General features: G+C 31.0%; 3 protein-coding genes and 1 long non-coding RNA gene across 8 annotated transcripts in view; all 4 read left to right on the forward strand.

Annotated features, from left to right (window-relative positions):
• LOC136275090 (uncharacterized) overlaps positions 1-493 on the forward strand; it is a 1,275-nt gene extending 782 nt beyond the window's left edge. Inside the window, exon 1 of the mRNA XM_066083395.1 lies at positions 1-493. This exon is cut by the window's left edge and continues 782 nt beyond it. Within this exon, the coding sequence (XP_065939467.1) occupies positions 1-493 (493 nt within the window).
• A 27,980-nt stretch (positions 494-28,473) lies between these two features.
• On the forward strand, positions 28,474-44,591 carry LOC117683229 (N-lysine methyltransferase KMT5A-like). Of its 5 annotated transcripts, none has more exons than XM_066082581.1 (9): positions 28,474-28,524; positions 36,817-36,879; positions 38,747-38,843; positions 39,917-40,076; positions 40,826-41,020; positions 41,276-41,347; positions 42,242-42,313; positions 42,805-42,882; positions 43,931-44,591. In XM_066082581.1, the coding sequence occupies exons 2-5, from the start codon at positions 36,850-36,852 to the stop codon at positions 40,863-40,865; spliced, it is 327 nt and encodes a 108-aa protein (XP_065938653.1). In that variant the 5' UTR covers positions 28,474-28,524; positions 36,817-36,849; the 3' UTR covers positions 40,866-41,020; positions 41,276-41,347; positions 42,242-42,313; positions 42,805-42,882; positions 43,931-44,591. The 5 variants fall into 5 exon arrangements, 4 of the variants coding, with proteins under 4 accessions (XP_065938653.1, XP_065938655.1, XP_065938651.1 ...); XM_066082579.1 differs by lacking the exon at positions 28,474-28,524 and adding an exon at positions 30,584-30,695; XM_066082582.1 differs by lacking the exon at positions 28,474-28,524 and adding an exon at positions 31,478-31,688.
• A 4,457-nt stretch (positions 44,592-49,048) lies between these two features.
• LOC117686271 (metalloproteinase inhibitor 3-like) lies at positions 49,049-55,571 on the forward strand. The gene is made up of 5 exons (XM_034461096.2): positions 49,049-49,163; positions 50,984-51,075; positions 52,337-52,439; positions 52,708-52,835; positions 55,343-55,571. Exons 1-5 carry the CDS (start codon positions 49,055-49,057, stop codon positions 55,553-55,555), a joined length of 645 nt encoding a protein of 214 aa, XP_034316987.1. The 5' UTR covers positions 49,049-49,054; the 3' UTR covers positions 55,556-55,571.
• Positions 55,572-69,287: 13,716 nt separating this feature from the next.
• Positions 69,288-72,089, forward strand: part of LOC117680510 (uncharacterized) — a 2,961-nt gene continuing 159 nt past the window's right edge. Inside the window, exons 1-5 of the long non-coding RNA XR_010712620.1 lie at positions 69,288-69,420; positions 69,611-69,702; positions 69,865-69,967; positions 70,250-70,374; positions 72,031-72,089. The exon at positions 72,031-72,089 is cut by the window's right edge and continues 159 nt beyond it. This is a non-coding gene — a long non-coding RNA (uncharacterized lncRNA). The remainder of the gene's footprint in view (positions 69,421-69,610; positions 69,703-69,864; positions 69,968-70,249; positions 70,375-72,030) is intronic.

The raw sequence follows: 72,089 nt of genomic DNA on the forward strand, positions 1-72,089 counted from the left end.
ATGGAAAAGATATCTTGATGACTGTTTTATCATCTGGAACGAGAGCGACGCCAATTTAACAGTCTTTTTAGACATTGTAAATAATCTGGATCCAAACATCAACTTTACGCTAGATGAAAGTGCGATCTGTATTCCATTTTTGGATGTGCTCATTTCTAAATGCGGAGAAAATATAACCACCGACATGTATTACAAACCAACAGATACCCATCAGTACCTTCATTTCAGTTCTTGCCATCCGGGCCATACTAAACGCGCAATTCCTTACAACTTAGCAAGGCGAGTATGTACCATAGTTAGCGACAACGAAAAAAGAAATGAACGTTTACATGAATTGAAAGCAAGCCTGATAAAACAATGTTATCCAGTAGGAATCATAGACGATGGTATCAAAAAGGCATTAGCACTGAACAGGGAAAATCTTATTAATCCTCCCACAGGGCGAAAAACCATCTTTAAGCAAGTCCTTAAAGGTGGCTTAAAGGTGACTTAAAGGAGCTTAAAGGCTATACAACCTTTAAGCCGCCTTTAAGTCACCTTTAAGCAAGTGCTTATAGGTCCTTAATGTCCAAACTTCTTTAAGCCACCTTTAAGCCACCTTTAAGCCACCTTTAAGCATCTTTAAGTGGCATTTACGCTCTCTTTACACTGCCTTTACACTGTCTTTAAGTGGCCTTTAAGTCAATATTGATCAAGCTGAACAATAAAAACATATATTAAATGCAAAAGCGCTTTTATAGAGATGGGAGGGGGTCATCCGAGTGTTAATATAATTTCCAAGGAAGGGGGGGGGGGGGTGTTCCAGGCAGTTTTAATCGTCGCTCCATTAAACACAGATCGCTATCATCAGCACCGCTCCGATGGACACAGATTGCCGTTATAAAATTCTTTATAATTTTTGGGGGGGTTCAAAATTATTGTAGGGATGAGTGCAGTCTCTGTATCTTAATATGTACATAAAACTAATTAAAGTATGTTTGTTTCCTATTATAAATTAATCGGTGAAAAAAATCTCTCTCTCTCTCTCTCTCTCTCTCTCTCTCTCTCTCTCTCTCTCTCTCTCTCTCTCTCTCTCTCTCTCTCTCTCTCTCTCTCTCTCTCTCTCTCTCTCAGTTCATCCGGTTATTAAACTAAATAAAGATAATGAACCAAAAATGCATGATTTAATTTGTTAATCGGTTTAAGGTTTGTATTTTTGTTTTCAATTTTCATTATTTCTAACTCTAGATCTGCTAGATACATGTTAAAGATGAAAAGACTCTCAACTGCCTTTGTTATATCGGGCAGAATATTACTGCTTTGTTTGTCTAGACATAGTTTTGTTCGTTTGTGTATATCTAATTAGAGTCTATTGTTTGTCCAACTTAAGAAAACCCCTGGAACTAACACAGAATATACAAGATATACACAACAGTTGTGTCGTGTGCCCAGGTGCATGTTTGTGTATATCTAATTAAAGTCTATTGTTTGTCCAACTTAAGAAAACCCCTGGAACTAACACAGAATATACAAGATATACACAACAGGTGTGTCGTGTGCCCAGGTGCACGTCAGGGTTTCTAAAGGCGTTGAATCTTAGTATGTACGAGTATACGATACGTCTAGTGAATAAAAGTTAATTTACATTTGTAATTCATTTTCAAAGTATTATTTCCTAGCTCTGGGTTTCAAAGATGTTACGTCTACAAATTAACGATACATGTATGTAAGAGTAAAATCTTGAGGCTAATTAATTAATGTACCGGTGATCATAAATAGGGGTTGATTATTTAAATATATGTATAAGGGTAAATATGTCAAATATACCCGGCCTGGCACATCATACAATTGTATGTACAAGTCATTTGCAATTGCAACATGCAGTAAATATGTCACCGGTAATTGGTAATTTTGTTTGTTATAGAATTGATAGTTTATAAATCATGTACATACAATTACATGTAAATATTTAAACATATTGGAACGGCGCCGCGATCATGAAAACCGGGAAATTGCGGGAAATTGAACAAATACCCTAATAGTATCAATGCATTTAATAAAAGAAATGATTTTATTTTCTTTCTTACATTTTTATAGCTATAAATAAGATGAACGTATATCTACTCGGTTTAAATTTATTAACTACATGTAAGAAAGCCTACTATAGTGAACCTAACGGTTTCCATTTAGGTATAATATATTTTTGTTCACTGAAGACCAAGTTCCGTATTTCATTCTAAATACATGCATGCATGTAATTTATAAATTAGATATAATTGATTGTTACAAACTGAATGGTTTGTCAAAATCTTTTCAAGTAAACACATTCAATACAGTGATTCAATATCCACTGATATATAGGATATAAAAACGACATAATTTATGTAAGTTGCCGTGGCGCAGAGGATGTGTGGTGATGCTAGTAAACTAAGGGTCCCGGGTTCAATTCTCGCTATAGCCGGTTTTTTTTTGTGTTTTTTTTTTTCATTTTTCTTTCTAGAACAAAAATCGTTTTAATACCTTTTCTTTCATAAAGTTAATACATTTTGTTGGAAATTAAGCACAATATTGAATTAATTTTTTTTAATGGCTTAAAGGTGGCTTAAAGGTAGCTTAAAGGTGGCTTAAAGGTGGCTTAAAGAAGTTTGGACATTAAGGACCTATAAGTTGTCCTTAAAGGTGGCTTAAAGGTGGCTTAAAGATAGTCTTTAAGCTGCCTTTAAGCAATCTTTACGCTTTCTTTAAGCCACCTTTAAGCAATACATATAGCTTAAAGGTAGCTTAAAGGTGGCTTAAAGATCGTCTTTAAGCTACCTTTAAACACCTTTAAGCTATCTTTAAGGAGGACTTAAAGATGGTCATTCATCCTGTGTCCTGAAAATAACACCTCTGATTTAAAGATATTACCACTCGTAACTACGCATAATCCGAATGATATTAATATTATTCCAGTCGTACGTCAACTTAACAACATTCTACAAACTGATGAAAAAATGGCCGAAGTGCTAAAAAAATATAACTTCATCAACAGTAAAAGACAACCCAGGAATCTCCGAAGGATACTTTGCAAGTCTTCTTTTCAACGTCAATCTTATTCTGTCAGCAAGTGTAACGATCCCCGCTGTGGAACTTGCCAATACATTAAAGTCGGGAAATCGTTCAAGTTCGGGGACAAGGACTTTATTGTTAATGCGAACATGTCTTGTGCCTCTAAAAATGTTATATACAACATTACGTGTAGCGGATGCAACGAATTCTATATAGGAGAAACTGGAACAACCCTACGCACCCGTATTCGTATACACAAACAACACGTCAATCAACCCGAGTACAGAAAAATTAAACTTAGTGAACATCTTTATATTTGTGGCCACGGACAATTTTCAGTTTTTCCGTTTTATAAACTTTATACTGACAATGCAATTGAACGAAGGGAAAAAGAAAAACATTTTATAAAGTCACTAAAACCTTCGTTAAATAGTTTGATATAGACTGTTTCATCGTCTCTGATTTTGTTTTACTGTATATAACGCTATATAACTTTATTCTATGATTGTTTCCTTCAATAAGCATTATGACGTCATAGTATTATTGTTGACGTTATCACTAGGTAACGTAATTACGTCATAGTTTTAACGACTGTAAAACGTCTGAAGATTTTTAACAATGAAAGCGCTTATGTTTTGCAGTTAGTGTTGCTTTTTTTCTTTTATTATATTTTTACCGGACACTGAGAAAATACTTTTGTGATTTGGATATATATATATATATATATATATATATATATATATATATATATATATATATATATATATATATATATGACTACCGTTACGAGAAAAGGGCCCTTAAGGTTAAAATTTCACAAACTCACTTTTTTGTCAATTCCGATTAGTCAACTCTTTCTGATTACAAATATACAAGGATATCCAAGATCTTGTGTGTTTTAAGCATTTTATGACAATTTTAGTAAGACATGTTAACACGACTTTGACGTAGCTCGTCGAGAACGTCACGACGTCACGGACGTCAAATTTTGTTTTGTATTATTTTTTTTCTATACTTCCTTTCATCATCTTTGTTTGAAATAGAATTAATAAATTATTTTCTACAATTCTAGATTTCTTACAATTTTAACAAAAGAGAACAAAACATTTTGAATGTCCAGATATTGTTAAAGTTCTGCAGCTAATCCAGATACACTTCCGATGAATCCACATGCAATAACCCCCCCCCCCCCTTTCTTCACCCGAACATAAGATAGATGATATTTAAAGAAAACAAATATCAAACATCTCTCCAAACTTTAAATATATCAAAGTTATTAAAGCTGCCGAGAAGCAATTAAGCAAACATGTAACAAACATAGATAAAGATGGTCAAATTCGATGCCGATGTTCCTACAATTTTGGAGCATTGTTAAATAATATACATACGTTTATTTTCGAAAATAGAAATATTTTTTATTTTTGATGAACCTTTTGCACGGAAGTTTTATCGCATATTTACTGATATTACTTCTTACGTATCTTTATAGTTCTGACGCAAGATTAAAATCATTAGCTGTTTTTGAAACTCGGAAGTTACATGGTGATAAATTATTTTTCAGATTTGTCTTCTCTTTTATACGTTATCGGCACTTAATATTTATAAAATTACCGGTGAAAAAAAATAGGCTTTGACTGCCTCAATGAAAAGTTACAACAAAAATGTAGACAGTTGATTTGAGCGATTTTGACAAAAAATGGCATCTTTATTTTTTAATATTAAATTAATTTTTTAATATTAAATTTACATCCACGTAGCATGATTCCCTCTATTCTTACGAAAATTGATTGTAATTCACAGCTGTATAGAAACAGACAGGACTGAAATCTACTCGGTCCAGTTCTAACCATGCAGTTTATCGATCGGTAAAAATCTTCAGCAACCTAAGAAAAATCAAGGATTGCACAAACTAATTATGATGATGCCAAACTCAAATTCCCGTATAAGACTGACGCTTTGGCTACAGCTTTCATCTAACGTACTGGTGTACATTAGCAATAATTTAGTGCTTTTACTTACTTTTAACGATCAATTCAACTCATTAATTTGTCAAAAAAAGATGTAAATATAAACAATAAAATGCTTTCTTCGGTGATACACGCGAGCTATAAAGATTGCCACATTACAGAACGTGGGTTACGTTAATTTTTACATGTTGACTAAATTTAATTTTCTTATTATCGATGTTACACGATGAATGAATAAAAATCTCTCTCTCTCTCTCTCTCTCTCTCTCTCTCTCTCTCTCTCTCTCATTAAATAGAAATATCGGCCAAGTGATTATCAATTTTAAAAAATGAAAATATTAAACAATAGTCGTTTGTAGAGTAAACATTGACTTCAGTATCGTTGAAATTTGTTTCTTGTATAAAAAAGAAAAGATGAGAAACATGAAGATGAATTGTACGTCCATGCATGTTATTAATTGTAAACATCGCACATGTAGTGTTTATATTTAAGGAATAAGGAATCATTCTTTGAATATTATGAGGTGATAATTTCGGTCGGGGTTTGATCAAATCCAATAAAGCCAGAAGGGCTTTATGATAGATTTGATCACGCCCCGACCGAAATTATCACCTCATGATATTCAAAGAATGATTCCTTATTACTTATATTTATATAATTTTAAGCCATCGAACGATTAGATTTTTATATATAAATAAGCAAACTCCACTGGCGCCTCACTTTGGCGTCGTTTAAAGTTATGGGTTATATACTACAAAATCGATACTTAGTGTTATCACAGGCAAAGACACTGGAAAATGTAAATATTTATCGATAAACATGAATTCTTATTTATTTATAAAACGGCAATTTCATCGAGCTGATATCAAAAGTGTAGTAGTATAATGACTGCATTTACAAACCTTTTTTAGATAAAGGAATTAATATTGAATCATATACGTAACTGATTTGAGATGAATATAATCATACAAAATGCTATAAAACCATGAGTTTTAGACATGTTATAACTGGGTGTTTTTCACGTAAAATAGCTAAACAAGTACACACAACAGGTGGATTTGGGTAGTTAAATTGCACAAGAAAATAGAATATGTTGCGCTCAAATAATTTCAAAAAAATTTGTACGGGTATATACTTTTATATTGATTTTTTCATAAAATCAAATGCGAAATATCAGAGTAGATTTTCACGCTGTCAAAATATTTCTCGAACTCTTCGAATCCGTTAGTTAAATGCGTTTCAAAATTTCAAATTTCATCGCAAATTCTTTAGTATTAATAGAATTATGCAAGAATTATTTTGTACGTCACATGTGACGTATGTGAATTAAACTCGATTTGAAGAAAATATTGAACCTCTGTAAACTGATTTTAATAGGCGATATAATGTAAAATCATGTATAATTACCTTAAGTATCAAAGCACAAAGAATGCGCTTTCAGTACGCACGTTAAATCAAACCAAGCTTTCAGTCAATTTTTATTGTTTGATTAGACAGAAAAAAATTCGCTGTAAACATTGTCAGATTCGTTAATTTTTACGCCTGCGGGACATAAATTCAGTTCGCTATATCCGTAAATTCGTTATATCAGAATTCGTTTTATCCGTAATATTTATTAAAGATTTATTTAACAACTTTGCCAGGGACACAAAAATACTTCGTTATATCCGTAAATTCGCTATAACCGTGTTCGTTATAAACGAGTTTTACTGTAGCACTATAATTGAGACATATCCGCTTCTCTCGTGTTCCTTCCGACTTATTTTAAAGGTGTAGAATCGTCTCCCGTGAGGTATACTTTCAAACTTATGATTTGAAATATTTGATATGTATTAATCATCATCGGAAATCCACGACCAGTCTCGCATTCAATTATACGCAATGAGTAAGTGTATGCGACACGGGCCTTTGGTTTTCAACGATGATTTATATAAAAAAGAAGGTATTCTCCAACAAGAGCATATTTTCATCTCACACTAGAATGGAAAACTTGGTGTTTAAGTTTCATAGCGGATGCAAAAGCAGCATTTTTTTTATATCTCAGCATCAACTTGTGTGGAATATTACGCGTTCGAAATGTAGATATTGACGTTATATGAGTATATTTCATTAATGGAATATTTATTTTTTAAATCAACATGTAATATTTGACTGTAAAAATATTAATCGCGGTATGAACATAAGGCCAGACTTTAGTTATTCAGAAAACACAACACAGACACAGAAAAATAAATAGAAACAGAAAATAAAAAAACGCGTTTACAATGACGCTACTTTGACGTCGTTTTCTGAGCATTGTGACGTCAAAAGATAAGGGCCCTTTTCTCATGACGGCAGTCATATATATATATATATATATATATATATATATATATATATATATATATATATATATATATATATATATATATTTATATATATATATATAAGATCATGCAACTGACTTTTCATGATCAGTGATTGATATGATATGAAAAATACAAAGTTTTAGCCCATTAATTTAATCTTTGTTTCTCTAATTTTCTTAAATAATTGATAACAATAGTTTGCTACCGAAGTATATAGTGAATACTATTTGCTCGGTTTTTCAATATCAATGGAGAGATAAGATTTTTTGGCTCAGCTGTCAACAAACAACTCTCCGAAAATCGGTCTGGTGTTAGAAAGTATACGTTATTTAAACAGTATGTGGGATGTTATATTGAGGTTTACTATCTTATACAAATATAATCCTTTTATGGGCTTTGATTGTATACTATAAGATATGATCTCATCTTTCTGGTCTTTTGGAAAACATTGATCTGAAACATCATAAGGATGAGTCAGTATAACAGCTTTAAACGTTTTATTTTCCAGGTATAAACTTTCGCTACAATGTTTCAAGTGCAAACATATTTTAATATAGGTAAGTCATTTTGTCAACAATGATTTATTCGATTCATCTGTGGAAAATCTTTTTTTTCTTTTTTTGGTCGACATTAAAATATCTGTCAACGGAACTCTGTCCCATAAGTTTGTGTAAGGAAGTTGTTTTAGGTGCAACTTTCTGTCATGCAGTTTTCAGTTAATCAGCGGGTCAATGGCACATTTCTCAGAAAGAGGATTTTTTAAAGCTTAAAGCAATTGATCCCAGATACATCGAACATTTACAACAAATAAATCAACTTAGCTTTATTGATGGAATAGCAATAACACTTACTGGCAAATGTTTGTCACAGTCTACTTATACAAAAACTGATTGAAATTACCTCGGCGGAACCCCGGAAAACGCAATCTGCCCACAGGGATAGCGCCACAAAAGATGACTGTGTTGGGAACACGGTTCATTGTACCTCCAACAAGAGTGCCTGCCACATTCTAAATAGGAAATCAAGTTCTGGCTCATGCCTTAACTTTAACCTGCTTCTCCTGGTTAAACACAATAAGCTAATGCCTTTGGTATCCCAAGGATCAACTGGTCCCCAAAGTACCACTGAAGTTACCCTGCATCCGCCAGTACTGTGAATAGATTACCCAGAGTTTTGAGTCAGACATAACAGAAATCATCCTACAAGGTATAATCCCCGAATCCCGCCAAATAAACTTGCTATACGATTTCACCCGCCACTAACGCGTAATAATGTCATAGAAACATTATTTCACCCATTTAGCCTTTCAACCATCTATACATATATAAAATTATACACACAAGAAATAGACTTCAGTGAATGCATGAAAATTTTTATCTTTGTCATCTGGGAAAGCAGAAGTCTGAGGTCATTTCCCTCTAGTGATTTGCTGGTTAATTTACTGATCTGTGAAACTCCAAAATACCAAGCAAAATGCAGCCTTAAAAAAGTGCACTTTGTAATTAACTTCTAGTAATATGCCGTAATTAGATTTTACGTGTTTTACGGAAAATTGTCACAATTTTCCAGTACAAACATAAGGGAAATATTCACCATATCTAAGTATTGTATTTGTTTTTAAAATAAATGAGGAGTCCATGTTTTGTTAGACCCATCTGATTCATTAGTTTTCCTATATTTGATTCCCAAAGTCAGCTGGGATTTCTTAGAAATAAACAGTAAATAAACAAACAATAATTGGATAGTTTTTCAAAATAAATGTTTTTTCTCTTTGTTTACCAATTGGTTTAATATATCTTTAGCATATGTTGACCATTGACATGGTCCATATAATTCAATTTAGTCAAATGCAATGTTTTTTTTAAATTCTATATTCTCTTGAACTTAGTGTTGAATAAACAAAACTTGCTGTCTTTACTAATACTGAAGCTTATTCATGTGCACCTACACATCCTCAAAGCTGTTTTGTAACTCCGATTTTGGTAGGGATACTTGTGTCTTCTTTATTTTAGATGCGTTCTTTGCAATTATTTGTTTGTATTTGCGTTCGTTTGAAACCAAGATGAACGTAAAATCTTTGAACTATAAGAATATATCTTTTATGTCATTGAATACTTAAAATGGTCTTTGTAACGCAAAAAGCCCTCTTAAAAAATCATTTAATAATTTTAGACATTTCAAAAAATACTAAATGTAAAAAGTAGATAAAAATTAACCAAACATCTTATATCCTTTTAAAATCATATCAAGGCTAATATATAAGCTTTTGAAAACAAATGCCAACTTAGTTAAAAAAGCAAGGATTTTAAGACGGACTGATACAGGCATATCAATATTCGGTGAAGTATTCTACACAGTATTGATACTTCAAAATTACAAGGTATTGTTAAAGATATTTATCCCATTTTATTAAAGCATACTCTTAAGCCAATTAACTATAGCTGATGTAAACAACATATGTTGTTAAAAGCTTGTTTGATTTGTTAATTATTTTAATTGTTATGTGGTTTTGTTAAGCGTGACTTAAAAATATATTGTGTAGAAACTAAATTTACTTTTTTGGTGTTTTATATTCTTAAATATCACTTTATCCATATATTTTATCAATAAATATGTTGACCGTATTATTCTATATAATCTTTGTGGGTTGAGTTTTGAAACTCAAAAAACGAAAATGCTCGAAAACACGTCGCTTAATTCTTTGAAATTTCTTTGATATGATCTTATCATCTACCAGGTTATTTGTAATTAAATTTTACCCTAATTTAAAAAAAAAAAATTAAAATGCAAAATTTTCACTGCCAAAAAAAAAAATCGCATATTTTTCATGAAATTCATGTCCCAATTTAAAGAAAAAAATCATTTTCGCTTTTAGAAAAAACATTTTCCCTTACAATCAAAAGATAATTACAACGTTTAGAAATTTATTTACACAGTTGTAAATGTCTTAATATTGTGCTGATTTAAATACCTTTTACGCTTCACTAATCAAAAATAGAGAAATGAGTGTTTGTATTTATGGAATATTTTGGTAGATATTTTCAATACAATTGAAAAAAAAGGACGTACTATTTGAGTGCATGCAAAATTTGTGTTAACTGTTACCGATAACGCAAATACATGTGCTGAACATTACTTATACTCGTATAACCTAGGTGGGAGCAATGTACGCTTTTTCATAACCTGCTTCGCGGATTATAAAGCTTAAGCTGCCCCAACCAAGGTAATACGAGTATAACTTGGGTAGATTGGGTTCATTTCTTAAATAGTAATCAATTAATGTTAAAAAAGTAGTTGAAGCAAGTACTGATTAATCAAGGGGAAGAGCAAAAGCTTTTAAACTGAAGAATATAAGCTGGAATAAATATTTGTAGTTCTAGTACTTTATTTATACAATTAAAAATAGATTAAACCTAGGTTCTTAAAAAAACAATCATGTACGGAAAAGTGATTATTTTATGCTTTTCGCAGTTCCTTTTCTTACGCTCCACGTTCTTTCAAACATTCGTAGTGGTATCAGCAACTGTGTTTTGACTGCATATTTGGCCATCTTACCTTTGATTTATGGACTATAATAATATTGTAATATCCCACTCCTTTTTTTCGCCGCTTTAAATAAACTTATCATAAAACAACTCATTCTTTGCCTGCATAAAATTTTCTGCTTTTCTGTTATTTGCAAAGAAATATATTTAGATTTTCTATACACGTGTCACAATTTATTGTGAAAGCAAAATCATTTTACCAATGAACTGACCCGTACTACAGTCAGCTACGCTGGTACGACAAGACAAATCTCAGCGATCGATCGGGTAAAAATTCGTATGATCGATATGACGTCACAATAAGCAGCATGTTGTCATGTTATGCTCGGAAACATGTCAATTTTTACTTTATTTCTGGTTTCAATTATAAAAGCTACAAACGTAAAATGTCACTAGAAACTATTAAAATTGAATATACCTTCCATTTTTCTGTATTACGTATAATTATAATCGATGACGTCACAAGCATGTTTAATAGACAAGATCAATGTTGGGAGACAAATCATCGGAATGCAGTGTAAACAATGCCGAAACAAGACTTATTCAATACATATACCCAAGATTTCGATGAGTGTCAGTAAGGATATAATCAGGAAATTTTAGGCATTGATGTTTTATTCTATCAGCGAATATTATGAAGTAAGCAAAATCTGATAGACATTTATATGGCTTGACCGGCATTTCCTCTGTCAGTGTGTACAAAAAGGTATAAAAAGTATAAAGTATAAAACTATTATAGAAAATGAATTTGGTAGTTATCAAAAGTATATTATCTAAAATAGTTGAAAAATGCTGCTAAAATCCGGTGCTTTGTTGTTGTAAATAAATAATACGTAGTATTTTCAATGAAATTGAAGATGTTGAGGGGGTTTCCAATATATAATAACAATATTCATTTATGCGATTAACAATAGGATTCTAGCAGTAATACTAATAAACATGAACTAATTGCCGATCGAATTATTGTATCAAACATACGAATGAACTTCGGGGTAGTGTTGCACTTTTTGATTGTTTGTTAAGGTAAAAATGTGATAGATTTTTAAATGCCACGTGATACTATGACACGACAGCTTCAAAGATTGAGTCGATTCCAAAGTAGAAAAATAACTTCTTGGTGAACACATTCACTTGGTATTAATATTCAGCACTGTTGCCATAAAATGAAACAGTTTTTAAATTGAACATAATTATTACGGTCATTAAACTCAGAGTTGCCTTAACCTACCCGCGATAGTATTACAAAAGGCATTGGTGATAATTGCTTGAGTAAGATTCACATATCTAATATTGAATTAGAATTATCCTTTTATTTTATGTGTACTTTGATTGACAAAAGTTGAAACGAGGCAGAGTTATTTCTCTTATAACATAACATGATTTTAAATGAAAGTTTGAATATAGAAATAATTTGTGGCGTTGACACAGTAACACATCCATATCATTTATGAAATATAAGTTTTTCTTTGGTAATCTATGCAGGGTATGAAAATTGCGGCATTTCACAATAAAAATACATAACCAGCGTGTTATGTAATCTTAGGTTCCAAAAATGGGTAAAAAATGAATAAAAAATAATCATAGTATCTTTAATCTATAATTACGTCTATTCCTGAACGGATTTATCTTCTATGATATGCTATCGAATCACCCCGAAACCAGTATACAAAAATTGAAAATGAATGTTTCTGGATGTTCTATTCGTGTCCCTTTTGTCAGTAAAAATTAAAAGAAATAAACTCTCTGCAATAACAGAAATGATCGAAGATGAAATTAATTTTTCTTTCTTGTTCACCAGAACATGAATTGGTGAACCTATCATCTTTTTTCACGAAAATGCACATTTTTTATTCGTGTATATTGTTATACTGATATTCAAAAACAGCAGTCATAATATTGGTGAGTCTACTAATTTCAATTATCAAAAATCTCATTTACAAATAAACTTGGTGGTTCTAGCAATAACAGAATATTGGCGATTTTATTATTTTCATCTGTATCAAATATCAAACAGACACGGGACTTTGATGTTCAACCAATACATCGAAATGATTTTATCCATTTTACTTAATATATTTAATTTAAATAATTGGTGAACCCACCACCAAAGCAATGACCCAAAATATTGACAAATACAACTTATGAAATAGAATTTAATCAAAAGCGTGTGCAGGAAAATAATAAAACACAATATAAAAGCACATATAGATATCTTGATGATATCTTATCGATTAACAACAATTACTTTCACTGTTATGTAATTCAATATATTCCAGTGAGCTTGAAATAAAAGATACCACATACTCTGAGAGATTTGTTTCATATCTAGATATTTGACTAGAAAAAAAGCGTTTATGGTAAACTAAGAACAAAACTATATGATAAACGTGATGATTTTAATTTCCCAGCGTTAGCTTCCTAAATTGTGTAGCAATATACCATCACCACCTGCTTGTGATGTTTAAGTCTCTCAGCATGCTCTACATACCAACGATTTCTGAAACGAGCAAAGTACTAACAAACAAGTTGTGGGAACAAGAATATCAAGAACCTCGACAACATGATTTTTACACAAATTCTATGCTCAATACAATGACCTTGTCATCAAGTGCAATGTTTCATTAAGACACATGCTGGCCGACGCTTTTCGTGCTCGCTAGACCATTGTTTATACAGCAAGTTAAATCCGGTTTTTTCGGGGTTTTTTAATTATGAAAATGAGCACACGGCAGGTGCAGCCTGTCGGAAGGGATGCTTACTCCTCCTAGGAACCTGATCCGACCTCCACTGTAATGGAGGTCCGTGTTTGCTCAAAGTTTGTATTTTGACCATCACAAGCCAAATCATCAACGTTTTTTTTTTTTACTTATTAAGTTATGTTCACGATTTTGACATTTACCTCGATCATGACATGCATAATTGTTTCAAAGAGCGAAGCAACTATTCAATAGGGGATGCTTAATCCTCCTCATGCATGATCCCACCTAAATATTTTTAGATCTAGAGGTCCGTGTTTCTTTTGCTTTTGATTTGTATTTCGCTACGTGAGTTTTTGAAGAGCTGAGAGTTTTTATTGTTATTATTCATTGTCATATTGTCAATATTTAATATAACACAAATTAAATTTGGTGAACTCACCAAAATTGAAAAATGCAGACGGAATTTTATTACAAATTAGTTGGTGGATCTTCCATTTTTTAAAAGCATATATAAAGAACAATTAAGTTGTTGGATTCACTGGAAAGATTGTCAAAATGCAATTGTGGTTCCATCGAAAATGGGAAAATAAAGTGCTACGAATATCTAACAAAAATAGCTTACAAAGTTATTGTTTAGTTTACATACAAAAACAGAGGGTTAGGAAATCCATTAGAAAGAACAACATATCATCATACCTTTTAATTGGTTTTTTAATATAATGCAATCATACAAACAAACAATACTTTAAAGAAATACATCTTGTCTTGTTTTTGACTTATAGAAAAAAGTATGTGATGACATGTTCATTACCTTAAAAGGTTTAGATTTTAAAGATAATGAGGGAAAGGGAAATAAATATCAAGGACTAAAATCAATCCTAAAATTAAGCGCGTTTTTAAATTTATGTGGACTATAATAAGTTGCAATTCAAAAATTACAAATCATTTATAAAGTAATCTGAAAATACTAAAATATGTACTTGAATCATAGACACAATAACTGTTCATTTCGGCTTCAGCTGAATTTGATTTTCTGGTATGTTTTTAACATTGCATGGGATTTCAATTTGTACAATTCAAAAAATTGAAATTATACTGTTTTAACTGATCATATAATGTATTGATTTCCAAGAGGATTTTGTATGGATCAAATGCAAAATTAGTGTTTTGTTTCAGTTAACATATATTGATTTAGGAAAAAAAACGCATGTGTTTAAAGTAACAGTTTTTTTTATAATAGGGTTAAAAAAGACAAACTTTTAAAATTAAACAACAAAACATTCTGTTTATTGTTAAGTTGTATTTTTTACTTAATTTGCTGTCAAGGGTTGCCTTAACATAGCCGGTTGATATTGGTTAATAACGGTTGTTCATGTGACATTGTTTTGTTTTGTATTATTTCTTGTTTTTTTGTAATATATATAGATGTTTTCTTAAGATAAAATATCTATTGAAGAATTATCAAATAGTTATTATTAGTGACAAATGATAATACCCTTGATGTGACGTGTGAATTTATTTGATGTATGTCTTTTTATCTACATGTAAATCTTTATATGTTTATTGCTTCTGTTTGTTCATCTGAAATGTTTTGACGACAGGTGTTATGTAATAACGTCTTGGTCTGATTTGCTAAATTTAACTCTCCTGCGTTATGCAAAAATTTTAACCAAACAGAAAAGCCACAAAGGTCGCGTACTTGTTGGTCTCTGGGTCAATGTTCTATTTTTAAATCGATTCTGAGAATTCGATAGGATTCCAATAATCAGCATGGTTTCTCAGATCGCGTGACTTCATTGATTGTTTGTAAATTAGAGGAGAAGCAACGCTCAAATACGCTAAGAATTATTTTCGGCAAAAAGTTAAAATACCGATAATGTAACCGCCTACAAGTAGGAATCACTTCTATAGAAAGATTCAGGAAGGATTTATTCCTTATATAACAGTGAGTTATACTTTGTGTTTTTGATTTATATCGGTACAGTTAAAACCGTGGGAGAGTGACTCGTCACAACATGGCCGACCCCGCTCCGAATCGTCTTGGGATTTGTTTAATGGGACATTCTTTTATTTCTCATTTGGGACGATATTTGATTTGTCATATATTTTGTGCAGATCTGATCTCATAAACTATCAGAGATATGACTATGAAAAATTTTATAGATAGAACCAGACCATAGTTATAAGTTTTGCACTATTAAATCGTTTAACGCCAGTGGTGCCGTTTCTTGGAGCTTGTCTAGGCACGAAAATTGGATACTAAATTTTCATACATTTTGATCTGTATTTTTTAACGGTTAATATTTCGCTACAACGTGTAAAAAAAGGTATAGTATAAAAATTCTTTCAAACGATATGAAGAAAAGGAGCCTTCAATTAAGGGCCAAGAGACTCGTTAAGTCTCTTTAAAATAACTTAAAGCGTTTAAGATTTTGTTACGCAGTATAGAAGCAAAGTTGTTGATTGTAAAAAAATAACTGTTTGAAAAAAATCATTGTCACGCAAATTGATGATGTAATTTGGGATTTTTATTCATTATCTGAATGTGGGGTTAGTTGTAAATTGTATCAATATGTAATGGTATCATTAAAACATCGGAAGCAAGACTTACTTTACTCATAACGAGAACGTATCAAGTTATTATTATTTTTGTTAATTAGTGCAACTCAATGAAGAAACATTATTTTTTTTCAGATACATACGAAGTATTTATCAAAAAATACATTACCAGACAATGCGTAAGTTTTTAAGCCTAAATGTGTCTAAAATTTATTTGGCAACAGCACAATATAAAATAAGCAATATTAATTTCTTATATAAGCACTATTTAATATATATACGTTTAAATAAATCGTCGATGTGTGTTTAACGATCTTAGATCTTCTAAAAAATGCGCAATAAATATTTTTTAAAATTAATTTACAAAAGCTATATCAATACTCGTACATATAGTAAAATTTGCATGATTTGTCAGATTCCTTAAAATGACACTTACTTAAGATATTGAAGATATATATAAAATAATCATTAAATGTTCACATACAGCAGAAAATCGGATCGGAAAAACTTGTATTGTGAAGCCAAAACAACACCAGTTATTTACTAACATTGAAGCTATCTTTTGCTGTGGCTAAAATTGAAACTATCTTTGATAACCAATTGCTATTTTAAGGTTGTCCTAACAACGGCAAGTGTATTAAAAAAATATGCGAACGTACACGTTAAGGAAATATATTATTTACATATTCAAAAAGGGTGCTTTTTCTTTTCGGGAGCTTATATACGAGGGTTGTTCGGATATTATTGAGACATTTTCTCTTATTCTTTAAGCAAAAAAGATAATCTCTTAAAATTTCACCAAAACGTAAATCAGGATAGAGATTTCATGTCTCAATGTGAAAAGTTTCTTGTCCATGGCATGGATAGATCATTCCTGGTAAGCTGACCAACGTGCCTTCGTCCAGTGACCCGGCGCAACCGCAAACTTTTCGCAGCGTCATTTTAACGCTTCTTATTGCTCCTGTGTTTTAAATACCTTACAAACGAACGGAATAAGAATTATTCTTTGTTTCTCATCTTTTGTTTTCATTTCAAGATGTCATTATTTACATTTTCTCTCATTCTTGTTTTTAAAGGGAAAAAATCGAGTTATTTTTACCCGAAAGTCAAATTACTGCGAATGTCTCCTGCAGTCATTTTACATATATTTTAGAACTGTTGAAAACAGTTAGTGTGTCAAAAGTACTTGATAATTATTCCCTTTGGCCTAATTTTAGTTAAACAATCAGTGAAAAAAAAGCTGAAGCTCTATAGTTTTTTAAGCAATTGCATGACCTTTAAAGGTCTTCTTCTGAGATTTCCACCAGTTTGACGGTTTTCAATGCACCGCCTTGACGTCAAAATTCAATGTAAAGTCGTTGTCAGATTTCTATTGTTTGGTAAATATATGTGTACCATATACGTATTTCAACTCTAACATCAGTGAAACTTAATCAAAAGTTAGTTGCAAAGAATAGCAAAATGAACAAAATGATTTCTTTTGTCATTAACTGTAATTCTACGGACACTTATAAAGTGGATGTATAAGTTATTAAATCATCGAGTTCATGGCTGCGCCGGGTTCTCCGACCACCGACTTGTTTATCTACTGTCGTAAACAAAAAAATAAATATTCTTTTAATATTACTTTGTTTTAATATTTTTTGGCGTTTCTTTAGTGCCTATGCCAATTTTCACAAAAATTCGTCAATTAGAAAAGAAAATATTCGAGTTGTCTCAATCATTTTCGAACAACCCTCGTAATGAGTGTTCTCTCATTTGCGGTCGATATTTGCATACCAGAGCACACTACCTGTGTACTACATGATGCAACAGAGAAAGTTTCTACTGGTGGTTCCTTGTGTTGAATCCTTTAGCGTTGAGTTTGAATAAGCTGTACATATGTAAATGCTTTTACGATAAGTTGTCGGTTGTTTTTCAGCCCATTCCTCCACCAAAGTCGTTCAAAAAAGGTGATTTGACATTTTTCTTTCTCCTTGTAAGTAGATTATAGTCCCATAAACATCTGAAGGCAATATGTAAAATATTATTAATCATTTATCATTTTTGAATAAAATTTTACGTGCATTATGACATTTTTTGTCGTAAAAATGCTACTATTAGTGTCCTTCTTATAACAGAGCCCAAGCTAGTTATCAGAACTATTTTCATCTCATAAGAATGTGAAATATATTTAGACAAGTATATCATTGATAGTAATATGTAATTAAACCAATACTTCGTACTTCTGTTTATACATATGTTGGGCCATTGCCAATTATTGTAATTGTGTGTTTGCCCATAAAATATTTGTATTTGTAGAGTAGATAAATATTAAAATCAAACACCCGCACTAATAATTTCTTAATATATAGCAACGTTAAAGGCCCTTTTAAGATGAATTAGGTTTTCATTTCAAACTACATTTCAAACATAAACTAGCATGAATAAAATAAAACAATCATCAACTTCTCCTGAATTAAATTTGTTTTATTTGGAAGATTATTTATAGATGCATGCATTATATCTGTATTAAGTAAAAAGATTTTGTGTAAGTTAAAAAACAAAATCTGCAATAATAGTTTTCGTACATAAAGTGTAACATTGATATTTCTTGAAATAATATTTCGTCAAAATGGATCTTTGCTTATTACCGATTAAATACTGTAAAAACACTATGTCACTTTCCGAGTCCACAAGAAATAAGTGACTTCTAGGATCGTCTTGACTTCACGCTGTTCGTGCTTCTTCGTGTGTTTTTCTCGTACGATGATACTTGTAACAATACTGGTGTGTTGAATTCCAGGTGTAACCAGGTGTGTTACATTCATGTACTGCAAAGCAAAATTAATATGACACTTAAGGGGTACACTTAAACAATATAATTTTTATTTTGATAAAAACTTAAAAAATTCTTTTTGCTTTTGCAGCGATTCACAAGATATTAAAATATCATTTTTAACAAACACATTGAGATATTGACGTGTCACAATTCATATTAAGATTATAGATGTATAAAAAGAAATATTTTTCTTAATCTAGTGATACAACTTCAGGCTTATTAAAAAAAATATGACTGTTGACTTTTCAGTATTTTTCAGGTAATAATCTTAACATGCTCAAACTAGCAGTGAACACAAATCCATATAACCTTTACAATGTACATGTATTAAATATATATTGTCGAGATATGTCGTCTTCTGAGACAATGTGTTATATGTATAATATTATTTAAAAAGCATTACCTTTGGAGAAATATCTTTCTTCTTTGGAATACCAAAACTGTAGTCCCGTTAGATAGCGATGTGTAAAGTGGTATCCTTTGCACGTTTCCCCCTTTGATACAAACACAGACAAACATGATGGCATATTCAAACACAGAATCATGCACTGAAGTACATGTAATGGGGTTGTCTCATTAAATAAAGGTTCTTTTTCTGGAACACGCAATTCTATGTCAAAAGACTTCATGTAAGCAACTCTTATATTGTTAGGTTCGGAAAACGCAGATATCTTAGTAACCAACAAACCGAGAACAAGCCAGACAAACGGCATGATTGTCGAAATTCAGATTTCGTCGGTATATATATATATATATATATATATATATATATATATATATATATATATATAACTGCCTTTCCAGTTATGCATATGAAATTAAAAAAATTTATATACAAAACCGCAGCCCATTTTTGGATCCATTTCTAAATTTTCTCATCAATAGTTGATAAGAACGGTTTGCTATCGATACACTGGGTAAATACTATTTATTTTGCTTTTCAGTTTTGTTGGAGAAATCCGATTTTGTGGTTCGGCTTGCTCAGTCAGGTGTTAGAAATTATAAGGTATACATGGATAAACAGTATATGGGGTGTATTGAGGTGTAATATTTATACAGATTAACCCTTGTACGGGCAATAAAAGTTTTTCAAGGTGTTTTTAAAGATGCAACTTTCCATTATACAGCTCACAGTTATATTTGGGTAAATGGCACATTCCCAAAAAAGTTGATTTTTTAAAGATTTAAAACAGTTTCCATAACGCTTCAATGTTATATCACGTTGGTTTGTATAATAATGCACTTTAAATCACAAGATTTAAGTGGGCAATGTCACGATTTTGGTCAAAAAGTATTTTTCCGATTCGAATGTTTACAATGCTTCAGTAAGACATCTTCAATAGGCATCCAAAATTTTAGTACCATTTGTTGAGTTTTAAGCGAGTTACAGAGGTTACAATCCTTTGCTATGTAAACGAAGTTTTTGCTTACATTTTGAATGTTCAAGCAAAAATTCTAGATATAGACCTAAATTGATTGTATTAAACGATAGAATCTGTTTATTTATGCTTAAAATGAATAAGAAGATTTTTTACTGGCATATTGAACCTATGTAAACAGAAATAGGGCATGAGTCTTGTTTATTTAACAAAGAAATGTGAGCTTTGTATGCTGCTCATAACTCCACGACCTACTCTCAAATTTCACTTGATCATTAGAAATACATTCCTTAAGCATTGTAAATAATAAAAATAGTAAAATGGAATTTGATCAAAATCGTAACCATGCACCTTTAATATCACATGAATGATTTTTTTTCACAATCAATAAAGTATAGTATTCAGAGTGTTTAATTAAACATGTGTATGAGGTACAATGTAACTTATATATTAATATTATTGTCAGGATTCAATAAAGACAATTTTTACTATAATTTGATAAAATATATGGAAAAAAAATCACGAGGCGACAACAGTTTAGATAATTATAGCAAATATGTTGAGTTTAACATAGTTTATTTACAAACGATGTCGGAGTAGTTGAGGGGGTTTCCGATAAATAATGGCAATTATTATACCTATATCATGCAATTACAATACAATTCTAGTGTTTGAGCACAAGTTTTTATCAGTTTTACTCAAAACGTCCTCTCCTTAGAATACGCATTTTTAACCACTTTTTTGCTACAAAATTAAACATTCATAACAAAAAAAGAACAAATGAAGATAGCGTAACTCAGATGTCGAATAAAAAGTCGTTTTGTCCATAATGCTCTTATATCATTTTCATTGTCTGAGTTTAAAATAGCTATATTGAAATTATCGATTGAGTTTGTTTAGATTTATTCTAATCCGTCTTAACAACGTTTTTTAGGAATTGTTTTGCATATGAAACATAACACAGAAATATTTTTGAATAAAAACCTTTTTAAAGGTCAAGATTTTGGTCAAAAATTATTTTTCCGATTTTAATATTTACAATGTTTCAGAAAGTCATTTTTAATAGCCAACCGAAATTTAAGTGTTATTTATTGAGTTGTAATCGAGGTAGAGAGCTTGAAATTCTTCGCTATGTAAACAAAGCGTTTGTTTACATTTTGAACGTTGAAGTAAAAAATTCAGTTTTAATTCTAAATCGAATGTGTTGAACGTTAGGAACTTTTTATCTATGCTTAAGATGAATAAAAAGATAGACCAATCAGCTGGAAAAAGATTTTTTACTGGTATATTGAACCTATGTAAACAAAAACAGGACACGAGCCTTGTTTACATGAGTAAGAATTGTGAGATCTGTACACATGTATCTTGCTTATAATTCTATGAATGACTCTCAAATTTTATATGATCATTAGGAATGCATTTCTAAAGCGTTGTAAATAATAAAAACTTACAAACAGAATTTGACCAAAATCGTGACCATGCCCCTTTAATGTTAAAAACTAATGTTACGACGAAAGAAAAACTCGTACAAATTAATCCTTTTTTGTAAATTTTCCTTTTGCTAAAAAAGCAATGTTGGTTATAACACAGAAATTGTAAATTGAACAACTTTTTAAATATTGGCTTAAACAAATGCGTATCCCCCAAAATTACTCGGAGTTTTAATGCAGTGTCTCATTATAGAATCAAGTAAAAATTGTTAAGCATTTCCATCAACAACCATGTAGAGAAGTGCACGCTTATACACATAAAATCACTATAACAGTGTTTTCCTATTGAGTTTTTACCTCTGTTTGTAAGAGCAATGTTAATCATTGTGATAGAAATCATCAATCCCCAAAAAAAAAATTTTTAAAAATTTTCCTTTACATTAAGATTTATGAAATAGGCTGACGCTTCATCACTTATGATCTTTATCTTGACAACGTCCTCTTTGAGATAACCTTTTATCAATACATAATTTACACGGCGGCAATAACATTGATTGCATTCATAATAAATTGAATTTAAATTGCTTAATTTAGCAGTTAATGAGTTGATTCTCCAGCCGACCCTAAATCTACAAATTCAGAGTGCCTAGTCACTGACAACAAAACATTGCTTCATGTAAAAAAAAATATGCTTGTGTAAACGTTTATATATGAGGTGTTGATTGATGAGTCTTGTCAAAGGAATCCAGATCAATTAGGAAAATAAAATTCATTATTGCCATTGATAAAAAATATTAGTCTGCCTCATTTCCAATTTGAATTTTAAAATGTCTTTTTAGAGTAAGATGCATGGGTATGTTATTGCAGCTCAGATGTTAATTGTTCAGGGAATGATGATCATTTAATGCTGTTTTTTTTTTTAATTAAATAACCGTAAATATTAATAGTTTATAAAAAATTCATGAATAATTCATGATTTATAATTCTGCGTCGATATGGGGTCGCTTATTGAACAAAAGAGGCATGACATCACATAACAGTTATAGTAAGAACGCTTTAATCCCCAAACATAAAAAGGAAAATGTCCTCGTTTTATTAACACTCCTTCTTTCCTCGTTGTCATCGTGCAAAGTTTTGACTAAGATATTAAAAAAAGATAAAATGTACATAAAGCAGAAAATAATTTTTTAGTCAATCACTAATTATAAAAAAAGTTTTCATATAGAATTAAAATGATAACTATTTTTAAAAAAAGCCGATCATTTGGTGATAAGCAAGTAGTAAACGTTTTTGTAACAATTCTGAATACATGTACCAGCGTTGAACCGATTTTATACGATAACTGTCCTGAATAGCCTCATGTGCCTGATCAATCAAATATAGGTCTTCCTGACTGTAGTGGAGAATATGCCTAAGATTACAGAAAATGTATCAGTCTTCAAGACAAAATCTTCAGGTTTTTTTAGATAATATAAAACGACGCTATGACAAACAGTCAAACATACTACAACTTCAACATGCTGACTTAGTATGGCTATTCAACCCCAAAAGGTCTACGGGCCTCTGTCAAAAACTTCAGTCCAAATGGGAGGGTCCCTAGTCAATCATTCAAAAACTGAATGATGTCATTTTTAAAATTAAAAAATATATATTAAAACTCAAAACCAAAGATAGTAAATCATGACCGCCTCAAACCATATTCATGCATTAACAACACCCAGTAGAATTTCAACAAATCACCATTGTAACCAATAAACACCGTTACCCCACAATATCAGCAACACCTAGAGTAAACAGAGTAGACTTTGCAACTTTATAACCGTCCAAAAATCACGGATGAAAGTGTGCTGGGGAGATAAAGCTCAAAAAGCGGCCAACAAGAACTGTAACAGCAGAATACGCAGAGGAACACCGCAAATTCACAACAAAAATAAGCAGAAAGATGAAGATAATTGCAATTCAGCAGAAAAGAACACCTCAAGGAAGAAGAAAATCTCAACTAAACAATCTGACCACAAAAGAAAATAGAGTCAAGAGATCCCAGTTAAGCAATAGAAGCAAAAGAAGTAGCCACACTGGAATTTCCAAAATAATTTTTTTCCACCCGTTGTCAAAGTTAATTCGCATGCATCCCCTCAGTCTGAAACTGTTCTTGGTGCCATATCATCTAATTCAGATGCTTCTTATACTCCAACTCCTATACCAGCACCAGTGTACAATCCGACGCCTCTTAACCTGAAAGACAACAATCTGCAGCAGTTAAAAGATGCCAAAAAAAAGAAAAGAATCATACTGAATCTTGGTAGGAGAAAATTTGGTTTGAAATCATTTTGTATACCACATGGTCTCGTTACGTTTTGCTAGCAAATTAAGTTATGAATAATACAATTTATATTTTTCTACGAGTGTAAAATGGCAGCTTTGAATTTGCAAACACTGTTAATCAAATGCAAATTAAATCACATACAAGTACATTGTCCAATACCTGTACATTGTATGTATGGCACTCTTAGGTAGATATACCAAATATCTAATAAATGTAATCATTCAACAGATGTCATGATTATTGTTAACGAATTCTTACCTTAAGTTTGATCAAAATTATTTAATCATGCACAACACGTTGGGATCAAGAGGGGTTCCATGCATTAGAAAAGTAAAACTTATTAATTTCACACACAAAAAATCCCTAGAGCACCCCCTTTCCCGGCTTAAAAAAATCGTAATCCTCGCAATGCCAACATTTGTCAAATTTTCAAGGCAGTCAGTCTATTTTATTTTCAGTAACGAAAAGCAAATTTAGTAGAGAAAAAAAACAGGGACGAAAAGTTATTTATTTGCAATGTTTGCAGCTATTTTTCATTGTAAAACGCCTAGGGATCGTTCGATTTACGTTCAATTTTTCTACTGCGAAAAAGACACTGTATATTTATTACAGCGCAAAATTTTACATGATAAGTATGTGAAAGATAATTCTGTTTGCGGTAATTGTCGTTTTCCTAATAAAAACATTTAGTTAATTGTTTTTCCTTTAAGTGTCCTTAATATGCTGAGGAAAGAAAAATATGATTTCTTTGTATATTTTAACATGAGTAAACCTTATAACACAAAACTTTATAGTAGTGTGGGATCCTCTTCCGGGTATATCGAAGCAGTAACTTTTTTAAAAGTGCCAAATCAGACACTGCGAAAAAATGGTATCATTAACTGATTAGTTCATAATATCTCCCTCTAGTCTTAAAAAGTAAAAGTAAATATTTTTTTTAATCCATAATATATATCCACCCTATGAAATGCATGCGTATGCTATCTGTAGAAACACGGAGGAAACGTTTATAAACCAGTAATAATCAATCAACACAAAGAAAATGCGAATATAATAGCCCTAGCATGGTGATACAATTGCATTGCATAACCAAAAACAATTTAACAAAAAAATATTAAACGCATTTTTATACAGAAGCGGTCATCACAATTGTATTCACACGTGATTTGAAATTCCCCGTTCTGAAGGGGGGGGGGGTTAAAAAATGCAGCCATATTGTCCACATTTTAGATATGCTGTAAACATTTTAAAAAGTTTACGGGAAACGACTGATTACTTTAAAATTAAACAGATAAACCATTACGAGAACCGAGCTAATCATATAAGCTTGAAATAACAATGAGGTCTTAATTATATATTAAATATCAAAATTTACCTTGTATTTCAGTATTATTTTTTTCATTGCTGCTTTTCTTTTAAACATCTATCAACATGTGTATTAAAGTTGTTGAGGTTCATTGTGGTTCATTGCGGTTCATTGTGGTTAAAAGACACACCCTTTAAAGAGCGTTTTTATCGACAATATTATCGCGTTTTGAAAAAACCCGAATACAAAGTGCGTTGACTTGGTCCTAAAATTAACGCACTTTAATTTTTTTTGAAAGTGCGTAATTTTTGTATGTGACTTGTAACTTTGCATACTTGTCCATCTTAACTTTAATTTCTGCACTATGATTGTTATAACTTCCTTTTTTCACCACTTAAAATATGGTCATCATAAAACAAATCTCCCTTTGACTGCATAGAATTTCTCCAAGAAGTTGGTATTAAATTTGATTTTATTGCCATTACTTGTATTACACTTAAACATTGAAGCAAAGCAATTTCACCAGAAACGTGTCCCATACAACAATCCACTTTTGTATTACAACAGGCGATGGAGATAATTATTTCAATAATGCTAACATACCAAATGTTGGGCAGAATTATCGTACATTTTACTTTGACTGTCGAAAGGTTGTAGCAAAGCAGAGTTGTCTCTCTTTCAACTGTGTCCGAGCAAATCTATGACGTTTAAAAACTGTTTACAAGGGGCATAAACAAATATATTCGCAAATTAAACTTGATTATAACATATATATTAAAATTTGAAAAAAGGGTATGGGGGTTCAATAAGCTTTTATGCTAGAAAACGTTCTAAAACAAAAAAAATAGTCTTGCATTTTCTAAATAACATGTGTCTACTAAATTACAGCCTGTTGGATATTTTGGTGTTTGTATTAGATATGTGTTATTTTTGATGTTGGTTATACACTATTCCATGAGGATTTGTCTCCCGACTTTTATCTTAACAATCTTAAAATAGGCTTTTGACGTCATAATTAGTCATAAACAGTGTTAATATATATGCATTTTACAACTAAATTTCATTTTTTTTCATGAATTTTCCATTCTGGTTCAGGATCATTCATCTACCAGCGTATGTGGTTTTTTTTATTGTACAACAGATCATTTTATTTTCCTTTTGAATTAAAAGACGAGCAATAGATGAAAAAATGAAGAAGCTTTGCAAAACATATTTTCTTCATCAGAAGGGTTTTAGTGCAAACAATTCATCTCTTTTCTGTTTTAAAATATAAAATAAAAAGACGCAACAAAATATTGATAAAATAAACACAAAAAATGTTTTCTTAAGAAAAACTGTTCAAAATAAACAGAAGATCTCTGGTTTTGTAGTTTTATAGATAGAATAAGAATAGTTATACATTTTTTGTATGCATCATTGGATATCTTGCATGTACTCTTCAACTTTTTGAAAATATGACAACGGCCACTGCAGTCTGCGCATTCTGTTTCTCAATTAATTTATTATTCGTTCCGTCACAAACTAATACTTGAGCTACGAATTTCTGTATAATACGTTTGTGGGTATTTAAAAATGGAGAGAGAAGAGGCGTATCCATACAGACATGTTAATGTAATTAAAAACTTGTAATTTGTAATTTCGTCAGATTCTGTATGAACATAGGAATATTATTTTATAACATAAAATGCTTTTGTGTTTATTTTCCTTATAATCAAATGTACTTTTATTCAGAATTATTGTGGTTGTAAAGCACATTCTTTACATCATGCCGATTGTTTTAAACAGCATTGCAATTAGAAAAGAATGAATCAAAAAACGCCCCAGTGTATTGTAAATATCTCGAATTAGGCTCTGATTCTCATACATTTTAACAATTATTTTAAAAAGCTAATAAAAATATTGTCACAGTATTTATAATAAAATCATTCGTGATATTTTACAAAAAAAAATGAAACATTTCTGCAGATTTATTCTGTGCCATACCTAAATAAATAAAAAAATAAGAATGAGCATACAATTATAATGATATTTTAAAAACATGGATTTTTTGCCATAGCTACAGTATATTTATTAATGTAATAAACCAGTCCACAGAAACGATGTACATAAAGCATATCACGAAAGAAGTCTTAATTTTTGATATGTTGCACCTTCTGTATCTTAAAACTACATATCATAGTATATAATAGCAGAAAATATTGGTAAAGGTTTTAAGTGTCTATATATTATGGTTTCAAATTAATAACTATATAAATCATTTTGTACAAGAGAGGCAATGATTCTAAAATGACTCTATGGCTTGAACTGAAATGATATGTTTTGAAATGTCTTTAGAAATCCTACTACATCATTAAAATGGTTATTCTTCACATGTACCAATTTATGAATTAAAGATATAGAATGATGTTAAAATTATAATGCATTATCGAATGTCCCCGATCTAAGACCATTACGTCATTTTTTTTATCGGCAACGGTAGATTCTTCCAGATCAAGTGGACAACCGTCTTTACAACGCATGGCTAAAATGTTGTGTTTTTAGTGATATTAGGAAACTTTCAGGACCAATTACTGTTATAATGGGAGATTGGATCCTTTTGGTATGAATAACATTAAGAACTATATTAGAGAATCTCTCAGGTTTCTATCTGTTATATATTAATTCAGAGGAGTAGCAATAACAAGCATTTCTTACACAACGGATTGCATATGCTATATATATATATATATATATATATATATATATATATATATATATATATATATATATATATATATATATATATATGTGTGTGTGTGTGTGTGTGTGTGTGTGCGTTTGTATCATGCCGACACCTACGACATGTACTAGTTTACACACGTGCAACTTACTACATTTTCAAAACCTACGACACAAATCCGTGTAGTAAGTTTGCAGAACCCCGTAAATCGGGTTTTTCGACCATGATTTACCCAGAAAATACAAAATTATAAAAAGTGTGAGTTTCCGGTTTACACATGAATTTTGTTACACACGATATCGAGTCTAAATGGGGATGTTACACACTTTGCCCCCTTGCCACATTTGCGCATGCGCAAATTCAACTTCCTATGGAAATAATGGAAACGCAAAAGAAGGTACGATCACTTATTTCTTTCATGAAAAATTAATCTTTTGTTGATTTTTACACCAATTTTCTTTCGAATATATAATTTTAGATCATTTGTTTAAATGCGACATCTGATTTTTCGTTATTCTGCAGCTAAATTGAGGAAAATTTACATGTCTTTGTGTGTGTCACCTCATAAAGTTGTAGATGGTTAAGATGGTTTTCTTTTACGTTTAACTGGGTTTAATTTCGGTAGTAGTCAAACACATGTAGTGTGTGCTTTTTATTAATTTGTGTTTTAAATAATCATTTATTTCATTACAATTTCAGTATAGCATTGAAATTTTTGATAAACTCTCAAAAAGTTAGAATTTCCTCTAGACTTTAACAAGTTGCATGTAGCACAATCGAGAATTATGTGCCTCCTGCATGTTCTTCTAAACATTTTAGGGGTTTTAATTGTGAAAATGTGTTGTAATTTGTTCGGGTAATTAAAGAATAATGAAGAAAAAATTAACATTAACTTGGAACTTTTCAAATTTAGACTCTCTACAGTATATACTTTTTATCAAGAGGAGAAAAATATGGATTTCCTTAAGGGGGTCAACAATTTTTCATAGGCCTTAACTGGGGAATCTTTTAATTATATTCTCTTTTGGAATTCACAACAAACAATTAATCATGAAGAAATAAACAATATGTTTCTTAACTTTCAAATTTACACCCAACACATTTTATCCAAAATAAAGAAATATTTTCTGTTCAACGGCTTTAATTGTGGCGTTTCTTAGTAAAGTTCTCTTCAATCAATCAAGAAAAATTAGCAAATTGTTGCTCTATATTAATCACATATTAATTCTTTCATTAAATTACACCCTCATGAGAAAATTCTAAGTTTCAATTTCATGCCCCCCAAAAAATCAGTACGGTAAATCACTTATAAAAACCCTTTAATTTCATGAGCTTAATTTTTGCACCATAATTTACTCTTCCTTGCATTAAAACAAAGAAATGATTATTAGAATAATTATTAAGAAAAATCCTATTATTATTTACATAAACACCCATGGGGAAACCCAAACTTTTCATTTTAACGTTAAAAAATCAGTAATGTTAAACCCTAATTTATCCTTAATGACATTAAAACAAAGTAATAATCAGTATTAGTTTAAGGGAAAGGCTCATTTACAAATTGCACCCCAAAGGAAAAACCGTGTTTTTCATTTTAATGTTAAAAACCAGTATTAAATTGAAAACCCCTCTTATCCTTTTTTTTGAAAATCCTATTATCATAAACTATGACCCATATGAGGAAACACATTATTTTCTTTTTATCGTTGAAAGATCTGACAGGTATAGTTAAACATTTAGGAAACCACATGCATCTTTCAGGACCAGAATGTACACCCTAATTCCCCCTAATGATATTATTACAAACAAATAATCAGCATTAGTTTGAGGAAAACCCTTTTATTAAGAAATTAAACCCCCATAAGGAAACCAACAATTTTTAATTTAATGTTTAAAATTTAATACATGCAGTAAATCACTTAGAAAACTCTCTAAATCTTTTTATTATCATTATTATTATCATTTGCACCCTTATTTATCTTTCATTACATTGATACAAAGAAATGGTTCTAATAATCCTATATGTAGATATATATGAAGTTTGATCCCCATGAGGAAACTCATTTTTTTTTCATTTTAAAATTTAATAAATCATTATAAAAACAATACCCCCCCCCTCCCAAATCTTTCGGGATCAATTTTTACACCATATTCATCCTCATAATTAATGACATCAATGCAAACTTGTAAAACAAAAACAAAAAACCTACAAGAGAGCTAAATAAATACTGAATCTTGTAAACACTCTCCAAAAGTAAAAAAAAATATTCTTTTACAAGGTAATTATTTAAACAATTTTACTCTGCTTCATTTTCAAATTCATTGAAGTTTACCTCTTCTTTTTTTTAAATTGAAGTTTATTGATTTGAGTGCCTGTAATACATATGAGAACAATTCTTTGTATTCGAGTTGACCTGTATACGAATTGGTCTGTGTACGACTTGACCTGACAGTGTTACGACGCGACATATCCGGTAAAAAAAATGTCACAAAACAAACCCCTCCATCCTGCATGCTTTATACGAATTACTACAGCCCCCAAAAAGGAAAAGAAGCTACGTAAGAACTGTAAGTCGTTTGAATAATTAGTGACAATCTTGTAGTAGAAGTTGAACGTGTGAACAAGTGTAGAACCTCTCTGCGTTTCGTCAGCATGTGCATGTGTTTAACAGCTGCACTTGTAATGTAACGTGATCAAGTCCAGCACAATCTCCTAATTTAGCTACATAGCTTGGTTATAACACTTTTTTTTTTTAAATTGACATTTTAAATAACATGTCTTTTTTTTCTTGTATTATTTTCATAAAATTATTTTGCTAAATAAATGAGAATTGTTTGGAACATATTAGTATGATTTTGATCAACGAAATCGATGCAATGCAATGATAAACAATAATTATTACTGTCGATTGACTAGATAGAATGGTCTTTTCTTAAAATGACACATGTCCAACTAACCCGGTTAAATGATAGAATTTGTGCCCTTTACTGTAATTCTTAGTAGCAAATGAAAAAAGAAATATCTCGGTTGTATCTTGCCTATATTTTCATTTGATTGGTCTCAAATACCTACAATGTTGCTCATTTATAATCCCATTTTACCACATTAATGGTTTTGGCAATGAAATCACTGGTCACCATGTTAATGATAAAATCCGAGATATTTCGAGTGCAAAATGGCAGGCAAATTCAAACAGAGACACTTTGTGCCTCTGCTGGGGTTTGAACCAGGGTCCTCTGACACGCCAGTCAAGCACTCTACCGAGCGAGATAAAGGGTTAACCCACTAGCCAGAGCTAGTAGGAATGCAATATACCTGACTCTACCACAGATATATTAACAAAATGCCTTTGTATGACCCATTGTATTAATAATGAATATTTTGTGGACTTAATTACATATGCATTTTCAAAAAGGTTTGTAATATAAATGCTGTGTTTTACCCCTGCAGATTGTTTTTAACAGACTTAAAGTCGATGCGAAGCAGATCCGCTTTGCAGCTGCTACATTGCAAGTATATGGGACGAATTCTTACTGTGACCTGAGCGTAGCCTGGTCACGGTAAGATTATTCTTTCTATAGAATGACCAGTACTGAATAGGGTATAGATTTGGCGGTGCTTTAAATGTTCCTGGGTGTTGTTTTGAAATCTTTTTTTTTTCTTTGGCTGATGTACGCTATATTATTGCTGATAGTAATGCAATATTGCTTTATTTAGAATTTTGTCCTAAAAAATTATATTGGAAGCCATTTTACCATTTACGAATAAATCAATAAGTTCTGAATAGCGTAGCTGTTTCCATGGAAATCGAATGCAGATAAAAAGTTTTAGCCCTATTTAAACACCATCAATTGAACCTATTGAAAAACAGGTTTGATGCATACCAACCAGCTATTGGCAATTCTTTTAACCTATACAGTTAATTTAATTTGCATGGATTTAACAAACAAGATCACTATAACAATACTTTAGACTACATGTAGTTTCTAAATTCTAATATCTTGTCGGAGTACAGTTGCCGCACCTCCATTTATCATTAGTGTGGTTCAATATGATTTATTTAAGACTTAGTAAGAAAATTTAATGAATTCCAGAAGTAATTGTTTTAATCTATTTCTTCATATAATCCTGAAACAGACAAAAACAAATTGAGTTTTTGGAATTTGTAAAATGGCAGCTTAATAAGATTTTTCATCCTTCTGCATTTTTTAAAATTTATATCCTGCATGCTTATATGGGTATGTAAGAATAATACCAAAACAACTTTTGATAGAAGAAATCTTGTTACATGTGAAAATATAAGGCATCAACAGACTATTTTATGCACATAATATTAAACGTTGCAATGACCTGGCAAAGCAAAAGTTTAATATTGGTTGACTAATGTAAGACTGTAGTATTGAATACGTACATGTATATGACCGCAAAAAATGAAACTACTGCAAAATTTAAACAAGCATTATAAGTGTATTATATTAAAGGTAATGATTTTTTCTCCAACTTTTATTTCCATAACTATTTGCTATTCAACATATGAACTATTCGGAACTGGTCAACGACTGTATGAATAAACTTAAAGATTTACTATAAATTACAAAAGAGGTAGCCGAAGGGGACATTTACTTTTAAGTTGAAGTTTCTGACTAGCTTAATAATAATTCGGATGCTAAAAAGTTAAAGTCAAGTGAAGAAAAAGAGTAAAAATAGATATCAAAAACAGTTTCTGTGGTTAAGGAATAAGGTGCACCATCCAGTCTTTAATCTATCTTTCTATAGACTATCAGATGATGAATCAAATTGCCTTAAAAATAAGCCCCTTTCTGAGTTTCACATCACTTTATAGCAAGATACAGGAATGCCTATTGGGGGCAGTCTGCAGAAATCCAACCCAGAATATTGGTAACAAAAAACACTAAATTCCTCTCTGACACAAACAAATAAAACTATTTCAGGGGGAGGGGATTGTAGCAGCTCATCTCATGACTTGAGGGTGGTACATTTAAAGGAAAAATTCAAATTCTAGAGGGGGTGGATGGAACAATGCATATAAAAAATGGCAGGTGAATAAACAATGATGTTTTGCAAATAGGGCACATGTTGAAACATTAGATTGAAGTCATCATGGTAATACATGTAATTCATGAATTGTTCATGTCTAGTTGTCTATTTCTTGAACACCCAGCTAGCTACATGTACATCATTTTGACTATGTCTGTGGTTATCTGAATCTAAGATCAAGCAAGAGGAGATTTGATATTAGTGTTGACCCAAATTGTTGTTTTAAAAATTACAAGAGCCTTTTTTATTTATATTACAGAGATAAAACAAATACATACATGTATGGAGAACTCTCTCGGTAGTGTGCGCATGATGTATGAGTTGTCCAATTGTATGGTCTAATTTCAATTTGGTTTGGACTGACAATTTATGAATATGAGCAGTTTTACTTTCTAATTTTCTGTCTAAAATGTTAATCAATTAAACCTTAAAATGAGTTGTTTAATCTGCGCAATTCTCATCTGGTTTAAGGTTGAGGCTGACTTTAGTTTGCATGGTTCATGTTTTTGTGCATTCTGATCGAGTAAAATACAGTGTATTTCAACCTTTTATGATTTATATAGATATAGACATTTATTAAATTGAACACAATAAACACATGATAAACAATTTTTTTTCCACAATTTTTCTGTGGTTTGGTAGGTGAGCATTGCCATTGAACTTGCTTTATATGTCGACATTATGATAAAATGAAGCTTTGAAGGAGTATATAGGAAAAAAGAAAAAGTAAAAATCGTAACCCTTTGAAACTGTATACACTAAATGATGGTATCTCCAGGATTATTTTGCTTCATTTTGAATGAATCCATCATAGCAATTAATCTACATTTGTAATACATGTACCCAAAATACATGTATATAGCAAAATTTATCAACTGTTCATATTTTGAGATGACCCTCACTTAAACTAGATGGTTGAATTTAGTATTTTTTACATATAAGGTTCAAAATGATATTGCTAATCGCGATATCACAATTCAAAGAAAATCTCTATTGTAGTATTTTTTTAAATCTGCTACGAAATGCGGAAAATGAAAATTCTCTAAATATTCCTATAGAAAAATATACCTGTATTTTGAGATTGCCCGCAAAAAGAACCAGATGGTTGCTTTTTCTTTTTTTTAAAACTAGAGCTGATGTAAATTACATATGGTTAAAAATAAAGAGGTTTTCTAATGGGTTTTTTTTTATGCACCCCCCCCCCCTTCCCCAATAGACCAGCTTAAATTATACTTGAGTTCAGGAAATCAGGGACATATACATGTATGTACACTCAGGTGCCAAAAGTAGGTCAATTTATTTTTTCTTTTCACCATATATTTATTGAAATTTTTTTTTTTTTAGAATTGTTAAAATGAAACCCTTTGACCATGTACATTGAAAAGACTTGGATTGATACATTAAGAATTTTTCTAGCTGAGTCTTTTTGCATCTTATTTGAATATTTTTCCAACCTTCTATTACTGAAATTTAATATAAACAGTTCAAAGTAAGATTGTTCGGCTCATACATTGCAAAAAATATATAGTAGAGCTCTTAAAAACTATCTCAGTGTTGTGTTTGAAATATTCAAATTTTACAAATGAGTTGTCAAAAACTAATGTACGACAACAAGTGGAAATTGAATCTACTATGCTGGAAATCAATATCAACTTCTTCAAAATCTGACCAATAATCTGACCTGAAAACCTTTTAAAAAAAAGTCTTGTTTTCGATGAAATATATAGGGAAAAACAAAAAATTGACATACTTTTGGCGCATTAGTGGACAATCATGTAATAATGCCTGATATTCATGGTCTGTGTGTTGCCTCTTTACCAATCTTGTGCAGTAAGTTTTAATTGAATAACATATACATTATGTTATACATGTGAATCAACCCACCTTGTGTAATGAGTTTTCTTGCAACCAACATTTACCATGGTTGGTTGCATTGCCAACAATTTTATGTATTTCATATGCACATGTAGTGTCAATTTTCTTGCCAATATAATATATATTTCCTAGACACATATAGCAAGTTTCCCAATTACACCAGTATTAATTCACCTCACAGATGTAGTGAGTTTCATTGCCAATTAATGTACATTCCTACACACATGAAGTGAGTTTCTTGTCCATATTCATTTAAATTACCACACACATGTAGTGAGTTTCCTTGTCCATATTCATTTAAATTACCACACACATGTAGTGAGTTTCCTTGTCCATATTCATTTAAATTACCACACACATGTAGTGAGTTTCCTTGTCCATATTCATTTAAATTACCACACACATGTAGTGAGTTTCATTGCCAATATACAGGTAACTCTCAATGGCTCGAACTTTGATTGAATCGAAGTTCTTGATCGCTGGAAGTGAGTCTAGGGTCCCGATTTTTTCCCCTATATAACTAAGCAAATTTACTATTGATTTCTCAAACTCTTGATCTCTCGAAAACCCTAGCTTGATCTCTCTAAGTCAAACTGCAGTCCCGTTCATAATCTATAGTTTCTTACTCTCGATACCTCAAAGTCTCCGTGTATCTCCAAGCGCTATACCTAAATAACACCTTAGACGCGGGACTTGTGTCACGAGTTGTTTGTTCAGGCGGCACTTGTCCTGCAAGGTGATAATTGTTTGATGACTGACTATACCAATACCTAATCTATAATTATCACAACCGTTTTACGATAATTTGGAGACGCAATGAAAATGAGAAATTAATTGAGATGAAACGATAATATTGAGCCATGGTCAAATTTTAGAATTATAAAACTGTTAAAAGTATGCTTATCAGCATCATTGTCATTGTAATGATTATATTGCTGAACAAGTTCTTACAGCTGGTGAAGGACCCTTACGGTGGGAACAATGGGTGATACTTAGTTATCACATTTATGACATGTTAATCGTCTCGCACTCCAGTAGTACTGAGCAATTTGGTCTTAATATGATGCATAAAATAAATAATTATATTATGAATTTATTCAATAGTTGTTTGAATTTAGTTTTAAAAACATCCAGTTCTGTATATTTTACTGAAAAGAAAACGTTGTTTAAGCATGAGCGTAAGGTTAGCACTAATTAAATGGCTTAATCATAACATCCGGTAAGACTAATTTTAAAACCCATTGGTCAACCCAGAAAATTCCAAACTCTTGAAAACTCGAACTCTTGAAACTTCAAAGTTTTTCCTTGGACCCATGTACTTCCAGCTATCGAGAGTTACCTGTACAATCCTACACACATGTAGTGAGTCTCCTTCTCCATATTCATTTAAATTACCACACACATGTAGTGAGTTTCATTGCAAATATACCTTTCCACACACATGTAGTGAGTCTCCTTGTCCATATTCATTTTAATTACCACACACATGTAGTGAGTTTCCTTGTCCATATACATTTCCACACACATCATGTACATGTATAGTGATTTTCACTGAATTGGATTTCATGTGATAAAAAATAGTCATCATGAGGTGATAATGATAATAATAATTAAGGTGAAAAGTTGATAATTATCCACCTATACATTTAGTATAATATCTCATAACTCACATTAATGAAGTATGACATCTCATATAACACACATTTTAATTTGTATTGGCATTCATGTACAACTTCTTTTTCTTCTTTTTTCTAGCTTATGTAAGTTATAAAGCAGTCAACCAAAAAGATGGCAGCTTATTCAAGGGGGAAAATTGCAGTAAGTGAAATTTTTAACATTGTACATACAGTTGAACTTTTAAGGTATATTTCAAACAACAGTACATGTGTATTGAATACCATTGATATGTTAAAGTTATTTGGGTGTGCATATCTCTCATTCTTTAAGTAAACATTTTACCGGTGATATCTCAAATTCTCATATTTAGATGTTTATTCTTGTTTTTGCTTAGTGTGACATATTGAAGTTTTCTATAATTGTCATACAGTCACAATATATGCTCAAATTGTTTTATCAGCAATTTGAACAAAATCAGTTGCTCGGTCTGTTTTGTTTGTAAGTGAAATTATCACAACAGAAAAGTGAATTAATCAATGGTTTTATCAAATTTATGATAATAAAAAAAAACAATGCGACAGTATTAAGTATTACAGTCCCTTAAACCATCTACTTTCCCATTTTTTCGTGCATTCACCGTGCGCTCACCGTGCACTCACAGTGCGTTAACTTGCACTCTTCACTCCGCTCCTTTTGTGCACACCGTTCAGAAAGCGCTCATTGTGCGTTCACCTTTGTTCACTTTTCGTTCACCGTTCACTTATCGTACGAATTCAGTCCGTTTTCATTCATTTTCATTCGGAACTTCAAAAATGAAAGAATCGATCTCAGCAAAATGAGGAAAAAAACCTTGCGTTAATGTGAAAGGAAACTAATATTACACATAAAGCATCATTTTAATTAGAATTTAATCCGTGGAATTTAAAGTACACATTCTTGAGCAGGTCTGTTTTTTGCTGTTGTTGTTTTTTATCACTCTCCTAAACAGGCATTGTTTTTGTTGATCCGAAAATGGCTTAAGTATGCAGTTACTGTGAAAATTTTATGTTACACAATACAGCGATAAATTGATACACAAATAGTATTTAATGATTCATGTTAAGATAGTCAGTCCAGTCATTTAAAAACAGAAGAATTCAATCAACTAACGATTCGACACATATATATATATATAAATATAAGAAACAGACATTGTATTTGTGTATTTTTCACGATTCAAATAATAATTCCTTCGATTCCAAATCACAAACATATCCATGTTCGACAATAAACTGTCTTACTGAACAGATCAACTTAAGATAGTAAACATAATTGCGTGTTAATTTATAGATTAACAATGGTTTTATGTATTATTTAGACATTTTTATCATTACATTACTCGATTATCTGTTGATAAAATTAATATTATGGTCTTAAATTTGGTTTTATTTAACTGTTATTCCTAAACATGCATAAATGGTATGGTATAACTTTAAAGATAATACAGGATAGATATTATTTGCAGGATAGTCGATAGGATAGGACTGTTTTGTCAACTTTCAAGATAGCAGCACTGTACATGTAGTTTATTAGCATGTTTTTCCTGATTTCCGTCAAAATACAATGTAAGGATAACCATCGAGACACTCCGAATAAATCGTTCATCTTGCGTTCACATATCGTTCACCGTTCATCGTTCAGCGCTCATCGTTCACCTTTCATTAGCGTTCACCAGATTCCGTTCAGCGTGTGCTTACATAGAATGTTTCAGGGACTGTTTGTGTAAAATTAGCATTCTAATTTATGTTTGTAATATATCTTTTTTATGTATGCACGGTGTCAGGGCTCTACATTAACTTTTTTTCCTTCTTGTCCATTCGGACAAGTGATTATGACCGTGTGCATTATATAAGTAATATTAATAAAGTTTTTATTTTGATCTTGAAATAGTTGAAAAGGAGTTTGCAAACCAAAATGGAAGGCCTTAAGATAATTTGATTTTAAAATCAATGTGATATAGTTTAAAAGACAAATTTTGCATATTTTGAAATAAAACTTTTTTCTAATGAGTAATTTATTTATGTGCTAGAAACAACGAATAAGCCCTAAAAGAGAGGCAGAATTTATGTGTCGTTCTGGACTGGACTGTGATGCATTAAAAGTTGAATTGATCAACAGAAGAATTGGTGAGTTGATACACATCTATTACTACTATACATTAAAATAAAAGACTCGAATTTTTGGGCTTTAATATCGAGAAATCAGAAGAAAACTGTCTTTTGTTCTTTATTTTTTAAACATCATTGGTATTTGAAGATTACCAGTTTGTTTTTATTTTTTCTCAATCAAGCTTCGCTTATTAATAATCAACGAAAATTCCTTATGAAAATCCGGAATCATCTGGATTTTTTTTATTCTACAATCTTGCGCATGTGCATTCCATTCACGCTAAATCACGGGAGGCTCTTTAGTTTATGTTTCCACAATATCACACTTGCATGGATAAACTCAGAAACGATAATACACATATGTTTAAATTTTCATTGAAAATTTGCTATATCCTGAGAGTTTGAATGTCAACATGTTGTGTAAATTCGAAGTGAGTAAAAAACATTGGTAAAAAAGTGTTGAATTCTTCATTAATATGAATTAAATTTTTAGAAGAAAGGTATTTACAGCCTCAAAATGGTTTGTTATGAATAATTTGACTGTTATAATCACAATGCAGCTTCAATAATTTTCTCCAAAACCGTTTCGAAGCGATTATGCAATTTTTTGCTACATTACGGGTATATGAGAGGCATTTCAACTGTGGTGAAGGCCTGTCCCGAGACACAGTTAGATTATTCTAACTAAGCAGAGTGTAGTGAAATTAATAGCATTATTGTAGGCTTAAAGCTTGGATATGTAAATATGGTGTGTCGATGTATCTATTTCGTGAATGTCCGATATCATATGCAATATGTCAAACACGGGTCAGAGTCTAGTGTAATAGAAAATAGTATCATTTCTTTGTTTTTATGTACCAATCTACTCAGTTTCACACATTTGTTTCCCTTGATTATGCAGATCCTTAAATGAAAAATGTCATTAGTTTCTGGAACAATTTTAGCCCCTTGCATTTGATAATCACAATTATACAAATAATTCCATAATAAAAGGCATTTATAAATAAATTAGGTTTTGTACATGATTTGTGAACACACTGTACAATCATGTAATGCAAAATATTCACCAATATTTTTTTTCTTATTTTAAGGATATGGGGTTTTTGCAACTCAAAATTTTCCAAAAGGAAGCTTTTTGGTAGAATATGTTGGAGAGAGAATTGTGCCCAAGGAAGCAGAAGAAAGAGAAAAGAAGCGCAAAATAAAACATACTAGTTATATGTTTTACTTTAAGTGGAATGGTCTGAAGTGGTAAGCAAATATAATATATTTATTGTGATTGTTGAGAGAGAGAGAGAGAGAGAGAGAGAGAGAGAGAGATACAATTGTTTTATTTACCTATTTTAGATTTTTTGTAATACAACTTTTTCTGGTTCTTATGAGAATGTGAAATCGATATCCATATACAGTTTACTAGATGCTGGGAATTGTACAATTTAGGTCAGATTTTGATGACAGAAAATTAATTAGAATTTTAAAAAAAAAAATTGTGTTTGAATATTCTCACCACCCTGGCAATTTGTTTTTAGAAATTGCAGAGTTTGCGGCAGGTTATGAGTTCTGAGAATTGGCAAAACACCATTGTTACGTACATTTCAACTAAATATGGAGATGAAAATGATATCCTGTTTAACTATTTGCACTTTATAAAGGAAAGTAAAGTGAGCATGAGATAAAAAGTTTTATACAATGATTAGGTATTTTCTATTACCATGATTACACTATAATTCAGTGAATAAATCACTCTGACATCTTTGCTTGATGACTAAAATAACACTATGCATACGTAACAGGATTGGAAATATAATGACGGCCAAACAGAGATTTGAACCAGGGCATCCAGATTCACTAGATATGTACTCTACCAACTGAGCTATATATAACAACCGATGATCAAACCAGTCCCACTTTCACACATATATGTGTAAATTCATTTTCATTATTTTTAATACCGGGTGCAACCCTGCAAAAATCTATGAAATTGCTTTTTTTATTTGTAGCATTGATGCAACTAACACTGAAAGAAAGGGGAATATATAAAGGACGAGGAAGTCGGAAGTCCGTTGAATAACTGTGTTATGCGCCTTTTGGTTACCGAGAATTATCCAAGGCTCTGCCTCTTTGCAAATAGAGATATTAAAGCTGGAGAAGAGTTAAGATATGATTATGGGGAAGCCAACCTACCTTGGCGACAAGTATGTGACAATTTTAATAATTGTTGATGTGTTAATGTGATTTAAATGTCAAAAGGATTTTTAAAAAAAAATGCACATGGTTTAACATTTCATATTGTTTTTTACAACAAGAATTAGTATAATCAGTGAATCAATTAATTTTTAACCTGAATAATATTGAGTTTACTGCGCGAGAGTACATGTAGTTCAGAACTGCACAGTAATAAATACTATATAATTTAATAATAAATTGTTACAACTATTGTTCTCTTTAAGATTCACCTGATGATAATCCATTTGATGATAACCCATTTGATGTCAACCAGGACAGTGAGGAGAACAATGAAGGTTACTTTTACTTAATGTTTCTAGTGTTCATTTTGATTTGATACATGTACATGTATTAAAATGTATTTAATATTTATGTGTAACATATGTCATAACAAATACTGGTACACATTTTCTGCACATGTGGTGAATTTCCTTTCCATTTTGAATGCATTTCCCACACATATGAGTGAATTTCTTCGCCAGTGTACATTTACTACACATGTAGTGAGTTTCATTGTCCATATTCATTTAAATTACCACACACATGTAGTGAGTTTCCTTGTCCATATTCATTTAAATTACCACACACATGTAGTGAGTTTCCTTGTCCATATTCATTTAAATTACCACACACATGTAGTGAGTTTCCTTGCCAATATACATTTCCACACACATGTAGTAAATTTCCTTGTCCATATTCATTTAAATTAACTTTTTCAGTGTTTTTGCTTGTGATAACATATGATAACACAGTTGATTTTGTACTATACAGTCCATTAAATTCAAATAACGTATGATTTGGGCGCAAGCAGGGTTTGCTTATTTATATTCAAATATTTAATTGTACAACAGCTGGAAATTTTCAAATCCATCATTAAGCCCTCGAGCTTCATTGGATTTGATCATGCCCCGACCAAAATTATCACCCCATAATACATGTACTGAAAGAATGATTCCTTATTCCTTAAAAACTACCACACACATGTAGTGAGTTTCCTTGCCAATATACATTATCTTCACACACGTAGTGAGTTTTCTTTTCAATATACATTAATCATGCACATTTAAAAAGCAGACTTTGATGAAATTGATTTGCTGACAAAGGTGTGTTTATAAATCATGTTTTTATTTTCTGTCTATTCCCCAAGAATTTTCAAGGCTGTTTATTGATGTGTCTTTTCTTCAATATAGAAACTATTGATACTGAAACAGAGAGTGAAAAAGAAGTTGATGATGATTCCAACACTGCATCCCCTATGGAAGGTACTTTTCATTCAGTTGATTAGATCCAGATCTTTTTTAATATTCCAGAGTTAGGTAGCCTATTAAAGTAGAAGGTATTGCAACAAATGTTTCAAATATAAGTAGGGTGTGCACTGTTCAACCTGCCAACTGTGCAATCCGGTACACTGGACATTCTGACCTCATACTTGTATTTTATTCCCAATTTTTTTTAATAGTGTATCTAGGATAAAACACTACACTGTAAGTTTCATAACCTGAGGTTTTATTTGGTCAAAGTACTTTAAGTAATTCAACACATTACATAATGTACATGCACAGTAATTGCTTGTTGGCTAGGTTACCGGTACAAAGATGTCCTGTAAGGTTAAAAGTTATGGTCGTTTTAGAGCATAGTTAACTACATTTTCTAGTTAATAGTAAATAGTGTATACTGTGTAATTTCATACCTTTTGTGCTACTTGAGGTGAATTTTTATCGAGATGTAATTAACATTGTATATTGTATTGCAGTTCCATGTAAAAGTAAAAAGCTAAGCACAGAGAGATCATCATGCCCACCCCATGCAAAACCTGAGGCTCAAGGACAAGGTATTATCTTTGATTATATAAATTTAAAACTTTTTACGGACACCACCTGCCAGTTGCCATTAGTGACAGTAACTTAATTGCATATAAATTAGGTATTGTAGATTCAAGTTTGTTCAAATTATGGTCCCTGGGGGTAGGGTGGGGCTACAATGGGGGATAAATTATATATAGAGAAAATCTTTTTCTCAAAACTATTAGGCCAGAAGAGCTCAAATTAAAATGGAAGCATCCTCAGGTAGTGTAGATCCAAGTTTGTTCAAATCATAGTCCCTGGGTGTAGGGTGGGGCCACAATTGGAAGATCAAGTTTTACATAGGAATATATAGAGAAAATCTTTAAAAATCTTCTTTTTTAAGACTATTAAAAGAATTTGGCCAGAAAGGCTTAAACTTGTGTAGAGGCAACCTTGGGTAACTATGTAAATTCAAGTTTGCGAAATCACAGTCCCTAGTGGTAGGGCGGGGCCGTGATGGCGGTTTGGATTTTTACATAGGAATATATAGAGAAAATCTTTAAAAATATTCTGGGAAAGTTTTCGGTCCTAAACTCAGTACTTAGTGTGAAAGCACGGGTTATGCAGATTTAAGTCTGATGAAACCCTGATTCCATAACGAAAAGTGGTGCCACAAAATGAGGGGGGGGGGGGGCTATTTAGGAATAAAGAAAAAACTTCTTACAAGTACAACAACAAAAGGGGCTTGGTATTTACCAAAAATAAAGAGGTGGATAAAAATTGGCAGATTTTCAAGTTTTTACTGTACTTAGTTGTCAAGATATTTTGATACTGTTATGCTAATTTGATCAGAATTAAGGCAATTGTTGCTCCGGTGAGCGATGTGGCCCCTGGGCCTCTTGTTTAAATTCTTGGATACAATGAATGAATGAATATCTTTTTACTATATTTTATACAGTTTTAACATTCAAAGGAAGGATACCTATTTTTGAATAAAGACTATACATTTGGGCTGAAGAACAAATAACCTTAATGACAAAAATATGATAAAGATACAGCAATTTTGAAATAATAAAATCTTATTTTTTTTCACAGCCAGTGTTCAACGTCACACATGGACTGCTGTAGAAAGGCATCCTTGGAGCGACAGTTTAATAACTTTATCAAACTAGGGAAAACTCCTGGTCAGCTTGACTGTTTAAACGCCATTAGGAAGGAAAAGGCATTATCAGGCTTCACTTGGCGCAATGTGAAGTTTGCTGTCAAAAACATAATACCTCTCGTCTGAGAAGTTGCAGAAAATGAAATTCCAGGTGGTCGCAACGTTAAATTTCTCTGTTTTATAATTATGTTACCGTAATGAAGTTCCAATGCATACTGTTTGTGCTGTATTATCAATTTGTTAATAACATTATGCCAGTATCTAAATTTAATACAGGGTGCATGCATTTGTGACAAATGCTTATTGGCTTATACAAATGTACATTTATTTTTTTGTCTGTTATTCTACTTCCTATTCCATGAAACATTTTGAAATGGCAGAAATGGGTAGACATTATTTGATATTTTAATTGATAAAATATGATCAGAAATGTAAAGAAGGGCACGCATCATGCATGATAATGTCAATAATTGATTGAAATTATTTGAATTCATAAACAAAATTCCATATATCATGAATTACTATGAAATTATGTACTTTCAAATTTTAGCTTAAAGTTGTTTGATCCTAAAATAAAATGAATTATAATTAAGATTCTGCAGTTGATTTATGTTTTGTTTGAAGAAGTGTTCAAAGTCCACAGGTCTAGATTTTACAAAGCAAGTGGCAAATAGGAATTTATTTGATTTAAACAGTATATGTTTTTAAAGAAATGAAACACACATGAAGACTTTTCAATTCAATTAGATTTTCTTATAAATTCAGTCTTGATAGGGTGCGTAAAAATTAGCAAGAAATCCTAATTATTTAAGTCATACAGTGATAGTGTAAAGTGTCTTTTATAGGCAAAACAGTTAATAAAAGCATACAAGTTGCAATGGTACTAGACTGTGCATGTCCTTTGACAAGAAATATTACTGTCTCGTATATGTTTCAAATTACAATACATATAACATAAAATGTTGAATGAATTTACATAATTGAATTATATATGTAATTAACATAAGATTCTTTGTATCGAAGTAGGGTCTGGTGCTAAATATAATGTAGTTTAAATAGAAAACGTGCATATGTGGAGAAAAGTGTGAAATGCAGTCTAATCTTATTTATCCAGAATTCACTTAGTATATATTGTTCTCCACAAATTTGACAATATATGCATCTTGAGTATACCATAATGAATTGATTAGATTAGCCTGAGTATTAGAATTAGTATTAGAATAATTCGTCTTGCAGCTTGCTGAAATTATTAGATATCTCTCTCTCTCTCTCTCTCTCTCTCTCTCTCTCTCTCTCTCTCTCTGTGTGTGTTCAGTAATAAATGGTTTATGTGGTAAATTTCCTTTGAATCTTCAATCGATCACATGACTAGCTAGATGTATTGACTTTGGGGTAAATTAGGAAGAAATACACACTGTAGTGAGTTTCTGGTGTGTATTCACAATGAGTCATGTGACCTCATGTAGTGACTATCAGGTATAAAATCATAAACTTTTACAAAGAGATTTTGCCTATTTCAAATAGCAGAATAGTAAAAAGATGTCTTATATTACTTAAAAATATTAATATATATTGATTAGCACAACTAGAACATAGTGTAGTGAATTTCAGGTGTAAAGTCTGATGTAGTGAGTTTCGGCATAATGCAAGTATGTGTGTGTGTGTGTGTGTGTGTGTGTGTGTGTGTGTGTGTGTGTGTGTGTGTGTGTGTGTGTGTGTGTGTGTGTGTGTGTGTGTGTGTGTAAGGTCTTGGAGTTTTGAAATAGAACAGTATATTATTGTTTCATTTAAACAAGTAAATTAAACAACACATTTTGAACCACAAAAATGACATACTTTGAAAACGTGTTATTATTTTCAAAATTCTAAGACATTTGTCACTTTATCTTCAATCTTTATCATGCTTCTTTATAATTCACTTTAAACAAATTCATCATTTTCGACACAATTCTTTTCAGTCAAAACAAAACAGAATGCATTACAAATTAGTACAAATGTAGATGGTTACATTGAAATGCCGATTGCTAAAATAGATCTCATTGCTTTAATATTTTCAAAAAGTCTCAATTTGTTTCAATCTACAGTTGGTCTCTGGCGTTCTTGAACGTAGTCTATTTCGTAAAAAAATATAAATATATTTACATATTTTTTTTAATCACTGTTTATTGATATGGTCAGATTGGTTTGATTGTGTTTGACAAAATAGTCCTAACAATGTAACATGTATTATATTAACATTTATCTTTTCTTTCCTTAGTATAAGCAAAAATATTTTTATTCATAATAGACTTTAAAGAATTTCACTTTGGTTTTTGCCGTGAAGTAAATTGCTTTACCCTATATACATTAGCAAAATGTAAATATTCATTCCATCAAAAAATGAATCTAGTTAAAATCTCAAATTTCATTATATATTCTGAACAAGTATGCATGTACAAAGTGGTTATTGTTTAAGCTAAAAGCCATTTAAAATCAAAATTCAATTATTTTCTCGAAATGGTTAAAAAAAATATCCAAATTGGTTACTGAAAAGATTGTGTGAATGGTATTATGCTAGTTACATGTAACAAAGAACTGCTAGGGATCAGTCATGGGATTCCTCAAGGTTTTTTAAAAAACACTATGAGACAGCAAGGACCGAATATTTAACATGCCCATTTTTATGAAAGGTATACGTACAATGTTTGCTTATGAGTAGGTAAAGTTAAAAAAAAATGAATAGAAATCATTTAATTATTTAATTTTATCTTCATAAAATTTCTTCTGTAAAAATATCTAGGGAGAAGTAAAATGAAAAGCCAAAAATAAGATGCATAGGGCCATTTTACCTGTTAATCAGAGAATATTAGTCTATTACTTCTCGACTTGCGGCAAAAAAAAATATAATCTGTAACAAAATTACATCATTCTAAAAGGATTTTTTCCGTAAAAATTTTGTAAATTGAATGTTATATCTCTGTTTCGAATCAATGAGCTATATTCGACACTTAAATTCATTATGAAAAAAAAGTTCTTTAACTTGCTAACGTCAATAGATTACCACGATTTTGGTTAAGTATGCCTGATCCTAATGACCAACATATTTTTCATTCAGATGGCGAGGAATGTCGTTAGCATACATGTATATTGACAAATGTTTGTCTCCGCCAAATTTCAAACCAGCGATATATTGAACAAGAAATGAGCACTTTACTAATGAGCAGCGATGTTTGAAGTAGACTGTATTTATATATCCTATACAAGTACATGTATTGTATTTGTATCGGTAAATTACATGTACACTAGATATAAGAAAACGGTCACAAACTATTAATACTGTAATTTACACACCACATAATGTATGATTATAATAAAAGAATATCCTTGCCAATGAAGAGATATTTGTCCGACAATTAATATAAGGATATCAAGTTAAAAAAAGTTTGCAAATCTAGTAAATTACAATCACAAGACTAGTGAGTTTTTGTTGGAAACGGAAGACTTTAAAAAAGAATAAGAAACAGTAGAAAAACAGTCAGGTTTTCAAATGAAGATAGATAACATCAATCAACATGAATATGCATTGGACACAGGTGTAAATAATGATCGTCGTATAGTATGATAATGAATGCTTTCTAAAAAAAATGTTGTTTGATAAATAAATAAAATTTAGACTATTTATAATATGCATGACAATATATTACTTTTAAACCTGTGAATATCGCCAAATATTTGTTCACAAGTTTAGAACAAGAACCACCTTAGAAAATTATGATTATGGATTATCTCCATTTATCAAATCTTTCTTCAATTTTCCTTTTCTCGATCCACTGAAGAAAAATATACAGGTTTCATTGTTTACAAAAATACCTAGACATATTTCCAAGATGTTATAAATCTTGCAAAAACGGCGTTGAGGACCTTTATGTTGCTATATGTTCGATTTATCGCCGAGTTCTAATCTTTACTTAGTGCAGAGTTTAATAGAATACAATAACTAAATGCGAATTGAATCGATTAAAAAAAAGCAACACAAATAAACACAAAAACATGATTTCTCAATCATTTAATATAACGACATTTATTACATGTAAACAACCAGTAATAAAGCCATATTCAACACGCGTAATTAACACCTATCACACTGACACTCTGTCGAGTCGGTGTACCTGCTGTTTTCACACCTTCTGTCAATTATAGAGGTGTCTCTGTCTTCTGACTATATGCCGGTTTTGTGAGGGTATATTTCACACGCTTGATTAAGATCGGCCGACGAAAAAAAAACCGGCTGCTGTCCGGTATCCAGGGGATGCCGGTTTTCCAATGGTTTACATGAAAAAAGAGAGAGCTGGCTTGGACTTTTTAAATCGGCCGATGTTGAGGGGTTGCTGGATTTTAGGGGTGCCGGTTTTGAGAAGTTTCGCTGTATCATGACTATTTTAATTGTTTTGGAATGTAAAGCGAGAGAGGTACATTTAAGCGTTTAGAATATAATAATAGTGGTTCTTAAATAATACTTCTTATCATTATTATCATTTGTACTTTAATTGAAATCGATAACACTTATACGCAGTCGTGATTGACAAAAAGCCATAAATCAATCATACAAAGCAAATGAAAAGCAAAACGACTTGTTTTCATTGTTTATATGTCACTTTATCTTCACAAAGCGAGAATGTTTTAAAAGACGAGGAAGAAAACAGCAAATATTTGGGGTATAAGATGGGAAAATTAAATAAATTTATAGCATTTAAATTTCTAATATTAATCATTCAGATATAAGATAAGATAAATGGTTATACACCCTATCTATTTTGTATGTCAATAATGAAGATTTGTTTGTTTAGAATAACTAACCAAAAACAAAACAAAACAAAAACAAAGAAAATTCAAAGTTTGTTATTTAAATAAGAAAAAAAGAAAAGAAAAACAAACTCTGATAATACTTCATCATCTTAATGAAATTAATGAGTACGATGTTAAGCCAATGCATCTTATCTTGGAATTTGGTTTTCCCAGTCAGGTCCATATATATCTTTTGCTACAAAAGAAACCTTTACTCTGTACAGAAAACCAACATGAAAACACTTGTGATTATTTGTTTAATGGTCTCCGTTTTTACCTTTTCTGAAGCTTGTTCATGTATAGGAGGACATCCCCAAAGACAGTTCTGTGACGCAGATTTCGGTAGGTATCTTATAGTTTTTTTGTTTTTGTTTTTGGTTTTTTTTTGGGTTTTTTTGTGGTTTACCTGTGGCTCCACACCAATAAAATATTTGACAGATCCATGAAGTATCATATTTTTGTTGTTGAAGTTTTGGTTGAAATCGAAATTATTATTTTAGCCGCGAACAAGATATATTAGAGCTAAAAATTTGGTATAAATCAAAGGGACTTGGACACGATTCGACTAAAATTTTTTGAATTTTATTTTTCCATTTTGAATGTTTAAATTGATAAATATATAAGTTTATACTGCTATGTCAAAATTCAAAAGTGAAATATCAAGTATTAAGCAAGATACAGACTTCCTAATTCTTTGTTTTGTAAACAAATCTCGAATATTGTCATTTTTTACATATGTGTTCTATTGGTGTAAGTTTCAATCAAATGTATCTTTCTTTTGTTGATAATAGTATTTATGAAGATCATAAATTAGTTTAAATTGTTTTTTAAATATCATTTTGTCTAAGAAATGGTAATTCTCTACATTACATTTTTTGTAAACAACTATAAGGCTCGAGCTTTGTTTACATAACAATCAATTCTTACCTCTGTATCTCGCTTGTAACTTGACTTTAACATTCAATATTTTTGGTCAATCATTTAAAATACATCAGTAAACCATTTTATACATAAAAAATAAAAATAAATTTTTTGATCTCAAATCGTGTCCAAGTCCCTTTATTGCACAATACTATTATCAATAAATTAATACCAAAGACGGCTATATTAACTATGTACTATTTTTGTAATAAAAACTAATTGAAATGAAAAACTACAATTGTAGATACATATGTTAAAAAAATTATGGACAAAACCTGCAAATAAATTGTTACCTGAATTAAACAAATGCTGTACAATCATATATAAACACAAAATTGAAAGAGGTATTGAAATTAAAGGAAAATTGTTAAATCATAAAATCGAACCGGTTCTGATTGCAATTAAACTGTTCCCGAACGAAATCACATAAAGTTGAAATGAATCATAATTTTACAAACATTTCAGGTTTTTTAGCTTTAAAATGGTTTGGTCATTTACTAACTTTATAGTTTAAATCAATTGCTCCGAATAAACATATTTCGGGATCGTTTCAAATTGGATAAATGGCAATTTTTCTAAAAGTTTGCATTTTTATTTCAATTTCTTTGTAAATTATCATTGTTTAATAAGTCCTTTATGTGACTATATGTTATTCTTAAAATTTTATCTATAAATTTAAAAGATAAAAAGAATACAATTTTTTATTTTCAGAATTATTTTTAACAATCTTTCGCCTGAATTTATTCATAATCATATTTCACATAAATTGACACCAAATTTTAAGCTCTAAAACACCATGTTTGGTCGCAAAACAGTTTTTCATATTTCACTGAAATATTACCCAAAAAAATATTGAAAAAAAAGCGGAAGCCAATATTGATCTCTGTTTTGTGAAATTTGAAAAACGATTACCTGTTGATCCACCAAATAAAATTTTGGTGTGTCGAGGAACCTTAAACTCTAAGTACATTTATTTTCAACCTTATCAGTAACTTGGTGTAGTAATTCAAAATGAAAATGTTATTAAATATTGCTTTGAGAAAACATAAATTGAATATCAAGAACGCAAAAAGGTGTATGAAAAAATTAAACTTATATTATCATAAAAATATATTTTATATATATATGTATATGTATATATGTACGTTAAAGTTTTAAGACATCAAGTATAATTTCACATCGTGGGATCAAAAAAAAAGAAGAAGACAACTTTCAACGTTCCAAATTCTTTACCATTTTAGTTATTAGAGCAAGGATTTTGGGGCGGACTTTGACAGGTGGCCCAACTTTACAAGGTGTTTACTATACAGTAATGATACGGCAGTATTACAAGGTATGAATTCTTGACATCCCTATCCAATAATTCAAAAATACACGTATATATACATGTATGAAAGTAAAAAAAAAAAAAAAAAAAATGTAGTATTAACAATGGTTATGAAAAAGAAAAAAAAATAACTTTAAGGTAGATTTAATGATGGATTGTGATCGGTAATTTTGAGGAAGGATGATAGCATAGAAATTTTCACCATTGGATTCAATCTATTTTAAAATTTTTGAAAGTCAAGAGAGAATATGGATCAATACACTGCTTACCACAAGAAACAAAATGGTATCTGTGACTTAAATTGAACTCATAGCCAAGAGCAGTCACCGCTTATCTTTTTTTGTTTGCATCTATAATTGCATCAGAACAACCTTTGATTTTTTCATCAATATCAGGTAATCTTGACTTAAAAATTCGTCAATATATAAGGCATATGCACCTTACTTGATTCTATGCACTATCAACATACTTTTCAGTTGCATGGATCCAGCTTATAATTGACTACTTAGGTTTTTGTTTTTGTATACCGAAAATATCATATGCTTGTAGGCACTTACTCTGATAAACGGCCATTTAATATTATATAATTATTGAACTAGTCGAAAACTTGCTTCTAACGCATTCAAAGTTTGGAAATGTGATTATATCGGAATACACATATCGTAGGTATGGGAAAACATAGATAAAAAAGATAAAAATAGATTAAAAAAAAAACCTGGATAAATAGAGAAATATCGGTTATATTATTTAAATTTGATGGAGATTTATTAATCTTGATTATAGGTGGGATTCAAAAGCAAGAAAAGAAACCCATTAAAAAAGTTTTACGAAACAGTGCTACCTAAACAACATAGTCCAAATTCGTCAAATGTAGAAGATTTAACTTATTAAATACTGCATTTTCTGTATTCTTTATTGTTTACAAACAATTTTATGTGAGAGAATGACAATTTTTGTAACATTTCTGGTATTTCATTTGCAAATATATGGCTTTATGTTACATTGTCATCTGTTGTAATTCACATGGAAATTTGTTGATACATCACTTAGAAAAGAACCTCTTTATTTCAAAATCCTTTTTAGCACATTCTTTTAATATCTAAATAGCAGATTATTTTATCAACTGTAGAACATTCAATATTACTAATTAAAATGATTTACAGTAAACCGATAATAAATGTACTTTAAATTTAAAATTCTAAAGTTTCAGTGCCCCCTCATCGTTGCATGTATGCCGCTCATATACTCATGTCTTGTATACATATAGAGAGAACCTCGAACAGGACGTCGAATACAGAGGATATACACAGCTCTCCACGGCACCTCCTGTGGTGTGTCATTTCGGATTGGTCGGGAATACATCATTGCCGGTAATAGCGTAATCATTTCAGACTGTAACTGTAAGATTATTTTTTTTGCCGTTCTGTGAAAAGTGTTATAATATTTTGTATAGACAATTTGGATTTAAAAAATTAAAATCAATTAAATAACTATAGAGTACACATGTGTTGTGTTCTAAGCACTTTTTTTATGAATTTGTTTTTCGTAAAACTAACGACATAGTATTTGCACTGCGAATATGTAATAATTTTTGAAGAAAACAATACTACATGTACATTCATTGTATATGCTTTTCAGGGTTTATCCAAAATAACAGAAGATGGAGTGCACAGCTGTGTAGTTGGAACGTGGAAACAACTTCACTTACACCGTTTCAGAGAAAAGCACTGAGAAATGGCTTCTATAGAAACAACTGTTTTTGTGAAGTAAGTCTGCTTAATAATTAAAAATCTTATTGAATCGTATTGTAAATATGAATAATCTTAAACCGACTTTGGGTCAGCATTCATGAAGAAAACAATTCTCCAGTTTTTCCAGCAAACTCCCCAGCGGGCGGTTAAACGTTGAACGTCAAGCAGGAACGTTGAATCAACGTTGAAACATGGTTGCATATTAAAGTTGAAGCAATGCTGAAAATGTAACGTTGTTTCAACGCACAAGTTCAATTCTGTTTTAACGTAGAAAACATTTAATGGGGTTTATCTTTAGTTAAAAAATATGTTGATGTGACGTTGAAATCAGTCAAAATTAGGTAGCGTTTTTAGCAAAATGAAACATTTAAAGATACTTTTTTTGTAAATGCGGGCTAGTTTATGTGTTCTGACACTTTATTTTGGAAAATAGATCCAAATTAATTGTAGTATATATCTACACAAAGAATCCATGAGCATATCGCCAATCGGTAGGTATCCTTGTTTTCCATAATAAGGAACAAAGGATGTTAACACAAAAAAGTTTAAGAATTCATAGCAGTCACTTCATCTAGCGCATTCTGTAGACTATTGTAAAATCAATTACATTCAGGATACTCTAGTTTAATATAAAACAGTCACAATAGTCCAAAAACTAAAACTTTGGAAATGGCTGCAGACAGTGTATCTTTAGTTAGAACTGACTTTTTTCCTAATTAGCGTCATTCGCAGTCAAACGAACATAAAACAGTCTTGTTAATTGCATAACGACTGAGATCAACAGTGCTTGCAGTAGTAATGGGTCCGCATCCTCTTATGACTGACCTAGTTAATGCACTTACCTATTTGTTATATGCTCATTTTACTCTGTAATTTCTTGGATTCCAATTACTTTAGGAAATTTATTCGGATTAATATATATATATATATATATATATATATATATATATATATATATATATATATATATATATATATATATATATATATATATTCGATTGATATTAAAAATCGTTTTAAAATATTATTCAATGCTTTCGTATTGACAATATATAAGTATTTAACGTAAAATCATCGTAGGGGTATGGTTTGTTTTTCAACGTTGCAAATTCTACGTTCATTCAAATTAAAACTATAGATAAAAGGTAATGAACATCTTCATACCCGTTTTGAAATTAAAGATCTTTTAAAACTAGTAGAGCAAATTCCTGTGCTCCTGTTCAAACTAAGATAAAATGATTTTTAAGGTTTTAATTGATTTTTTATAATTAGGGTCTTCCGTTTCCAACGGAAGACCCTTTTGTTTTTGCTAGGTTTCTTTTTCTCTATTTTTCACTATAATTATTCTTTTTTTTCTTAAAATTCAAATATCTCAAATATGCTACAATGGATTTTTATGAAAATTTCACGAATAATACAAAATATCAAGGTCTTTTATCATGTACATTTTTGTTGATGACGTCACTTCCGGTCGGCCGTTATATTAGTTTTTCTTTTTGTAAAAAGTGATCTTGTCCTTATTAAAGATAGAAAATTGAAAGTTTCAGGAATGATAGATTTTTGAATTTCTAGGGCCGATCAGGTAAAACTACGATCGTCCGTCACTTCCGGTCCGCTCAAACAGCATTTTTGGAAAATTGTGTTTTAAAATTTTTTTAAATCAAATAATCTACAATTTTTTTTCCATCAGAATATGTTTTAAACTTATCAAATTTTAATATGAGCAGGTCGTCCGTCACTTCCGGTCGTCACCGGAAGTGATTCTAATATTTCGATTTTTGGTATTTTAAAGCATATGCCTTTTGTTGACATATTTGTACTGAATACAAAACTAAAAACCGTTTTAAAATCGGAGAACGCATTGCAGAGAAATTGAAGTTTAAAAATGACGTTTTCCGGAAATCTGCATTTCGCAGTGTAGGTTGAAAAAGTAGTTTAAAAGGAAGTTAATATGATAGTAAATCGTACCAAATGTCAACAGTTTAATTGAATTTGAACCCTATCAATTCAAAATCAAACGAAAAACCCACTTGTTGCTCGCAACAAGGTGCTTTCAGGTAATTCAGGCATTCTAGAGAAATTAAGCGTCAAAGTTCTGAAGCGAGAGTCTGAGTAACTCAGTCGATAGAGTCGTGGACATGGCCCAGGTGACCCGGGTTCAAGCCCAGATTGCCGCAAATTTTTTTTTTACTATTTTTCGCTTAGATCTACGATTTTATCTTTGAAGTGATAAGTTTAATCTAATCTATTCAAAAATCGGACGGAAGACCCACTCGCTGCTCGCAACGAGATCGTGTATAGTATTATGCATATTTTTGCCAGTCAGTTCTTTTTTCATCTTTTGAAAGATTACCAGCTCAACAATAAATACTTTAAATCATAGTCTATGTTGTGTTTATAAAATAAGGCTGAAAATTCGGTGTGCATTGCCCAATGTTAAAAAGGCGTTTGTATTTCAATTTTCACAAACTATTGACTTAATAGCAATAAAATATGTGCTTATCAAGTAATTTTTTTCACAGATATTTGACTGTACTTGGCTGACCGACCTTGATACCTTTCGCTGCCCAAGTTCAACACGGAATAGGTGTGTGGTCAGAAGAAACAGCCATTGTTTTAGGAAGAATAATGCTTGTATTAACAATGGAAGGGGTTGTCGATGGCAAACCTCATCTTGTACCAGCTTTGGTGAATTGGTTTCTCGAAACGCATTAGCTGGTCCTTCATTGCAATAAAACAATGACAAAAGAATTTGGGGTTTTTTGTCAATTAAACATACTCAGAGAATTGAGTTATGTTCATGTAGCGACATGTATGTTCATGCATCTCAAAAAATAAATTTAGATAAATGTTGAACTCAAATCAATATATTTTCAATAGCAATATACCTTTTGCCCAAGGCTAACAGAACCCTTGATGGTATTACATGTAGGAGTACAAAGGTTTCACACGCCATTTATTAATTATGTGTGCATTTTATATGTTTAAAATTCAACTCAAAACAATCCTTCATTTTAAGTATTTTACAGATAAATATTTTTTGCAGTTATAATAATTTAAACAACCGAACAGTTTCATCTTTCTAAGAGCAATGAATATAAAGCATGAACAATTTTAAAGAAAAGTAGATCAATTTAATTTTTGGGACTACCGTAAAATTGCACGCCAATTAATTACCAAGAAATATTTTACCTTTGACAAACATGCATCTACGAAATACAATAACAAAAATATGTTTGACCGAAAAATATGTGCTATCGCTGGATGAAAAATCTGGATTCAGCGCTGTGGAAACCCTTTGCCGTCCATGAATCCAAATGATTTCCGCAACTGAAACTTATTAAAAGTTGAAGTTTCTGCATATTTTCAACCTACATATACGATTGGGATAAATATTGTTTACGAAGAGTTTCCGAAGCTGAAAGTTACTGAAACTTGAAGTTTTTGCACAGTTTTAACTTCCATAAACCGATGGGATACAAATTGTTTACAAATGGTTTCCGCAACTTAAACTTACTGAAACTTTATTTTTTGCTTAGACAAAAGTACAGCGTAAAATATATTCTTTAACTGGTTAAAGTGTCCATCTTTTGTGATAAAAAACATTCATTACAAGATATTGACTATAGAGGTGTGTCCCAGATATGATTTAAATATGTATGTCCATAAATTACAAAATAAGGCCACAGTTATCTTCTTATGAGTTGGAACAATTTTTTTCTTTTAGAGTTAAATAATCTAATGTCATATATTTAAGGGCAGTATTTGACTGCATATTATTAGATATTCCTAGAAGTCCAGAGTGACCTTGTCACAGAACAAATGAAAAGCTAAACAATGATGCAGTGTATAAAATCATGTGCAAACATGTGATTAACACATTGAATAATTATGCAACACACTTTATCTCTAATGAGTATTGTTCTTTACACAAAGCCTACCTTTCTGCAATTTACTAAACTACCTAAATTGATATATAGATGTTCTGATTCAGATTTTATATTATGATTTTTTCAGAAAAGGATTGATTAGTATTTAAGTATACATGACTTAATTTTCAGTTCTCTTCAGGTCACATAAAAATGAAAAAAATAATATATTGGTACTGTACCAGGGTACTGTACCAGTTATCGGCTACGACCAGTTATCGGCTAAACTGACAGTTCGGGTTTATAGCACGCAACAATCCATGATTTTTCAATTTAGTCGTCTGTTTCGAAAGAAGAACAGTAAATTTGCTTAAACACTTTCTTGAATAATTAGGTTTTATACATGAGCTTTAAACGATCATTGTTTACCGCTGATTTTACATCTTTGCATTTTCAGCAGTGCTAGTGGGGGAAGTGACGTAATAAGTTAAAAATAGAATATCACCTCCTTGTGATACGTTATTAAATCCCTTCTTTAATTTGACATATATCATAAATACATATAACATGTATAAACGAAAAAACACCTAATTTCCGAGAGATTCGTAGCGCAGTTGAACGCCTGAATACACAAAATATGTATTGAATAGCCTATGACTTGGTGTATTACCGTATGATAATAAAAGAATAATTTTATGAGTTTTGTTTGTAATGTATCATAACCCCGACTACTTTAGACTGACCCCACAAGGGGCATAATTCAAGTTAAATTTAGCAGAGTATAAAATCAACATGTACAGGGATTTTACTATGTTATCATCTCGTAGCCGATAACTGGTACAGTAAATCGTAAAAACTCGGCAAATTCGGGGCGTGCTAAATAGCACAAAACAAGATGTTTTGGGTTCCAGATAATGATATAAACTAATAGATTGATAAATAAGGAATTCGATATTTAAAGTATGTCAAGTTTTATAAAAAAAAAAAAGAATCAAGAAATAAGCAAATACGAAAAGAAAACGTTAAATTTTAGCCGATAACTGGTACAGTGCCAGTACAGGGTTGTGTTTGTATTGTTAACATAATGAACATGAATCATCTACTAGCTATCTACATCATTATTCACAATGCATGTACATAATCAACAAGGAGGTAGTAGGGTATATGCTACATATACCTAATGCGTGTTCAATAGAGAGGGCACTCGCAAGCGCTTGCCAACATTCCCTATACCCGTAACACTAATTTTGGTGATCACTCATGCTCTGCTAAACACGCCTAATATTTAAAGCATCATTTGCAATTACATTGTATAACAAATTAATTAAGGAATCGAAAGTTAATATAAAGATAAATTCAGTCAATTGAGAAGTCAAAACAAGGTGATATTCGAAGATTTTAGCTTACAAAGAGACATTGCACATTACTGGAATTTGATTATATAAAATGACTAGTTCAAATGTTCTATGAAAGGGGAATACTTTACAACTACCAAGTCTTTGTTCTGGAGAAGCTTAATCAGGTTGCAGAGGTGTGTCCATTAGAACGAATAGGGAGTATCCTTGGCTGTTGTTGATGTAAATCATAGTTTATGATAATAAGCCTTTCTGGGGGGTTTTGGGCCTTATCTAGGCTTACATGTACGAAACACTCGGGTAAAATCACATCATAAATCCAGACTTTAAAATTTTAAGGGTCATCTGGTCGTTCTGGACAGTGGTTGCTTTTTGGGAGTTGATTTTAATCAACTCTCCTATGCAGTTACTCTGGCACACCGAAAGTGAAACAGTGTTTGGACCTAAGCACAAACCATCACCGCTGAGAAAATGTATTTTTTAAAGAGATATGAAAATAAAATACCAAACCAATTTTAGGGAAATAACGCCATTTTAATTGCGCGAGACCGTGTTAAGAAATGACAAATAAAATGAGCTTTGGAAATTTCATCGGTATCTTCTACAATGTATATTGTTATACTCTGATATCTGTTCTTCGTTCCTATGTAACATATCCTGTTTGCAGAGGATATATGTGTCTCTCGACTCTTCATTTTACAATAGCAACTTCTTGTCCATTTTAACATTCTGTCCAAATTATAAAATGCGCCAACACTGACCAAACCGCTAAGTCTTAGAGAATTGCATCATGGGATAGTTTAAAAAAAATAAAGTTCCTTTGAAAATATGACATTTTAACGTACAGAATATGTTAAACAAATGTCATTTTAAATATGAACTATTGGAGTTAGTATTCACTGATGAAATACGACATATTATTGGGGGGGGGGGGGGGTAATTACAATTGTAACACGTCAGAAACATTTAAAATGGCCAACTGTTTGTTTAAAATATTTTTTTTTAAATGGAATAACTTTAACGTTGTAATTAAAGTAATTGGATAGTACTTGCATATGTTTCAGTTCTTTAATCTATAACTGTGTTATATGTACACATAGTTTTGCAGATTTTATGATTGATAGAGCCATAAATGCTTTATTGAGAAGGCAATCTTGACGGGTCAAGATCGATATGACGTCACATCAGAAACTTCAAAATTTAACTTAAAGTCTGGTTTAAATTATAAAACCTACAGGCGGAAAATGTCACTAGAAAATGAATATATTTTAGATATCTCCGCATTACGGATACTTATCATTGATCATGACACAGCCAAGTTTAATTTAGAAGATCAATGTCCAGAGACAAATCATCGGAATGCAGTGTAAACAATGCAGAAATAAGGCTTATTTAACACTGATACACAAGATGTAGATGTATGTCAGTAAGGATATAATCATAATAATACAGGCATGCATATTTTGTTTTATTAGCGAGTGTTATAAGGTAAGTAGACAGACATTTTATATGGCTTGACCGGCCTTTCCTTTGTCAGTGTGTACAAAAAAAGGCAAAAGTGTAACACTACCCCGAATATTATGAAAGTTGAATTTGGCAAATATCAAAAGTATATGACCTACAATACAAGTGCTGCTAGAATAATGTACTCCGTTGTTGTTAATAAAAAATACGTAGCATTTTCACTGAAATTGAAGAGGAGGGGGTTTCCAATAAATAATGACAATATTGTTTTTTGTGATTAACAATAGGATTCAAGCAGAAATACTTTTAAAAAAAATATGAACTGTTTGCCGATTGAATTATTGTGTCGTAAATACGAATGACTTTCGGGGTAGTGTTACACTTTTTGATTTTTCGTTAAGATAAAAAAGTGATCTATTTTTATCTGTCACGTGATATTATGTCACGGTAGCCTCAAAGACTGACTTGATTCCGAAGTAGAAACATAATATCTTGGCGAACACATTCGCTTGATTTTAATATTTAGCACTGTTTTCATAAAAATTAACATGTGTTTTATTGACACATCTTTCTTGCTGACAAGGTAATTGTGTCGACCCTAGAAATTGCTTAAATATGATTTTATCAGTTCTTTATATTCTTGTTCGAACCTCGTGTTTGTATATTGTTTTGTTTAAGAAGTTGTTCGTATGTAGAGAATGCTTTTACATAACGAACAAAACAGATAGACATATACACCATAAGATTCGTAATGATGGTATATTGCTACATAAGTAAGGTAAATTGACAATGGAAAAATTAAAATCATCAAGTTTATCTGTTGCTTATTTGTTGTTAGGTTACCATTATCGTCTTTTCCGAGAAAAATATCCAAATATGAAACAGAGGTCTCAGAATCTGTGACTTTTTTTTCAAGCTCACTGCGTATATTGAGTTAAAGTGATAGTGAAAGTAACAATTATTCATGGATGAAACACCATCAATATATGTTCATGTCAAATGGAAGGTCAAGTGTTTTATTCTTTTCTTGTACAAAAATTTAATTACACTCTGCATATAGAGTGTGTTAAAAGGTGTGTTGTATTTTAATAGTCATTTATTTAACACCAGCAACTCTATTCTCATTTATCACATTCCTTTATAAATCAAAATAAAATAAAAAGATGTCAACATTTTCAACAAAGATACAAACAGAATTCATTACAAATTCATGAATGATTGCAATTCAAATGTCAATCCTATAAATAGATTCCATTACAATTAATTTGTTTGAAAAAAAGTAACTGTGATTTTTTTTACAGAGGGCATCTGTATAAGCACTGAAATTAAAGTAGTCAAATATGTCTTTAAAAAAATCTTTAGATTTGTTTGATGCTATTAGACGAATTCAAAGTTTTCTACCAGTTAGATGTCACTCTGTCCCTAGTAAACCTTGTAACAAAAGTATTTTTACAATCTCTTAGGAGTAAATTTTAGGTTCTTAAAAATATTTTACGTTATGCATTGTTGTGAAGTTCATGTTAACTGCTTCACACCAAATAACAATAAGGAAACACTCTTCGACCAAACAGTTCATATATTATAAATTTTGACATATGTTTCAATACTAGTACAATTTGAAAGCAATTATACGATTTGGATATCTAAAAAATCTTTTACGATAAATCATACCACATTTCAACCATATCATTAGCATTTATTTGATGACGCTTAAAATCTCAGACAATTACCTATAGTAGATCAAATATCTTCTTGAAATATTTCATACTTATTTCAACACAGAGCACTTTAACCCACCGGTCTGCAATTTTAAATGCAAGTGTCAAATTTAATTATCATTTGAAGTAAATTGAAATTGTTGGATGTGAACACCTGGACAAATTCCCAAATGTTAATCTAATTTCAGGACTTTTTAATACAAAGGCATTTTGCAGGAAAGTAAACCTTACATCACATCGCTAAATTTTAACAGCAGAAAGACAAATTCATGAGCTTTCATTTAAGGGGTCGCTCGTTGCTGAACAAAAATTAAGAGCAAAGTTATTAATCCAACTGATAACAGATAATCGCTGGAAAATGCATAAGTGTACAAAACCAACGTATGGCTGTACCGGACCCATCCTCGTTTAATTCAAATCACCCGAACAATACATGGTTAACAAACTAATAGCTGTTATGAAGGCCGGAAGAGATCGTGGTCCTGCCTCACAAGCACATGTGCCATATGCGTTACGTATCTGTTTTGAGTGATCTACATGTACGTTCGACACTCGATATCATTACGACGTAAATGTTCTTTAACTATTATAGCTAACGTCTATCGTTTTTTAATCACCTGCAGTAATAATTAAACCTGATCCCAATGAACCACATGTTTCACATTAAAGTTTCTTTTGGTTGGCGAGATAACAGTTGCTACCTATCATGTATGTATATAGACATATATTTGTCCCAGCCCGGGTTGGATTCGAATCAGAAACGTACTGAACATGAAACAAGCGATCTACCAGTTAACAGCCATGCCAGTAATACATTATATTTATGTATGTCAGAAATATAAGTGAATTTAGTTTATGTTTTGATACACTAAATTCATTTTGAATTAGATACTAGTACTTTATATGCAGCAATATTTTACTTTTACTTAATGATTCATCAAGGTTTTGCAGCATCACAACATGCCTTTTAGCTCTCGTAGTACTATGCCAATCATTGCGGACGATTCACACGTTTTTCACGGTTTTGTGAGGTCAGAAGGTAGGTTTTAAGTATCGCACAAGCTTACGTTAGAACCAAGACAGCTATTACACACTAACATTCCTTCGTGTTCTGTCACAGAACGTAACAAAGCAAAAAGAAAAGTTTAGATGTGACGTCACAACGATCTAGCGATATATTTCCCGCAGTAAATTTAGAGGTACATTAATCGATTTATTTATCAATTTCGAAATAAACTGCGGTTCCTTAACTTATTAGTTTATTTCTTAAATTTTTAATAGCTTACGTTTAACGAGTCTACACACAATTTCCATGCTTTTTTGTCATATAGATCCAGTTAACATTGTGTACGGTAGATTTAAGAAATGTGGATGAAGAAAAAACACCCTGCTATTAAAATTACAGTCACATTATATTGTTATGCAATAATGAAAAAAAAACTATTAAACAGTTATAATGTATGTGAAAGCTGATTATGGTCAACCGGTTATATGGGAAATTACACACCATATTCCTACAAGGATTGAGTTGCATACACCGTATATTTAGCATACACAAAAAAACCCAAATAAACATAATTAATATAACGTGAGAAAAAAAATCAGATACAAAGAGAAATGACATGGAAAGCATTGATCAATTACAGATTCTACTGAACATATCTTCTCCAAATTTAATAACAATAACGCATCAAAATATGCATCAAACAAACTTTTTAGATCTTCGGCGAATTGACTCTGTAAAATAATTGGTATATAATAGCTTATATTTACATTCTTCTGTGTTTTTCAATTAAATTCCGTGATGTTTAAATGCCTCTAAATGCAACACCCATTCATTGCGTATGAATTTACGAGTAATTTGCATAAGAAGTTCTCAAACAGTGATTTCTATGTTATCGGTTAAAAGATGAATTTCATGAATGTTGTCAACACACCATGTCTTTTAATTACTCAACAAAAAAAGTTGACTTTATTGTTAAAAACAACATCTCAAGAGTTATGTATCATGGATTATATTTTCATGCTCGTCGATCTCATCTCAAGAGACTTTGTGAAAACCAGTTTATACCGGTTTTACAAAATAGCTGTTTTTGCTGTTACTTATTCACTCCCTCCGTGATCTGCACTTTATATCGATTTATTTAAGTTAACAATTGATTGCTTCAGTAGGGAAATGTAAATGTAAGCATTAAATGATTTATTTTTGACGTCGTCATGTCAATAACTGCCGTCAGGTGAGCAGACAAATTATCATAACGCGCTAACGCGCGTTATTCAATTTGTCTGCTCTTCAGACGGCAGTTATTGACAACGACGACGTCAAATATAAATCATTCAATGCTATAATGTCGAAACGATTTGGAATAAAGTTGCTAAATTTTGAGTTTTGGATTGGAGTAAAAATATTTATGAGGAAGCGATGTTGACTTAAGGTTGGGTGTTGTTGAAACTGATACAAAATTTATATATTTGCTGCTTTGATAGCCCCAGTGGACACACCAAAAATATATTACCTTAGAAATGAAATCCTTGCCAATGAAATTGTTTTGACATTAATTCTTATAGTCGACTTTATTTGCAAATTACATTGCATATTATCCAGTAAAGAACAATGCACAGGATGTAGCTGTGTTATTCTTTACACTGAAAGGTAAAAGAATAGTCTTAAAAGCTGACTAAGTGATAAAGTTTCATCCTGTAAATAAGAAACATTTATGTTAAAAGAAAACAAAATGAAACAATTCAAGTCTATTCAGTAAGGTTTATTTTCTAACTTATATTAACTGCTATTATGTGATGTAAACAAACTATTAATTCCAAGTTACAAAAAAAGTACTTCATATTGCTTTCAATAATTTGTGACAAATTAAGGTGAATGAAAAATTCTTTTTTTTCTTACATTTCATAATATAAATTGTATTCATACATTTATGATCTTTTAATGTCAATCTTGATAAAAATCGAAATTATTAGATTATCTAGCATTTAGGAAAAATCTTCTTAACTGAACAATAACTAGAAGATAAATACGATTGTGTTTTTGTGTTAGCAACGAGGAGTACATGTAGTATAGTATGATAATGGTACATGGAACAGAAACAATGTTTGATAAAGAAAACTATTTATATTATGCATGCAAAATACATTCAAACCACTGAAATATCTGTTTACACGTCTAGTGCAAATGTCACCCTAGAAATTAAGGATGACGGATGCCATTCATTCATCAAACTTTCCTTTCATTTCCCGTTTCTAAATCAACATAAGAAAAACATTAATTTTTCATTGTTTAGAATAGAGACCTGGGCATATTTCCAAGGCGTAATCTATCTTGTAATAAGGGCGTTAAGAACATTGTTTTGCTCTATTTTTAAAACAAACAGTGTTTTTATTTGCATTTATTTACATATTTGGAAGTGAAAATGTGATTCATTATTTCCAAAGTGAAATAATTAATGTTAAATATAATTTCTTTGTACACCTACCAGTTAAATTCCCCTAATTCATTGCAATTCTATCTTTTTGAATTTGATATAGAGTTTTTAATATCTTTATGACACAAAGAAATCAAAGTACTGAAGTACTGACGGGAGTTGATTTTATCGATTATGATTTATTTCTTGCGTGGCAATTAGTTTCTAGTCTGTATTTAAATTACGCACTTTTTTATAATATGAATTTTAATTAGACTTTTCAGACAAGAATTTAGAGAAACCCCATATGAATCATGTTGTGTAATATTTAAAGATAGATTTCAAACTATGTATTAGTAATCGAAACAATTCTAAAAAGTGTATGGACCCAAGCACTATTGATATTGAACTCCAGTCTCGTTCAACCAGACGCTCAGCTGTCTCCGTTTATCTCCGACAAGCACGATAGTCTCTCTGTTTGTCGGAGATTTACAGAGACAGCCGAGCTTTTGGTTGAACGAGACTATATTTAAAAACTCTGGCGTAGGAATACATGAGACTACATAAATATCTAAATTGTTCGTATTATATAAAATCTTACTATTTTCAAAGTGTTTATATATAAGTTTCCTTGAAAAACAATGCTCCAGCATACATTACATCGGATTTTTGTATTATATTCAAGAACTAAGACTTGTCAGCGGTGATGATTTGTGCTTAGGTTCAAACACTGTTTCACTTTCGGTTTGACAGAGTGACTGCATAGGAGAGTTGATTAAAATCAACTCCCAAAAATGCTTTTACGTATTATCAATATACCGACCCTGAAACGTGATTCTACATAGTTAATGTTTGATGTTTAAAAGGTGCAATTTGCTTTTTTACGATTCAGTTATAAAAAGAAAATAGCTACCCATTTTGTAGAAGCTTTGCGTGCTCTGCATGTACATGTACAACTTAAGTTGGCGTGGCCTTAACGTTTTCAATTTTTACCAAGTATTTGCCCGATTGACTGTAGCAAGTTGTCAATTTTGATAGGTGTCTGTTTTTCTTTTTTATATATATTACATTGTATGTAATCTATTATGTATTTCATTATGATGTTTATCTTCAATCCCATTAAATTAGAACTTTCATTTCTTGGTTTAAAAAAAAAATCATATTACATATTGCATTATTGACAAATGATCTATTGAGATATGATCAGAAGTCTTATTTGCTACATAGGGATCAATAACTAATATTCAAGTGAAAATTTATAACAATAAATGATTAAAATAAAATATTTATCATCGACATCCACCCCCAATAAAAATATTATTAAATAAATATCAGCTCTGTTGAAAATACTCCCGAAGATACACATATTTAAAATTACTTACTGAAGTAGAGTGTCGGACATTTTGGGAAAGTTTGTTCCAAAGAAAAGCCGACGAGTAACTATAGGAACGTCTGTAATTTTCTGTTTTGGGACGTGGTAAATATAAAAGGTTTGACATTAAATTATTTGATCTGGTTTGGCGACAATTAACATATCTTGTATATTGAAACACACGAAAGATAAGCGGGTGTTTGGCTGTGTAAAGCCTTGTACACAAAATCACCTGTCTAAACATAAAATAATCCTTAATTGGCATCCATGATCAACAAGAAAATAAAAAAAAAAAACTAGTAGGAGTTAAAATATCACGTACATTTAACAATATTCTGGCGGCCTTTTTCTGCAGTTTGAACAACTTATCTAAATACAATTGGTTGTTTACATTACACCACACAGTACAACAATAAGTAAAATGTGGAAACACAATGATATTAAAAACCTTCTCTAATGCATTCGGTGGCATAAAATAGTTTACTCTCCTTAACACTGCAAGTTTTCCTAAAATTTTCTTTGAAATAAGATCGATGTGAGGATTCCAGGATAAGGTATTATCTATATAAACCCCCATAATTTAGCCTGTTTCACAAATTCAATTCGTACACCACTAAAACTTATATTCAAATTTCTATATTTTTGCAAACTTTTCGATGTGCTAATAAGCATACATGTACACTGCGTCTTTTGAAGATTTATACTAAGTTTATTTTTAATCATCCATTCCGTACCTAACTCGAGTTCTTCTTGGAGTTTTTTTTTTCTATCGTATCTATAGATTTGTCACTTACGTCCTGTGATGTGTCGTCTTGATACATTGTAACCGAAGTGTGTCTAAGCCATTTTGAAAAGTCATTTATATATAGAATAAAAAAATAAAATTGACCCCTGAGGGACTCCGGAAGATATACTTTTTTCATGAGATAACACACCTCTCCAACTAACACATTGCTTTCGATTTGTAAGATAAGACTGAAACCAATTAAAAGTATTTTGACAAATTCCAAAAGAAGCAAGCTTGTGTAAAAACACTTTATGATTGACTGTATCAAAAGCAATGCGCAGGTCAATGAACAAAACTCCAGTAAGTTTACCATCCTTCATATTTTTCAACCACTTATCTGTAAGACAATTAAGTGCAGTTTCACATGAATGACTTGATCAAAAACCAGATTGACTTTTGTTAATTAAATTATTTATGGATAAATATTCAAAAAAATATTTAAAACATCGCGTTCAATAATTTTGCTAATAACTAGCAAAATTGATTGGTATTTTTCACTAGATGCACATTAAGATTTTGGAAATTGCTTTTTAATTTTTGAGACAAACAAAATATTGTATATATTTGGGACAAAAGTAAAGTCTCCTAAACAAAGCAGGTTCATCATTAGGCTAGGAATTACCCACATGGGTTATCCACTACAAATGAATAAGATAAAATACTTTATTATTTCTAGTTCTAGAAAGTCCGGGTGTCTCAAAGGGGGCATAACCTAAATAACATTTGATTCGCAATGACACAAAGAGCAAAAATAAATATGGTTTAGGGATGGGGATCTCAAAAGTTATCAACACATATCATTATTTCCTATTTCAAAGAGGGTGGGAGGTTGTTGTTTAAAAGCAGCAATGAATTAATTGAAAAAAATCGCTCTTACTTTATTCAAGAAATTTTTCTTATTTATTGGTTTGTTCGACAAATATAAATTTGACAAACATCTTTCGTTTCCTATTTATATAATGAGATATTTCTGATTCATGTGGAAAAGCAATCTAACCTGATGTTGTGAATAAACAAACAAAACTGCGTATTGCGTCTATCAAATCCCATTTATCAAAATTACTAAAAAATGTTAAGTCGAAAAAAATAGCATTTAAATCCTGCAATTTAATTGAGACGGCTAATTTTCCTCATATCGTCACTTTACTTGCCCTGATATTATTTCAAACAGCATCCCCGTACAGTGAAGTGATACAGCTCTCGCTCTCTCCCCCTCTCTTTCTCTGAAAATTAATGATGTATTTTTAAATTTAAGTACAAGTACACAGTCATCTGAACTTGCAAAATAGTGATCCCATGTATTGTGGACATTTCTTTTAAGTTTTAGAAACCCGTCATGGTCGTTTTTAGATAACTGAAGGATTATTGAAGATCTATGAAATGGGGAAAAAGTTGTTTGTATATGATCCATTGAAAAACAAACACTGCAGAGTTATAGTGTACATAATTTAATCCGGTTTCTTTATGTAAATCAACTGATATTAATCTTATCTGGTTAATTAGCAACAATTTAATCTTCGTTCGGTTTCAATAAGCAACATTGGTCATTTAATCCGTGTATGGAAGATGCACGCTTATTGCATCGCGCGATACGCTTCTGTAGTCGTTTTGGGCGGCTTTGCATATTTATCGATGCCGAATTTTGCACTGTAGGTTAAGTTTAATTTTGCTAGTTTTACTATACGTTATGTTTCTTACACGGTTCGTTTTAAAAGGTGTAATAGCACGTTTAAGGGTCTGTAAATTAACTTTAAAGAATATTTCTAGAGTGTTAAATATAACACAACCATTCCTGTTGTTATTAACTGTAAAAGTAGACAAGTAAGCAATTAGATTTTGTTCTTAAAATTCCAATCAGTATTGTTATACTTTCATGTTAAATACTGAAATCTGATTGGTTAAGACGCAGTTAATAATATTTTCTATTACCCTCAGCGTTAGCAACGCACTTAGCAACGGGTAACATTAAAAAAATTTACATGCGCGAAAATTATGCGCGTACGGTTCGCTGTAGAATTCACGTTATTCCTATATAAAAGCAGTAAAATTTTCTTAAAAATTAAGACATTAAGTATAACAAAATAAATAGTGCCTGTTTGGGAGGATAACAGTTGAAATTGACACCCCTCGAAAACCATTGTCAATACAATACATTGAAAAAATATATGGAATATTGAATGATAACATTTGAAATACTAATTAATTATTCTGGTATGAGAAAACAGACTACATATTGTAGTTACCTTACACACATCTGGGGTATTTGTGTGTTAGTGATGGAGATATTCTTAAATAAAAACAAAAAAAACTGCGTTTTCTATTGTAATAAAAAAAAACCCTCAAAAAAGCCAAACAACAAGCAAACAGACTGCAAGAATAATTCATCAGCGGAAATGATTGAGTGTGATTTCATGCTAATGCATCTTATTTTGAAATATGGGTTTCCCTGTCCACAACTTGCATATAAATTTGTTAAACTTAAAAAAAACCACTCCCTGCACAAAACCATAATGAAAACACTTGCGATTATTTGTGTTTTGGCCTTCGTGTATGTATATTCTGAAGCTTGTTCATGTGTATTTCAACATCCTCAAGTACATTTCTGTAACGCAGATTTCGGTAGGTATTCCATTATCTTCTTTTATTTTAGAGTTATTTGTCTAGTAGCTAATTACATGTAACTCTTTGTTGTAATTCAAAATGGAGATAGTATTCCTTTGAGAAAATTCACCAATTTACCAATTGCTTCATGGAGATTAAAAAGAATCAAAAGATAACTTTCAGCGTATGAAATTGATCGCCATTTTAGTTGTTAGTGCAAGGATTTGGAGGCGGGTTGAAACAGGCACCTCACCTTTTGATGATGTATACTATGCAGTAACAATAAATAGGCATTATAAGGTATGATTTTTATCCATATCAAATTAAGAAATAAGGAATCATTTTTTGAGTATAATGAAGTAATACTTTCGGTCGGGGCGTCGTCAAATCCAATAAAGCCGGAAGGGCTTTATGATAGATTTGATTATTTTGATTTCTGATATTTTATTCCATATATTTTAGGGAGGAACTCGAATAGGTGGTATATCACAACGAATATACACTGCTCGCCACGGTGCTTCCTGTGGCGTGTCATTTCAGATTGGTCGTCAGTACATTATTGCTGGTAATTATGTCAATTTTAATTCATTTTTTAAGATTACTCATTCCTGAATTTATATTTTACTTGAATTGTTTTTTGATAGATTGCATAAAAATATTGATTTATAGCGCCTTTTTTGAAAAAAGAATTATATTAGTTTTGAAATACACATACTTTAATGTTTAAGTAAATTCTGATCTTTTGTAAACTTTTTTGATGTAAAACATACACTATGATACTTTAATTGATAAACAATCATCATTAATTGAATGAAAAAATACTGAATTCAATACATATATTTTTCAGGTGATATCCGAAATAACAGATGGAGAGCAAATTTATGTAGTTGGAATCCTCAAATATCCTCACTTACCCAAGTTCAGAGAAATGCACTGAGATATGGTTATTATGGAGACAATTGTTACTGTAATGTAAGTGTTATTTGACAAACTAAGAATCATATCGTAATAAAAACTTATTTCAATTTTAATCATCTTTACCAAAGGCCCAAATGACCAATTCTGATCAAAATCTTCTTGTTAAGAGCTTTTCACATTTCCCTTTTCTGCGAAAGCAGTTAGCAAATTTCAACACGATTTCTTACAAAACGTCTTTGAGTAGATGGCTTTAAAGTTTGTTTAAAGGGAGGACCTGTTTTACCTTAACCCCTTTCATTTAAAAAAAATTGCCAAATTTAAATAAACGTGGCACAAAAACAACTCTGGGTAAATGGTTGAGATTTATCAAAAATAGACTATTTCCTTCTCAGATGGGATTTATTATTGGTAAACAATGAAGACAGATTGGGGTGTTACAAAACTCTTCACAAGAGCCAAATTAAACACAAATTTTACATAAGGTTTTTAAACTATGGTAAATTTAGATATAGTCAAAGCATTGCCTATTGGGTTAGGCAAGTAACTCAAAACAGTGATAAGTTAAATATTAAAAAAAAAATCCCACATGATTAACCATATTGTATGTTTTGATTAGGGAATAAGGCGCAAAACTTAGTTCTTATTGCTTAAGGATGATGGCACCTGAAATTATTCAAGTAATGTCAATCATCTAAAAAAACATTTAGATATAAGGGTGGAGACTTAAAATATATTAACAATTTTATTGGGGACCAGTGTCACAAGCCAATTCATTTTAAATATGGGGTCCCAAAAAAAAATGAAATCATTGGTAAAATTTGGCCTGAAAATTGATTATAAAAAGAGATCAAACATGCGTTTATATTTTACTTGATCAATTAATTATGATTTTAATAAAGTATAAAGTTGAACACATGAAAAACTTAACTGGTGGCTTCAAACGCAAGTACATATTTAACAAAAGAGCAGTTGTTAAAATTGTTACAAAACTTTCGAGCAATCGAATTACTATGTAAAGAAAAAATATTGATAATGCCATCCTTCCAAATTTTTGCATACAAATGGGCATAAATCTAATGATTAATGCAAAAGGAAAGAGTAGGAGACACGTTTCAAACATTTATGATATGGCGAGAAATCGGCTAATTTTAGGTCAAAAAATTCAGATAATTTTGTTTTGACTTTTATGAAATATAATCTATATAATAATGCCAAAATATGTCTATAGAAATATATAAAATGTGTTTCAACGTGCTTTTTAAAACAACATGAAGATACCATACTGCACAAAATATCGGGAAGTTTGGTTTTGACTAAAAATTAAAAAGCTTAAAGTAACTGTACTTTTAAACTATTAAGTTTTAATACTTGCTGAAAATCTTTTTTTGTAAAATACAGTCGTTATATGTTGTTTTTTTTAAACTTTTATTACTCAATATGGTTTATTTGGCACTGCAAAATTTAAATTTTTCACTAGAATTGATATATAATGCAGAATTTTTAGACTAGAGGTGACCAACACTGGTTACTCCAAAACAGAGAAACGAACATCTTTAATGATATATTTTGTTTAATAGGTTTATTTCCATATTGTGTATTTATGGAAGAAAAAAACATTAATATGTTCAATTCCTATTTCAATTATAATCTTATGCATATCTAGCAATGTAAAGTTTGTTTATCGTATATTAATATATTTGTTTTGAACAGGTCAGGGACTGTACCATCATAAATCACCCTCAATGCTCAGTTTCAAGACGGAACGAGTG

This window comes from Magallana gigas, chromosome 4, assembly GCF_963853765.1.
Source record: "Magallana gigas chromosome 4, xbMagGiga1.1, whole genome shotgun sequence".
Lineage (NCBI taxonomy): Eukaryota > Metazoa > Mollusca > Bivalvia > Ostreida > Ostreidae > Magallana > Magallana gigas.

What these genes read in the sequence shown, in the direction of transcription:
- LOC117683229 (XM_066082581.1), top strand. Translation starts at nt 36,850, where the DNA reads ATGGCAGCTTATTCAAGGGGGAAAATTGCA. An exon ending in ATTCAAGGGGGAAAATTGCA is followed by an intron (nt 36,880 to 38,746) that starts GTAAGTGAAATT and finishes TTTATGTGCTAG; the next exon opens with AAACAACGAATAAGCCCTAA. An exon ending in AAGTGGAATGGTCTGAAGTG is followed by an intron (nt 40,077 to 40,825) that starts GTAAGCAAATAT and finishes TTTTATTTGTAG; the next exon opens with CATTGATGCAACTAACACTG.
- LOC117686271 (XM_034461096.2), top strand. Translation starts at nt 49,055, where the DNA reads ATGAAAACACTTGTGATTATTTGTTTAATGGTCTCCGTTTTTACCTTT. An exon ending in TCGGGAATACATCATTGCCG is followed by an intron (nt 52,440 to 52,707) that starts GTAATAGCGTAA and finishes TATGCTTTTCAG; the next exon opens with GGTTTATCCAAAATAACAGA. An exon ending in GAAACAACTGTTTTTGTGAA is followed by an intron (nt 52,836 to 55,342) that starts GTAAGTCTGCTT and finishes TTTTTTTCACAG; the next exon opens with ATATTTGACTGTACTTGGCT.